The sequence below is a fragment of the Salvelinus namaycush genome, chromosome 32 (assembly GCF_016432855.1).
Source record: "Salvelinus namaycush isolate Seneca chromosome 32, SaNama_1.0, whole genome shotgun sequence".
NCBI classification, from domain to species: domain Eukaryota; kingdom Metazoa; phylum Chordata; class Actinopteri; order Salmoniformes; family Salmonidae; genus Salvelinus; species Salvelinus namaycush.
Window position 1 is genome coordinate 8898931 of NC_052338.1, and position 70266 is coordinate 8969196.

General features: G+C 42.7%; 6 protein-coding genes and 1 pseudogene across 11 annotated transcripts in view; 4 read left to right on the top strand and 3 right to left on the bottom strand.

Annotated features, from left to right (window-relative positions):
• Positions 1-200: 200 nt before the first annotated feature.
• Positions 201-2996, bottom strand: LOC120026892 (proteasome subunit beta type-8-like). The gene is made up of 6 exons (XM_038971624.1): positions 2573-2996; positions 2142-2283; positions 1657-1768; positions 1084-1213; positions 702-906; positions 201-382 (listed from the first exon to the last, which is right to left on the bottom strand). Exons 1-6 carry the CDS (start codon positions 2696-2698, stop codon positions 294-296), a joined length of 804 nt encoding a protein of 267 aa, XP_038827552.1. The 5' UTR covers positions 2699-2996; the 3' UTR covers positions 201-293.
• Positions 2997-3832: 836 nt separating this feature from the next.
• LOC120026891 (proteasome subunit beta type-7-like) lies at positions 3833-7694 on the bottom strand. The gene is made up of 8 exons (XM_038971623.1): positions 7586-7694; positions 7128-7221; positions 6813-6910; positions 6485-6625; positions 4921-5036; positions 4716-4774; positions 4356-4507; positions 3833-4223 (listed from the first exon to the last, which is right to left on the bottom strand). Exons 1-8 carry the CDS (start codon positions 7645-7647, stop codon positions 4112-4114), a joined length of 834 nt encoding a protein of 277 aa, XP_038827551.1. The 5' UTR covers positions 7648-7694; the 3' UTR covers positions 3833-4111.
• A 26-nt stretch (positions 7695-7720) lies between these two features.
• On the top strand, positions 7721-12142 carry LOC120026893 (proteasome subunit beta type-6-B like protein). Its single transcript, XM_038971625.1, has 6 exons — positions 7721-7856; positions 8388-8458; positions 10527-10658; positions 11050-11179; positions 11268-11412; positions 11711-12142. The coding sequence occupies exons 1-6, from the start codon at positions 7824-7826 to the stop codon at positions 11836-11838; spliced, it is 639 nt and encodes a 212-aa protein (XP_038827553.1). The 5' UTR covers positions 7721-7823; the 3' UTR covers positions 11839-12142.
• Positions 12143-13036: 894 nt separating this feature from the next.
• On the top strand, positions 13037-17191 carry LOC120027160 (proteasome subunit beta type-9-like). The gene is made up of 6 exons (XM_038972031.1): positions 13037-13330; positions 13576-13643; positions 13762-13893; positions 14095-14224; positions 16470-16611; positions 16761-17191. Exons 1-6 carry the CDS (start codon positions 13277-13279, stop codon positions 16886-16888), a joined length of 654 nt encoding a protein of 217 aa, XP_038827959.1. The 5' UTR covers positions 13037-13276; the 3' UTR covers positions 16889-17191.
• Positions 17192-19208: 2017 nt separating this feature from the next.
• LOC120027264 (antigen peptide transporter 2-like) lies at positions 19209-23808 on the top strand. Its single transcript, XM_038972177.1, has 11 exons — positions 19209-19737; positions 19837-19951; positions 20123-20253; positions 20503-20708; positions 21110-21307; positions 21514-21642; positions 21901-22089; positions 22231-22404; positions 22647-22806; positions 22896-23032; positions 23192-23808. Exons 1-11 carry the CDS (start codon positions 19209-19211, stop codon positions 23396-23398), a joined length of 2175 nt encoding a protein of 724 aa, XP_038828105.1. The 3' UTR covers positions 23399-23808.
• Positions 23809-43379: 19571 nt separating this feature from the next.
• On the bottom strand, positions 43380-46482 carry LOC120026801 (annotated as a pseudogene).
• A 21621-nt stretch (positions 46483-68103) lies between these two features.
• The window catches only part of LOC120026734 (bromodomain-containing protein 2-like), a 12494-nt gene continuing 10331 nt past the window's right edge, over positions 68104-70266 (top strand). For 2 of the 6 annotated variants that reach the window (XM_038971452.1, XM_038971453.1), the window contains exon 1: positions 68108-69990. In XM_038971452.1, the coding sequence (XP_038827380.1) occupies positions 69959-69990 (32 nt within the window). In that variant the 5' untranslated portion in view covers positions 68108-69958. Of the gene's footprint in view, positions 69991-70266 lie in introns of all 6 variants that reach the window. The other 4 variants (XM_038971451.1, XM_038971448.1, XM_038971449.1 and 1 more) reach the window with 4 other exon arrangements.

The following is a 70266-nucleotide window of genomic DNA, read 5'->3' on the forward strand; positions in this document are numbered from 1 at the left end:
TGTCAAGTGTATTTCACAAGTCTCAACAGACTTTACAGAGAAAATTCAAATCAAGGTTTGTAGTATTAGTATTGTATTAAACAATCCAACAAACCTTTTCCAATGACTGTCACTGGTAAATAATAATTTGAATAGGACTGGTAACAGTTGCAGCAAGTTGTGACGGCATGTAAGACCTTCAGGTTAAACAATCCAGAGGATGCAGTTTGAAAACGGTCTTTATTTGGAGCAGTGCTGGGATCAGTTGATAGAGAATACAGTGTGTCTGTGTGGGTATAGAAACTGATCTATGATCAGAACATGCCCTTCCTGTAGCGGTGGATCAGTTCTGACACGTCCTCCTTACACACCTTTATCCAGCCGTCCTCCTGCATGTGGTACACTGGACAAACACAGACACAGTTACACATAAACACATTTTAAAGGTATTGTTTACATTTAAATTTCCTATGGATTCAGCATATGACTACTTTTTAATATGGATAAATCCTTATGAGATTAGATTATAATTGTATATTTAGTTATAACCTCTTGAATGGAATTCACACCTGGAATTTACACAACAAACAATATCTCAACATACATCAAACTCAATCCTGCACCTATCTATGCTTCACATGGTCTCACATGAACTGACTTAGTTAAGTCAAATCAAATGAATCGTTATAGAATGAGTATAGGTTCAGAACAAGGTCACTCACGGTTGACCACTCCTCCAGAGTATGCGTCCCTGTGCGTGGCGTGGGTGATGCCACGGCGGCCCAGCTCGTACGCCTCCTCTACCGTCATGTCCTCACGGTAGCCGCTGTCCATCACTCCGTACGCATAGCTGCTACCACAACCAGTAGAGAACATAGGACCAGAGAGACGTGTGGCATTATCGTCCACGTAGTACAAACCAGGGCCCTGGACAGCAAGACACAAATAAATCAGTACTCATCAACAGACATGTGAACTGGAGACACTCCAATGGTACTCTTGGGTAGATCTTGGGTAGCATCAGGATGAAAATTTAATCTATAAAATAAGGCTTTCAAATAAACATACGCACACACACAAACTCCACTCCCTCCCTCCATGTACCTTGTTGTCCCAGCCAACGATCATGCTGCCCATGGAGAGGCCCATGCCTCTGTATCCCAGCATCATGTTACACAGCAGCTTAGAGGCTGCAGACACTGAGATCCTCTGCTTGTTCCTCAGTTTGTACAGCCTGAGACACAAAGAGATGGTCAGTCACTGTATGAGACAAGGCAGTCAGAGTGCTGAAACACTGGTTTATTTCCAGATACATTTTAACACCCCAGAGACATGAAGGCATTAATGTGGCTTGGAAGCAGACCAAGAAGTTAAATACAGGAGAGGGCTAGTCTAGATAAGCATTATGGCCAAAACGTTAAGTAGATGGTAACTACAAAGTTACTGGTTGATACTGATTTGGTTGTATGCTGCTTACTTTATGTCCCATGCATTTGTTTTGAGTGTATAGAAATTACATTAATTAGTACATTTTCTGGCCATCCAACCCCCGCTGGCCCTCCCCTTGTGCAAAAGCCTGACAGACAGATTTACCCAGACAGGCATAAGTGATTATGATATTAACACTGTGTAACTGTATAGCGGGACTCAATCCAACAGAGACAAGCTCTAACAGACCTGCACTCCTTAGCCAGCAGTCTCTCCCAGTACTGGCAGTCAGCAGCACTGCCAGACATGGTCCCCAGCAGGTAAGGGTTGATCTCTATCACCTTGTTAGCCTCCTTCGACGCTGCAGGGAAAGACAAATGCATGGCAAAGGGGTTAGAGAATGATTGCTTTATGTTTGGTTATAGATCTCCGAGATCCATTCTGCATCTGATGTGTCGGATGTGTCTACAACTGCTGCTGGAACAAAAATCTAATGGACCAACTCAAGGCTGATCACATCAACTTTCCAAGGTAAATCACATCAAAATGGATGATCTTACAATTACCACTTGTAGATGTTTTAGTACTCACAATACAGTAGGCAGTTATAGTAGTAATAGTAGAATGCTTTTACTAGTTTCTTACTGTGTATAGGCACTGTATTGTCGGATGAACACAAGTATCTGACAGAAACGAGAGACTAAAAACGAATCCCTATGGAATGTGATGTTTACCAATGTAGCTGCCAGCTGAGGCCCTGGAGTCCACAGCCACAATGACGCCATGGCGAAATTTGAAAGCCAGTGTAGTTGTTCCGTGGTTCAGATCAATGGACACACCACCTTCACGGCTGCATGACTTCAGGAACCCTGAAGGCTGGAGAGAAAGAGCGAAATATAGAGGGGGACTGAGAAATAGATTGATCCAATCGTTTAAAAAATGTGAGACAGCAGCTCTTGTCTTCATTTTGTCAGGTGGTATACATGCATGTGCGCGTAATGTTTGTGCGTGCGTAAAAGTGTGCTTGAGGTGAGTTGTGAGTCTCCATTGAACCATGCTTTAGTAAGGTATAGTTCACTTCACATAGGACACATTAGATCACCATATCATTGTCACAGAAGAAACAGAAACGAACTGCAGATTGAAAGACGCGTAAAATACTCACATCCACTCCAACTGGGACAGCAAATTCCTGATTCGGTCGGTCAATAAGATGCCCTACTCCTGTTCCAAGAATCTGCCCACGAAGTCCCGCGTGGGACTTATAACCACTTACGTCGAAAAGTGCCATAATGATTCAATCAAATATAAGAATGTAGACTGTATCTTAATAATACAATTTGAAAGCGAAAATACAGCTTGACTTCGTTCTGACGCGTCAAGGAAATATATTTCCTAATGCAAACGAAACCGAAAGGGTTTTAAATATACATTTTCATTCCCAATCGAAAAAGTAACCCAACTGTTGCTTATAATATGCGTACTCATTCCGAGTATTATTTGACAATAGCCTAACCACCCCTAGTCATACGGATAAACAATTGTTAATAGTCATTAAGTTTTTACATGATTTTTCACAACAGTATACAGTAAACTGACTGAAAACGTATCACACATTTGGCCAATCCCAGAGCATCATTTGTGGGTCGTCATCAGTAAATATGAAGACTTACCTGTTAGAGGTTTACCGTGCTCAAGGAGTCACTCACAAAGAGTCACGGGGAGAGAACTACAATGAACAACAATATAAATACAACATGTAAAGTGCTCGTCCCATGTTTCATGAGCTGAAATAAAAGATACCAGAAATTTTCCATACACACAAAAAGCGTATTTCTCTCAAATGTGCACACATTTGTTTACATCCCTGTTAGCAGCATTTTATATTTTGTCAAGATAATCCATCCATCTGACAGGTGTGTGATATCAAGAAGCTGATTAAACAGCGTGATCATTACACAGGTGGGCCTTGTGCTGGGGACAATAAAAGTAAACTCTAAAATGTGCAGTTTTGTCACACAGCACAATGCCACAGATGTCTCAAGTTTTGAGGGAGCGTGCAAATGGCATGCTGACTGCAGGAATGTCCACCAGAGCTGTTTCCCACCCATGGCTGCGCCCCTGCCCATTCATTTGAAATCTATAGATTAGGGCCTAATGCATTTATTTCAATTGACTGATTTCCTTATATGAACTGTAACTCAGCAAAATCATTGAAATTGTTGCGTTTATATTTTTGTTCAGTATAAATGTTATGCTGTATTACATTTGAAATATCTAAATCCCCTGGATTGTAATAGCAGGCATATTCTTCATTGGTGAACCATGGAAATAATATATTTTTTAAACATTAAGATTCTGTGAGCTGAAACTGCTATAAGGAAAGTGGAAAGCTAAAAGTGAGGAGGGAAAACTCAAACACGTATTCATGAAAAATAATGTAGACCTTTTATTCAGTCAATCACTTTCCAATATTTCACCCAGTGCCTATAGACACAGCTATAGCCTAGACCTACTATACCTGTTCACAGTTCATTGAACTAAGGTCTTTATGTGACAATGTTTTTTTATGGCTTTGCATTGTAGTGTCACCTAGTAGTCACATCTAGTCATTATTAGGTGTATTGTATTCACTGATTTTATGTCTGAATATTGTGATAAGCCTCTGTGTGACTGTATCTTTGTCGTTTCTAAGTGGTCAGGTTCAGGCGGTATCCATCCGCTGGACTGTCTCCTGAACTACCTCCAGCTCCAGAGGGACTATTTTCTCTGTCAAAATAGACGTTGTACCTGGGCGATACTTGTATCTTCTCTGCCTGAGTAAGAGAAAGAGAGAAGAGAGAGAGAGAAGATAGAAATTAATCACTGTTCTGTCAAAAAAATAGTTCTCAAATATGCTGTCTAGAATAATAGTTGAAGCAGAATCTGAAGATGGTGACACCATTTACCTCTTGTCTTTATACTCTGACTCCTGGTACGGCCTGATGTAGTCCACCCCCTGTTTAGTGATGACACAGATATCTATGTTGTTGCCTGAGGCCAGGTCACTCATGATGCCTGAGTGGATGGCATCCCGGACCAACTCCTTAGCCTCCTCCAACTAGAAGGGCATAGGGATGAGGAGTGAGTGAAGGGACTGGAATGGGGGAGGTAGGTTTGTAATACATCCAGCTTAATGTAAACAAATCTGATGCCTTCTTTATGGTGAGTCCAATGACTTAACTCTTGAGACTTGAAGTCTATCGATGTGATGGCATATGAACTACATGTATGACAACCCCTAGCCTGCCTAAGGAAAAGTCACTCACCTCCATATTAGGTTTGAATCTATCCTCCAGAATCCCCAGAGCGGCCAAGTCACCAGACCCTACACAAAACACAAATCGGAATCAACTAAATGTCATCATTTATAGATTATTCATGACTAGTCGATTAATCAACTAATAATGGCCCACACAATAACAGTATATGGATGTATGCTTATGTATGCTTGACACAGTAGCAGTCCCTCACCCATTGCAAGGTATGGCACATTGTCTATGCTCCCATAGGGCCCCACTGTGTAGAGGTGATTGCCGGTGCAGTCCACCCCTCCTAGGATTAGACTGGCCCCTATCTGGCCCCGGTACCTAAACATACACATATGAGATACATTATGAACAAACAAGAATGACTATTTTGAATCAAACCTATCTGACATGAAAGGCGGTTACATTGGAGCGGCTATAGTGGTGAATGAGGTGAGTTATTTCAACAGAATGTGATGTTTAAAGGGGCCATCTGCATTTGCTACATCCATTTTTGGACTTTTAAATCAATGATATGTACCCATTGATTCTTGAAGAATATAACTTATAAATGCCTCATGAGCTTAGTTCAACTGTCGTACACGTAGCAGAACCCAAAATAGAATACTTTTTTATTCCAATGTTTGTAAACAATGTAATTCTAAATAAACATTGAATAGCCTCAAAACATGGGCCTAAATTCAATCAGTTCAGCTTTAACCCGCAATAACCGACAACTGCATAGCATATCATTGTTTTTGTTTAGGCGATGTCAGAGGTGTAACTGCATTGGAGCTGTCAAACCCAGAAGCGGCACCAGGCGTTATACTGTACATATGGCAGACATTGCCATAGGATGCATTAGTAGAAATACCATGCAGCCGTGTTCGAACACTGGAATGTGTGATGTAATCTATTCTATACCTTGATTAGGCTGATAAAAATCCTTATTATTTTGTTTAGTGATTTTCTATTCGACCACACGAGCAGCTGCTCACCGATTTGACAGCTCCAACGCAGTTACACTTCTGACATCGCCTGAATTGCTCTGCAATTATAAACTGGGTGGTTCGAGTCCTGAATGTTGATTGGCTGACATAACAGACCGTATACCACAGATATGCCAAAAACATTTTTTTTTACTGCTCTAATGATGTTGGTAACCAGTTTATAATAGTAATAAGGCACCTTGGAGTTTGGTGGTATATGGCCAATATACGGTATCACGGCTAAGGGCTGTATCCAGGCACTCCGCGTTGCGTCGTGATTAAGAACAGCCCTTAGCCGTGGTATATTGGCCATATACCACACCTTCTCTGAACTTATTCCTTAATTATATGCTATGTGATTGTTGGTTATCGCTGGTTAATGCTGAACTGATTGAATCTAGGACATGGTAAAACCTCACGGTTTGGTCAGTTCTTACATCCATAGCTCTGTGTATGAATTTGAGAGTGGTTACATTTCTCCAGCCCCATCCCCCAGCTGTTTACCAAATCAGTGGCTGGGTGCCCGCTTTTTAGTTTTTTGAACTCCAGAACTCTAATGCAGAGTTCCCCCAACAGTACACATTTCTGTTGTGGCTCCGGACAAACACACCTGATTCTACTAATCATCAACCCCTTGACAAGTTGAATGAGGTGTGTTTGTCTGGGGCTTCAACAGAAATGGGTACTGGTGGGGTTACACTAGAACCGGAGTTGGTAACCACTGGTGTAATGGAGAGTGTTAAAGATACACGCACACGCACACGCACACACACACACACACACACACACACACACACACACCTGAATAGCATGTCCTGTAATATGTTTACTGCCATCACGACACGTGGGTTCCTGCCGCTGTTCATAGAAAAGATGGTAAGGTTGGAGGAGAGCAGGTCGGTGGTCTTCTCTGTATCCGCTGCAGTTCCTGCACCACAGCAGCTGAGCGAGGGAGTAGACAGGAGAGGTCAGGAGAACAATGGATGTGTGGGCATGGCTATCTCAAATTAAAGTGACAGCCTACATTTGTTCACTACTCTTTCACTTCTCTCTTCCACACATGACAATCAATTCCATTCTAAACATGTCACACATGGACAATCCCTTAAACAGGTGTAGGCCTACTCACTACATATTGGGGGAGATGTAGTGGATCTTGGCACACATCTTATCAGCCACGACTTCACCTGAGGTGGCCCGCGTGTCTGCTCCCAGAACCACTCCATCCTGCACAAACAAGGACCCAAAGAACACTCCATTTTACTATCAGTAAACACAATTCATTTCCATAATTATTGTATTAAAAAATACTATTTCAGACTTAAAAAAGTCACATAAAATGAAAAAATTAAAATGAACTGAAAATGAACTGAAATGCTCCCACTATGTGGAATCTTCCACTTGTTAGAGATGCCTGCCCTTTATCAGAGGACATCGCTCTCACCTTGCACACTAGTCCAGCTATGGTGGTCCCTGTCTTCATAGGCTTAGGTGCCTTGGTATGTCCTCCCTCCAGCAGACCCTTCAGAGCAACATTTCTGTTTGATAAAGATATAGACAAATCAAACACACTTTAACACAATACCAATAGTGTACCACAAATTCTTACTAAGAAAATCCCTATCTAATGATGACCAGATCAATAAAATTACAATCAGCTGATTAACACATGGAAGTATGACTTTCATTAGAAGAAAATGCAGAAAGAATCAAATTCAACCTTTACAATTATGTAGACTTGCTGGTCTTTTTAGAAAAAATATTTGCACGATTATACAAGATACGTTACTTTCACTTTTGATATAGGCTTGGTATGAGAAGAGAAATAATAAATACGAAGTTTACTATTTACCAAAAAAATACGAAATGCTATTATCCTTAAAGATAAAAGGGAAATCCTACCTGGAGACGTTCTCAAAATTAAATCCCGATGCAGGTGTTTCGACAACATTTGATAGCGCCATACCTGAAGAACTTAATTTTGCACTCAGTGCTTAGATTTTGACTTCACTACAATCGCGCATTTCAAGTCCCTGAAGAGGTCGCTATTTTCTTGACATGGTGTGACCGTATGTGACTGAGGGACGCAGTTTTATCCGTATTTTTCATCGGTTTTCGGGAAATACTGGAAAGACACTTTATGGACTCTCAAATCAAAGGAGTTAGCACAGGCGTAAGTTAATTGTTTTTCATATTTTGTACCTGATAATGTTACATTTTCATAAATTGAAGCTGCGATTAACAGTACATTTTGGGACGGACGTAGCCGAATTTACACTTTTAATTCTAGGTTGCCTTGTTGATTTTGTCATTAATTCATCTTAGTCGCCTAAAGCTGAACCTTCAAGGAAAACGTTTATACATTTAACTTGATAATAATAGACGTATTTAATATTTTCCGACGAACAAAGTGCTGAATTTACTTTCGTTTTCGAGTCATTCATCTGCAACTCAAGCTCAGGGTAGAAATTAGCTCACACTTTACCACTGATCTAGGATCAGTTTAGCCTCCCAAATCCCAACCATAGTTTATCCATTGACTGTAAACTTTATCATAAGGAAAACTAACCTTAGATAATATATTATAAATATGTCATAAATATATTATCCTAGAAATATATTATTATATATTATATTGTAATTGTATGCTCACCCCATCTAACTGATTATTCATTTATTAATGATTTAAAAAAATCTCCTACAGACCACCATCTTGGCGGTGACGTTCAATGGAGGGGTTATCATTGGCTCAGATTCCAGGGCGTCCATCGGAGGGTAAGGAGGATCTTCAACACCTGGAACCAAATTAATCATATTGCCCCTCCTTTCCTCTATGTCTTTATGATCAAATACAAGTCTGTGACACGCAACATATTAAATAAATCAGCCATCACTTATAGCAATATATACATTGGAACGTGTCACCGGGAGTCTCTACCTAATGTGTCACAAGGAGTCTCTATCTAATGTGTCACAAGGAGTCTCTATCTAATGTGTCTCAAAGAGTCTCTATCTAATGTGTCTCCAGGAGTCTCTATCTAATGTGTCTCCTGGAGTCTCTATCTAATATGTCTCAAAGAGTCTCTATCTAATATGTCTCCAGGAGTCTATATCTAATGTGTCTCCTGGAGTCTCTATCTAATGTGTCTCAAAGAGTCTCTATCTAATGTGTCTCCAGGAGTCTCTATCTAATGTGTCTCCTGGAGTCTCTATCTAATGTGTCTCCAGGAGTCTCTATCTAATGTGTCTCCAGGAGTCTCTATCTAATGTGTCTCCTGGAGTCTCTATCTAATGTGTCTCAAAGAGTCTCTATCTAATGTGTCTCCAGGAGTCTATATCTAATGTGTCTCCTGGAGTCTCTATCTAATGTGTCTCCAGGAGTCTCTATCTAATGTGTCTCCTGGAGTCTCTATCTAATGTGTCTCCAGGAGTCTCTATCTAATGTGTCACAAGGAGTCTCTGTCTAATCTGTCTCAAAGAGTCTCTATCTAATATGTCTCCTGGAGTCTCTATCTAATGTGTCTCCTGGAGTCTCTATCTAATGTGTCTCCTGGAGTCTCTATCTAATGTGTCTCCTGGAGTCTCTACCTAATGTGTCACAAGGAGTCTCTGTCTAATGTGTCTTAAAGAGTCTCTATCTAATATGTCTCCTGGAGTCTCTATCTAATGTGTCTCCTGGAGTCTCTATCTAATGTGTCTCCTGGAGTCTCTATCTAATGTGTCTCCAGGAGTCTCTATCTAATGTGTCTCCTGGAGTCTCTATCTAATGTGTCTCCTGGAGTCTCTATCTAATGTGTCTCCAGGAGTCTCTATCTAATGTGTCTCCAGGAGTCTCTATCTAATGTGTCTCCAGGAGTCTCTATCTAATGTGTCTCCAGGAGTCTCTATCTAATGTGTCTCCTGGAGTCTCTATCTAATATGTCACCAGGAGTCTCTATCTAATGTGTCTCCTGGAGTCTCTATCTAATGTGTCACCAGGAGTCTCTATCTAATGTGTCTCCAGGAGTCTCTATCTAATGTGTCACCAGGAGTCTCTATCTAATGTGTCACCAGGAGTCTCTATCTAATATGTCACCAGGAGTCTCTATCTAATGTGTCACCAGGAGTCTCTATCTAATGTGTCACCAGGAGTCTCTATCTAATATGTCACCAGGAGTCTCTATCTAATGTGTCTCCAGGAGTCTCTATCTAATGTGTCTCCAGGAGTCTCTATCTAATATGTCACCAGGAGTTTCTATCTAATGTGTCACCAGGAGTCTCTATCTAATGTGTCTCCAGGAGTCTCTATCTAATATGTCACCAGGAGTCTCTATCTAATGTGTCACCAGGAGTCTCTATCTAATATGTCTACAGGAGTCTATCTAATGTGTCTCCTGGAGTCTCTATCTAATGTGTCTCCAGGAGTCTCTATCTAATGTGTCTCCAGGAGTCTCTATCTAATGTGTCTCCAGGAGTCTCTATCTAATGTGTCTCCTGGAGTCTCTATCTAATGTGTCTCCTGGAGTCTCTATCTAATGTGTCTCCTGGAGTCTCTATCTAATGTGTCTAAAGAGTCTCTATCTAATGTGTCTCCTGGAGTCTCTATCTAATGTGTCTCCTGGAGTCTCTATCTAATGTGTCTCCTGGCGTCTCTATCTAATGTGTCTCCAGGAGTCTCTATCTAATGTGTCTCCTGGAGTCTCTTATCTAATGTGTCTCCAAAAGTCTCTATCTAATGTGTCTCCAGGAGTCTCTATCTAATGTGTCTCCAGGAGTCTCTATCTAATGTGTCTCCAGGAGTCTCTATCTAATGTGTCTCCAGGAGTCTCTATCTAATGTGTCTCTATCTCCACTTCACCCACAGGAGCTACGTGTCCTCTAAGACCATCAACAAGCTGATCCAGGTTCATGACAGGATATTCTGCTGCATCGCCGGCTCCCTGGCAGACGCTCAGGCTGTCACCAAGGCTGCCAAGTTCCAGATCTCCTTTCACAGGTATGGACCACCCTGTCCTTGTCTGGTTCAACATAGCTCATGATTGTTCATATCAAACTAATGAAGCTTGATTGATGTGTGATTGATTTGTATTATTAACAGCAATAGGGAGACCTCCATTTTAGATCTGGTCTTAGTAGTAATGTGCAGCCTACATTTACCAGAAGCTCTTATCCAGAAAGCAATTAGGGTTAAGTGCCTTGCTCAACGGCAGATTTTTTTCACCTAGTCGGCTCGGGGATTCGAACCAGCAAATTTTCAGTTACTGGCCCAAACCTCTTAACCTCTAGGCTACTGCCTCTTGAACTACAATAGACATAGAAACAAACGGTGGAATAATCCTGATCCTGAATGATGACATGTCTTCTCTGTGTCTATCCTGTGTGATAAGTATCCAGATGGAGTCCCCTCCTCTGGTGAAGGCAGCAGCGTCCGTGTTGAAGGAGCTGTGCTACAACAACAAGGAGGAGCTGCAGGCCGGCTTCATCACTGCAGGCTGGGACAGGAAGAAAGGGCCACAGGTGACGCCATGGGGCGTAACAAACAGACATAGAATAGAGCACGATAGAATAGAACACACACCATTTCTAACCGTTATTTCACCTGTAGGTTTACACGGTGGCCTTGGGCGGTATGTTACTCAGTCAGCCGTTCACCATCGGAGGATCAGGGAGCACGTACATCTACGGTTACGCCGACGCCAAATACAAACCTGACATGAGCAAAGAGGAGTGCCTGCAGTTTGCTACAAATGGTAAAAGTAGATTTTTTCCTGTAGAATCTCATAGGCTTCATTGTTTTATTAGAATGGCACTGTTTTCATATAGGATAAAAGACGTCAGATAAGACATTTTATTTTATTGGAAACGTCTTCCGGTGGGACAGGAGAGTGATTGTAGGATGGGTTTGCTATGGGATTATTGGCACTGGAACACAAGAGAGCTGTTCCTGAAAAAGTGGACAGATATGGTCTCATACCCATCTCTATCTGCCTTCTGATCTATTTTCCTCTCTTTCCTCCCCTTTGTTTTTCTCCTGTTCACCCCACCTAGCTCTGGCCCTAGCTATGGGCAGAGACAATGTCAGCGGAGGCGTGGCACACCTGGTGGTGATCACCGAGGAGGGGGTGGAGCATATGGTCATCCCTGGAGACAAGCTACCCAAGTTCCACGATGAGTAGAGTGACACTACAATCAACCAATCAGTGACACTCTGTGAGATGAATCTTCACTCAATCATTCACGGTTGTTCATACATGCAGATCTTGGTGTTCATATGCCTGACTATTCACATCAGTTTTGGGACTGCGGATTGAAAAACAGTCATGATTTCCAAGAGACCAATGTGAAAATCTTCTCTGGTTCTGCCTATGTGTTTCATAATTTACACGGTGTCCATTTTGTTTATGTGCATTATATTTTGTTTACTTAATGACCTCTGGGTGGAATCAATAAAATCTTAAGAAAAAATATGTTTACACAGCATGTAAGTGTGTTTGATTATAAATATGTAAATCTGACGGTCCCCACTATAATTGAATAGGCTATTTCTGAGGGAATACGCCCTATTTAATTTGAGGCATCATTAGCAATAGATAATTAGTAAATATTATAAGCCTGTTATAACTAATGCATAACTGTCTGGATCTAAACCTATATATTTACAAGACAGCAACATACAAATCATTACAATTAGTACATATTGGTACAACTTAAAACTTTTATATGATGAGTGAGAAAGTTACAGATGCACAAATAGCATACCCCCAAGATATGCTAACCCCTCACCATTACAATAACAGGGGAGGTTGGCACTTTCTCACTCATTATTCACGATTCATTCAGGATTATCCGTAATCATGGTAGCATCTACATGAATGTAGAATGTTTATAAACATATTCTATTCTTATTTACAATAAAAGTGACTCCTAAATGGCACAATACATTATTTACCATTAATTTCTATTGGGCACAAAATAATCTGAAACACACCCGAAACAAACAGAAAATGCATCCAACACATTTAGAGTCACATGCTTGATGTAGTCATTGCGTGTATTACATATGAGCCCAAATACTTAACATTTTAATAGTTTTAATACACATATAAGTGAATTTGTCCCAATATTTCTGGTCCCCTAAAATGGGGGACTATGTACAAAAAGTGCTGTAATTTCTAGACGGTTTACCCGATATGGATGAAAACACCCTCAAACGAAAGCTGACAGTCTACACCTTAACCTCGTAGTCATTGTATCATTTTAAATCCAAATTGTTGGAGGACAGAGCCAAACCAAAAACTAAAACGTTTCTTGAGAATTTATATCAGCCTCTCACCGGCCGGTTCGTGACTGACAACGTAACTTTCATTTTCAGTTTATTCCAGAAAATGGTGGACCAGACAGAAAGGAATGATGGCTCCTTGCTCAATTATATTTAAGAGTTGATTCTTAATACAACAGTACAGTTGAATAGTAATCATTTGTGTATGTCCTAAATGAGGCGTCGTTTGGGTTTTCTTTTTCTTTTCATTTCGCGTTGAATCAGTAGGCTTCTAACACACGGTGCCCACTGCACAGGTATCAACGCGACCAGCCACAAAACTAAAGTGCTTCAATATGTTAGAAGAATCATCAGAGCCAGGGTGGCTATCCGAAGAAGTAAAAACTGGGGTGAGTATAATTTAATGACATGTCTGGACCTGGAATTGATGTTAGCCTAGAGAAGTGTTCTCATTGTAAAATGTTGGGGTGTGCATTCTGTTTTTGTTTATTTTTATTAACGTATAAACACAGTCTGTTGCCTTTTCCAAATGGTTCGTGTCAACGTGAACTTAACTGTGTTGAGTCATTTAATTATGCCCTCAAGCCAGTTTGGAAAGCACTTAATCAAAATTGTGTCTGTGCTTTGCTTTCAGACCACCATCATTGCTATTGAGTTTGATGGAGGTGTGGTGCTGGGCTCTGACTCTCGAGTGTCTGCTGGGTAAGTCGCTGTTCCAAGTCTTAGAGAGCCAACCATTTACTATGAACATTAAAAAAGTCCTCCCTCAAACCTCAGTTTTCCCTCCACCCATCCCCCCTCTTCCCTCCATCCCTCACAGGGAGACTGTGGTGAACCGGGTGATGAACAAGCTCTCTCTCCTCCATGACAAGATCTACTGCGCCCTGTCAGGCTCGGCTGCAGACGCCCAGACCATCGCTGAGATGGTCAACTACCAGCTGGATGTGCACAGGTATTACCCACTGCATGGCTATTTATTGTGGTCGGCAATAGCTCTAGTGCTATGTGTAACACATTTGGTTGAGTTAAATGTATGGAAAAGGTTTCTATGCTTACAATGTGCATTTTCACGTGTTCTCATGGGGGTTTGCTTATATAGACGCAGTTAAAGAATTCTGCTATTGAGCTGTGACTTGTGACCTCTTTAACTCAGCATTGAGGTTGGAGAGGATCCCCAAGTTCGTTCAGCTGCCACTCTGGTGAAAAACATCTCGTACAAGTACAAAGAAGAGCTGTCAGCACATCTCATTGTTGCCGGGTGGGACAAGAGAGCAGGGGGACAGGTTAGTCATTACATTGGTATTTGTATTTATTAGGGATCCAGCAGCTACTCTTTCTGGGGTCCAAACACATTAAGGCACTTACATCACACATAAAACAAAAGATAAAACAGTTCATCATATAACATTATTACACCACTACATATCTACAATACAAAATGTAGAATTACAAAATGTAGAATATTACAATGTACGTGTGTGTAGAGTGCCTGAGTTAGCGTTTGTGTGCGTATGCGTGTGTCTGTACCTGTGTGTGTCTCTTCACAGTCCCCGCTGTTCCATAAGGTGTATTATTATCGTTTTTTAAAATCTGATCCTATTGCTTTCATCAGTTACCTGATGTGGTATAGAGTTCCATGTAGTCAATACTCTAAGTAGTACTGTCCGCCTCCCATAGACTTGGGGATTGTGAAGAGACCTCTGGTGGCATGTCTTGTGGGGTATGCATGGGTGTCTGAACTGTGTGCTAGTAGCCCAAACTAGGGCCTGTAGGACCTGCCTTGTTGATAATGTTGTTAAGAAGGTAGAGTAGCACTTTATTATGGACAGACTTCTCCCATCTTAGCTACTGTTGTATCAATACGTTTCGACCATTACAGTTTACAATCCAGGGTTACTCTAAGCAGTTTAGTCACCTCAACTTGCTCAATTTCCACATTATTCTTTTTTACCCCCCCTTCTTATGGTATCCAATTGCTGGTAGTTACTGTCTTGTCTCATCGCTACAACTCCCTCACGGACTCGGGAGAGCCATGGGTCCTCCGAAACACAACCCAACCCAACCAAGCCGCACTGCTTCTTAACACAGCACGCATCCAACCCAGAAGCCAGCCGCACCAATGTGTTAGAGGAAACACCGTACACCTAGCGACCTGGTCAGCGTGCACTGCGCCCAGCCAACCACAGGAGTCGCTAGTGCACGATGAGACAAGGATATCCCTGCAGGCCAAACCCTCACCTAACCCGGACGACGCTAGGCCAATTGTGCACCCCCCATGGGCCTCCCGGTCGCAGCCGGCTGCGATAGAGCCTGGGCTCGAACCCAGAGTCTCTGGTGGCACAGCTAGCACTGCGATGCAGTGCCTTAGACCACCGCGCAACCCGGGAGGCCTCAATTTCCACATTATTCATTATAAGATTTAGTTGAGGTTTTGTCCCAAAATGATTTGTCCCAAATTCAGTGCTGTATGTTTTTGAAATATTTAGGACTAACTTATTCCTTGCCACCCATTCTGAAACTAACTTCAGCTCTTTGTTAAGTGTTGCGGTCATTTCAGTCACTGTAGTAGCTGATGTGTATAGTGTTGAGTCATCCGCATACATAGACACACTGGCTTTACTCAAAGACAGAGGCATGTCGTTAGTAAAGATTTTTTTTTAAGTATGGGGCCTAAACAGCTGGATTATGTTGGAGAAGCTTCCATTAAAGAACACCCTCTGGCGGCAGGTAGCCTAGTGGTTAGAGCGTTGGACTAATAACCGGAAGGTTGCTAGATTGAATTCCTGAGCTGACAAGGTAAAACGCTGTTGTTCTGCCCCTGAACAAGTTCCTAGTCCATCATTGAAAATAAGAATTTGTTCTTAACTGACTTGCCTAATTAAATAAAGGTAAGATATATATATTTTTTAATAGACAGGTAACTCTTTATCCACAATATAGCATGGGGTGTAAAGCCATAACGCATACATTTACCCAGCAGCAGACTATGATCGATAATGTCAAAAGCCGCACTGAAGTCTAACAAAACAGCCCCCATAATCTTTTTATCATACATTTCTCTTTGCCAATCATTTGTGTAAGTGTTGTGCTTGTTGAATGTCCTTCCCTATAAGCGTGCTGAAAGTCTGTTGTCAATTTGTTTGCTGTAAAACAGCATTGTATCTGGTCAAACACAAATCTTTCTAAAAGTTGACTACGGGTTGGTAACAGGCTGATTAAATAGAAATGCCACATCTATAAACACGAGTCCAATCAGTATTAATAGATTTTTGTGTCCCTTTCAGGAAATGTTCTTGCATCTGGAACATTTTAACTGATCCCTGAAGCTTAGAAGAGGTCATTTTAAATATAATTTTTTTGTAATAGTTTTGAATGTTTGCTCAACAAAATGTACCATGAGTACAATTACAGAATCAAACTCAGCTGCCCCAAACTCACAGTTGTTCACTAGTCAACATAATATTGAACTTTTTCAGAGTTTGCTAGGTTACTGTGCTCAAGCATTCCCCTCTCGTTGACCCCTCCCAGGTGTATGTGACCCTGAATGGACTGTTGTCCAGACAACCCTTTGCGGTCGGCGGCTCCGGAAGCTCCTATGTCTATGGGTTTGTTGATGCAGAGTACCGGAAGGCCATGAGCAAAGAGGACTGCCAACAGTTTGTTGTCAACAGTGAGTGACCAAAAGCGTACTTTTAAAATAAAATAAATGTGTTGATATACAGGTATAACCTAAACAGCATGAATTAGAAGCTATTAAGATGTGTCATTTGTCAATAATATGCTCTCACTCGCTCTCTTTCTTCACCTCTCCTCTCTCAGCACTTTCATTGGCCATGGGTCGAGATGGTTCCAGCGGAGGTGTGGCCTACCTTGTCACTATTGATGAAAAGGGTGCAGAGGAGAAATGCATCCTGGGCAACGAGTTGCCCACTTTTTATGATCAGTGAAAACTGGGTTGTGAGAACAGTAACACTCATGTTGCGTTGTTGTAGTTATGAAACTGAGTGGACATATGGCCACCTTACGAACAAACAGTACTATTAAATCTACACAGGATATAGAATGTTTGCATAGGGGTATGAATCATGCTGGCACAATGTCAAATATTCTCACTACACATGCCATTTTCAAAATTATTCATAATTGTTATGTCCTCTGTTGAAAACAACTGATTTTATTTTGGGTAGCCAGGGACCTCAAGCTAGACTGTCTTTGGGTGATTCACAAGTAAATTAAATTTTTCTTGGATATTTCTCAGCATGTTTTTTTCAACCCCAAAACAACTATTCAAGAAGTCTTCTGCCACCATCAAAAGTTATGATAATTTTAGTTATTATGATTATGTCTACCATATATAATGCCGCGTTCAAAGCAACTGGGAACTCGGATATCTCTGACTTCCGACTTCAGTGCGTTCAAAACAACTGGGAACTTGGAAAAAAACTAGCTCCGAGTGGGAAAAATCGTTTTGAATGTTCATCCAACTCGGAATTCCAACTCAGGAACTCTGGCCTCTTTCTAGAGCTCCGAACTTTCTGACCTGAAGATCACTGACGTCATGATTTCACCTCGTATTTTTCTGAGTTCCCAGTTGCACTGGTGAGGCCATGGGAATATTCATAGCAAATTGTATTAATTTTAGGTGATTAGTCATCAGTTACAAAGTGGATATGAAGCCGGGCTTAAAATAATTATCCTAACCTGCTGCGTAAGTTCTCCTGCTACGAAAAGTCAAATCTGACGTTAATTTGACAAAAGCTGGATTCCTTCAGGCCATGACCGGTTCTTAGGAGGAGAACCCTTTGTGGTTCCAGGTATAACCTTTTTTGGTTCCAGGTAGAACTATTTTGGGTTCCATGTAGAACCTTCTGTGGAAAGGGATCTACGTGAAACCCAAAAGGGTTCTTCAAAAGGTTCTCCTCTGGGGACAGCCGAAGAGCCCTTTAAGGTTCTAGATAGCACTTTTTTTCTAAGAGTGTAGGGTAAACCTGTTACTATAGAGTACCACAGTGGAGTCATAATACCCATAAAACCTAGTGGTCAAACAGTGAAATTGTTCCAATCGCTTTTCCTCCATTCATATTTCCCATAGGGGATTTTAGAAACACTTAAAATAAGGGCTGTGTTTCATTTAGGCTTACCCTGGCGGGACGTTTTTTTAACTGTGTAAATCTCTCTAGGACAAGGGGACATTTATCAATATACTGTATTCACGTGTATTTACCCCCCCCCCCCCCCCCCCTAATGTGGCTATCATAAAGAATTACAAATGCCATGATGATCTGGACAAGGCTTCCGATTCAAGGCAAAGGTAAGAATCTCTGGATTATCTATCTAATGTTAGTTAAATGTAGTAATTACTAAATTGGCTACATTTCTTTAAATGGGACAATTCTGTAAACTGTCTTGTGCAAGTTTTAAATTGACATAATACCTGTAAGCAAAGGTGTCAGGTAGAGATGATGTGCAGGAGCTTGCATGGATTTGTAGTTTTGCATTGTCTACTTTAATGCTGATTAGCATTTTCAAATATGAGAGTAAATAGAGCCGAATATATCGATAAAAGTCACCTTGCCCAAGAGAGATTTACATGGTTATCAAAATGTAACCCCAGGGTAAGCCTACAGGAAACACTGCCCTGGCCTCATAGACAACCTTTTAACTACTTACTACTTTTTTGCTATTTAGCAACTACTTAGTATGTTAGCTAACCCTTCCCCTAACCCAAACCCTTTAACCTAACTCCTAACCTTAACCCCTAGCCCAGCTAACGTTAGCCACCTAGCTAGAATTAGTAACATCATACGTTTAGCAAATTCGTAACATATAGTACGAAATGGGTGATGGAAATCCACAAATTAATACATACCATTTGAGTGTTGTGGATTTATGTACAGAATAATATGAAATGCTATGAGACCAGGTTGAAAAAATGAATGGTGGAAAAACGATGCTGTTCGATGCTAGGTTTTATGGGTATTATGACACCTCCACTGTGGGGATCTATTAACCACTATGCTAAGTGTGCAAGCATTATTGTCTGGTATTTATTGTGGCACAGAATAAACGCTAAATGGAAAGGTGCTTGATATTGTGGAGAATAATTTCCCCTCTGTTTAAGGCATATGTGAAATTGAAACTAAAACGCAGGCTGAAAACAACTGAAACAATCCATTCCGTGGAAAGATCTCCGCGAATTCGCTGGTTTGACATCGCTCACCGTTTAATTAATAAGTTGTAGATTAAAAACAATTATAGACGACAAAAATGATGCTTAGAACGTGCGTGTTCGCCATGGCTGTAGGTCTATGCATTGACATAACCACATTTTACGCCACGGGTTTTGGCGCATCAATTTCCAAAACTGGACCAATAAGTTTTGATGTTTTCAGAAATCTGGTGCGTCTATGGGTTGTAGCGGGGATTCGATTAGTTCTACTATTTGGTGTATCGCTACTCACACTAGGATCGATTAAACCCGTATTGAAGCGCTGGTTAGCAGTGCACTGTTTCCTTGCCCCGGTCTACGAGACCGGGCGACTGATGCTGCATGGAAGTTCACCGGAGAGCGCGTATGGATCGTTGGGGGGTCCAAGTTTGTGGCTATTGTGTACCGCGGCAGCAGCTGCAGCAGCCCTGTTTTGGGAGAAAACCTTCCCTGACAGCAACGAAGAAAGTAACGGGAAAGAGAAGAAACAGAAGGCACGAGTGCTGTTCATGAGAGTCCTCCACTTCTACAGACCTGACACCCTCCTTTTGGTTGGAGCGTTTATATTCCTGTCACTGGCTGTCGTCTGTAAGTATTTTATTGTTTTGACAAAATGACTGAGTATTATATGATGATGATCATTATGATGATGATGGCGACGATGATGACGGCGGTGTGCGTTTTCAGGTGAAATGTTCATCCCATTCTATACAGGAAAGGTGATTGACATCTTGGCTTCCCAGTACAAGTGGAATGACTTTCTCACAGCTATCATCCTCATGGGGCTCTACTCTTTGGGAAGGTAAGCAGATACACGAGAGAGCTTCCTATCTATTTTTCACCACTACGGCCTTCATCAATTTCGCACATTACATATTATAGTTTGTGTAATGTATGTATGTAAAGCTGTAAGTGAACATCAACATCAGATTGATTATTTCAACACTGCTGCAATTTATGGTGTCTGTTTCAGCTCTTTCAGTGCAGGCTGTCGAGGAGGCCTCTTCATGTGTGCCATCAACAGCTTCACCTGCAGAATTAAAGTAGAGCTGTTTGGGGCCCTGGTGAAGCAGGAGATTGGCTTCTTTGAGACCATCAAGACAGGTAGAGACACGTTTATGATTACCCCAAACAAGAACTAATGATCAGTATGCAATCTGTTGTCTTGCTGGAATGTGTGGCATCCTTGTTTGTTCATGAAATGACTGTAACTGGAATGCACTTCCTATTGAACTTCCTGTCTTCCGATGTGTGGCTGAATATCTGTTGAACACCCCATCAGTTGGTTCTTCTATGCTCCTTGGTTATTCGACGAAGTTGCAACAATTTACTTTCACCTTTGAACTCTCGTAGGTGACATCACGTCCAGGCTGTCCACAGACACCACTAAGATGGCCCGGGCGGTGGCCCTGAATGTCAACGTCCTACTGAGGACCCTCATTAAGATTGTGGGTATGCTGTCGCTCATGATGAGCCTGTCCTGGAAGCTCACTCTGCTCATGCTGATGGAGACGCCCGTCACCGGCCTGCTGCAAGGCGTCTATGACAACTATTACCTGGTATAGTACAATCTATCTAGAACCTAAAAGGGTTCTTTGGCTGTCGCCATAGGAGAACCCTTTGAAGAACCCTTTTTGGTTCCAGGTAGAACCCTTTCAACATAGGGTTTTACATGGAAGCCAATAGGGTTCTACCTGGAACCAAAAAGGGTTATCATATGGGGACAGCCGTGGAACCCTTTTGGAACCCTTTTTTCTAAGAGTGTACTGTTTGTGTCCAGATCAGAAGGTCCTGAACTGATCTATTGGTCCCTGCGAACCCTGAAATAAATCCCTGAAATGATCTAATGCAGAAGGCCCTGACATGTTTGGTGTGAAAATACAGTACATGAGATGGTGACCGCAAAATTTTTTATAAAATAAAGTCTAGTAAATGTTATTGTGTATTGACTGTTCCTCAGAGGCTCTCTAAGGAGGTGCAGGACTCCATGGCCAGGGCGAACGAGGCAGCGGGAGAAACAGTAGCAGGAATCCGGACCGTGCGAAGCTTTAACACAGAGCGGAGTGAGGCTGGTCGTTATGACCACAGGTTGATGGACACCCACAATCTCAAGACCAGGCGGGACACCGTCAGGGCAGTGTACCTGCTCCTGAGAAGAGTGAGTATGCAGGGATCACTCCCCATCCCCTTAGGCTCAGAAGAGTTGAATGCTTCTGATGTGATCTTCATGTGATCTTCAGTGTACGTACTTATGTGTGTGTGTGTGTGTGTGTGTGTGTGTGTGTGTGTGTGTGTGTGTGTGTGTGTGTGTGTGCGTGTGTGCGTGTGTGCGTGTGTGCGTGTGTGCGTGTGTGTGTGTTAAAGCTAACAGCGCTGGTAATGCAGGTGGCCATGCTGTACTATGGCAGACTGTTTATCCAGCGAGGTCAGATGAGCACTGGGAACCTGGTCTCTTTCATCCTCTACCAGTCTAACCTGGGAACCAACATCAGGGTAGGCAACTATCAGTGTGACTGTTTGAGCAAGGCGAGGCACAGAATCACAAATCAAATATATTAACAAACCAATAGTAATATTGTCATTACATAGTACATAGTAATGGAAAAGTTTGATTAAAGAGGCAAGTAATACTAATGTTAGGGAATTAAAAAATAAACATGTTTAATGTCTGAGATACTGTTGAAAAGTTTGTCTAACTATTGTTTATTGAGTTACGATTATACATCTGTATAATACATCTGCCCTCTCCAGACTTTGATTTACATCTTTGGCGACATGCTGAACTCGGTGGGGGCGGCTGGTAAGGTGTTTGAGTATCTGGACAGAGAGCCCCAGGTCAGCATCAAGGGGACCCTCCAACCAGAGACCTTGTCTGGACACGTCCATTTCCACAACCTCTCCTTCTCCTACCCCACCCGCCAGGAGCGCAAAGTACTGCAGGTAAAGCTCACCTGGGAGAAGGGTGGCAAAATTCCAGAAACATGAGAAAACCCTAACTGGCAGTTTCGCCATCACCACATTTTTGACTTCACATGTACCCATTGCTAAGGTAGTGTGTCATTGGCTCTCTGCTTGTCTTAGGGATTCTCTCTGGAGCTGAGGCCGGGTCAGCTGACTGCTCTGGTGGGGCCGTCAGGAGGGGGGAAGAGCACCTGTGTCAGTCTGCTGGAGAGGTTCTATCAGCCTCAGCAGGGAGAGATCCTATTGGATGGACAGCCACTGCACAGCTACCAGCACCACTACCTACACAGGAAGGTAGTATAGAAAGCTACCAGCACCACCACCAACACACCTGCACAGCAAAGTCATAAGACTATACCTACACAGATATTGACACATTTACATCTCTAGAGAAAGCATAGCAGTCAAGATAACCTACTTTACCGTGCCTGTATGGCTACCAACATAGACATTTTTGCTTGAGAAGAAACATAGCATTGGTTTTGATTGGCTGATTGGTGATTGGTTTTGCCCTATGATTGGTTTTGCCCTACCAGGTGGCCATGGTGGGCCAGGAACCTGTTCTGTTCTCTGGGTCCATCAAGGACAACATTGCCTACGGCCTGGCAGACTGCTCTCTGGAGAGGGTGCAGGAAGCTGCTCGCAGAGCCAATGCCCACAGCTTCATCAGCCAACTGGAGAAGGGTTATGACACAGGTACACTGGCAAATAGGAATATTATATATATTACTAATGGATGACCACAAGGCGAGACTCGATAAATATACTGTTTGTCCATCTATTAGATGTAGGAGAGCGGGGTGGTCAGATGTCCGGTGGTGAGAAGCAGCGTATTGCCATCGCCAGAGCTCTGATCAGAGAGCCACAGGTCCTCATCCTGGACGAGGTTACCAGCGCACTGGACACTGAGAGCGAACACATGGTACGGCATCCCTCCACACATAAACTAGAAAGCTTTAGCCTTCCATCATTCATATGGTTAGTGCTAGCCGTTTCACGTACGTAGCTATAGCTAGCATTGACATTCTCAATAGGGTTAGCGCTAGCTAGCGGTTTCACTCAGATGTTCCCTCTGTCTCAGGTCCAGGAGGCCCTGGCTAGCTGCCCCTCCCAGACCCTGCTGGTGATTGCTCACAGGCTGAAGACCATCGAGAGGGCAGATCAGATCATTCTGATTGACCAGGGAACCGTCCTGGAGCAGGGCACTCACCAGGAGTTGATGGACAGGAAGGGGGGCTACTACAAACTAAGAGAGAGACTCTTCACAGAAGACGACACGTCACACTGACCAAAGAAATCCTACTGTTTGAACTGTAAATATTGATGTCATTTTCTCACTTTCACTCTGACCAATACTCACAACCTCCCAATATACTGTAAATTACATGTACATCAAAAATGTATTTAAATATTGAATATAGTTAGGTATATATTTTTTCTTCATAGGAGATGGACACTTCTGTTGGTGACATTTTATTATGTTGTATGACTCTAGGAGTGTTTTTTATTTTATTTTATTGTATTCTTACTATTCTTCTATTTCTTAATGTTCGATGAAGAAATAGAAGGGCAATGAGTGACCCACATTATAAAACCATTTATGATATTCTGGAGCAAAGGTCTATTATGTTGTCTACCCAAGGGAATAAATGATCTATTAAACATTTTAACCTCTCGCTAAACCACCTCTAATTTAATTTGACGCTTGTTTTACATTTCCTGTACACTTCCATACCCATTGTTGTGAATGCTTTTGTCGTATAGTATAGTATTTTTGTAGTATGTATCAGTGTGACAGACTTGTCTACAGCCATTTTGTGGCAAAGTGTAGCCTAAGCATTGGCTTAGAGATTAAATGTTTTCCAGTATTTTTATTGTGCATGAGTTTTTATGTACCTTTTGGGTGTTGTCTGGTCCACATGAGTGTATACGTGAGCACATTTTGTTGTGTTACGGGATGAATGTTATTTTACCACACAGAGCACAAAGTCCCTGGAGTCCAGTCCCTTGTTCATTGCCGATGTTTATGGCAGTTTGCCTGGCTGTACCACAACAAGATGTCACCATCGGAGAACAATAACACATATACACAAACCTCAGGTCAGATAATGGCAAACATTTTATCACCATGAAATGGCAGCAGTCAATTGTCATACCAATCTTCACGTTTTGTGCACCTGCAGCACTACATGTTTTACATTGAAGTTCTTTAGCAGACACTCTGATCCAGATAGACTTTCAGTAGTGAGTGCATAATTTTTTTTTTTGTACTGGTCCCCCATGGAAATCAAACCCACAACCCTAGCTTTGCAAGCACCATGTCCTACCAACTAAGCCCCACAGGACCCCTGGTGCAGACGTTCATCATCGAGTGGTGCAGACGTTCAACTATCGAGTGGCGCAGACGTTCAACTATCGAGTGGTGCAGACGTTCATCATCGAGTGGCGCAGCCGTTCATCATCGAGTGGCGCAGACGTTCATCATCGAGTGGCGCAGACGTTCATCATCGAGTGGCGCAGACGTTCATCATCGACTGGCGCAGACGTTCATCATCGACTGGTGCAGCCGTTCATCATCGAGGGGCGCAGACGTTCATCATCGAGTGGCGCAGCCGATCATCATCGAGTGGTGCAGACGTTCAACTATCGAGTGGTGCAGACGTTCAACTATCGAGTGGTGCAGCCGTTCATCATCGAGTGGTGCAGACGTTCATCATCGAGTGGTGCAGCCGTTCATCATCGACTGGTGCAGACGTTCATCATCGAGTGGTGCAGACGTTCATCATCGAGTGGCGCAGACGTTCATCATCGAGTGGCGCAGCCGATCATCATCGAGTGGTGCAGACGTTCAACTATCGAGTGGTGCAGACGTTCATCATCGAGTGGTGCAGACGTTCAACTATCGAGTGGCGCAGACGTTCAACTATCGAGTGGTGCAGACGTTCATCATCGAGTGGCGCAGCCGTTCATCATCGAGTGGCGCAGACGTTCATCATCGAGTGGCGCAGACGTTCATCATCGAGTGGCGCAGACGTTCATCATCGACTGGCGCAGACGTTCATCATCGACTGGTGCAGCCGTTCATCATCGAGGGGCGCAGACGTTCATCATCGAGTGGCGCAGCCGATCATCATCGAGTGGTGCAGACGTTCAACTATCGAGTGGTGCAGACGTTCAACTATCGAGTGGTGCAGCCGTTCATCATCGAGTGGTGCAGACGTTCATCATCGAGTGGTGCAGCCGTTCATCATCGACTGGTGCAGACGTTCATCATCGAGTGGTGCAGACGTTCATCATCGAGTGGCGCAGACGTTCATCATCGAGTGGCGCAGCCGATCATCATCGAGTGGTGCAGACGTTCAACTATCGAGTGGTGCAGACGTTCATCATCGAGTGGTGCAGCCGTTCATCATCGAGTGGTGCAGACGTTCATCATCGAGTGGTGCAGCCGTTCATCATCGACTGGTGCAGACGTTCATCATCGAGTGGCGCAGCCGTTCATCAGCAACTGGTGCAGACGTTCATCATCGAGTGGTGCAGACGTTCATCATCGAGTGGCGCAGACGTTCAACTATCGAGTGGTGCAGACGTTCATCATCGAGTGGTGCAGACGTTCATCATCGAGTGGTGCAGCCGTTCATCATCGAGTGGTGCAGACGTTCATCATCGAGTGGTGCAGACGTTCAACTATCGAGTGGCGCAGACGTTCATCATCGAGTGGCGCAGACGTTCATCATCGAGTGGTGCAGACGTTCATCATCGAGTGGTGCAGACGTTCATCATCGAGTGGTGCAGACGTTCATCATCGAGTGGTGCAGCCGTTCATCATCGAGTGGTGCAGACGTTCAACTATCGAGTGATGCAGACGTTCAACTATCGAGTGGTGCAGACATTCATCATCGAGTGGTGCAGACGTTCATCATCGAGTGGCGCAGACGTTCATCATCGACTGGTGCAGCCGTTCATCATCGAGGGGTGCAGACGTTCATCATCGAGTGGTGCAGACGTTCATCATCGAGTGGTGCAGACGTTCATCATCGAGTGGCGCAGATGTTCATCATCGAGTGGTGCAGCCGTTCATCATCGACTGGTGCAGATGTAACAGTATAACTTTAAACCGTCCCCTCGCCCCAACACGGGCGCGAACCAGGGACCCTCTGCACACATCAACAACGGTCGCCCACGAAGCATCGTTACCCATCGCTCCACAAAGGCCGCGGCCCTTGCAGAGCAAGGGGCAACACTACTTCTAGGTTTCAGAGCAAGTGACGTAACTGATTGAAACGCTACTAGCGCGTACCCGCTAACTAGCTAGCCATTTCACATCCGTTACACAGACGTTCATCATCGACTGGTGCAGACGTTCATCATCGACTGGTGCAGCCGTTCATCATCCGAATCGTCAAATTAATCAAAGTATTGATAAGAATACGTTTTTTTGTGTTTTTGTGTTTCGGTTCTGCTGCAATTTGAGCACAAGACATTTGTGAGACAACAGTCATGTGGCAACATTCATCAACTCAATTATTTTCTCACTAGAAGAAGTTAACATTGTCAGTGAGACATATACAGTATCCTCTCCTCTCCCGGTCCGTTTAGGTTTGTGACTTATCAACAACAATTCACCTACCCACCCTACAGATACCAACAAGGAGGGAGGGAAAGCACAAAGGGGAAATACCAGCGGCCATCTCATCTCAAGACCTGGCATCACAAAATGGCCGACAATAACTGGAGCTCTATCTGACACGGGTGAATCGAAAATTGTGTAACCACTCCGTGCCGAATCAGTTGACTTAAGTGGATAAAAGTCTGCTAAATAACTTAAATTTAAAAATGTAGTGCTGCAGGTGCACAAAAGGATTGGTATGACAATCGACTTTTGCCATTTCAGGGTGATGTGTACTAGTCGCAGATCTGGTGATAAAATGGTTGCAATTGCAATCACACCACATTGGAAAGTCCCTTCTGCCTTTGCTTTCACTTTCAATTTAGTACAATTCACCAAGCAAAACCAAGCCAAGCCGTGGATCTTGTTACTGTAATTGAGGCTTTGATACACTAAGCTGCTGTTTTATTTAACCTTTACTTAACTAGGCAAGTCAGTTAAGAACAAATTCTTATTTACAATGACAGCTTAGGAACAGTGGATTAAATGCCTTGTTCAGGGGTAGGACGACAGATTTTAATGTAGTGTAATAAGTACTCTACATGACCAAAAGTATGTGGACACCCGATCGTCGAACATCTCATTCCAAAATCATGGACATTAATATGGAGTTGGTCCCCCTTTAGCTGCTATAACAGACTCCACTCTTCTGGGAAGGCTTTCCACTAGATGTTGGAACATTGCTGCAAAGACTTGCTTCTTTTCAGCCACAAGACAATTAGTGAGGTCGGGCACCGATGTTGGGCGATTAGGCTTAGTTCGCATTCGGCGTTCCAATTCATCCCAAAGGTGTTCGAGGGCGTTGAGGTCAGGGGTCTGTGCAGGCCAGTTAAGTTCTTCCATACCGATCTCGACAAACCATTTCTGTATGGACCTTGCTTTGAGCACGGGGGCATTGTCATGCTGAACAGGAAAGGGCCTTCCCCAAATTGTTGCCACAAAGTTGGAAGCACAGAATTGTCTAGAATGTCATTGTATGCTGTAGTGTTAAGATTCCCCTTCACTGGAACTAAGGGGCCTAGCCCAAACCATGAAAAACAGCCCCAGACCATGATTCCTCCTCCAAACTTTACAGTTGGCACTATGCATTGGGGCAGGAAGCGTTCTCCTGGCATCTGCCAATCCCAGATGTATCCATTGGACTGACAGATGGTGAAGCGTGATTCATCACTCCAGAGAACGCGTTTTTTACTGCTCCAGAGTCCAATGGCGACTAGCTTTACAACACTCCAGCCGATGCTTGACATTGCTCATGGGGATCTTAGGCTTGTGTGCTGCTGCTCGGCCAAGGAAACCCATTTCATGAAGCTCCCTACGAACAGTTCTTGTGCTGACATTGCTTCCAGAGGCAGTTTGGAACTCAGTTTGGAGTGTTGCAACCGAGGACAGACACATTTTTACGCGCTATGCACTTGAACACTCGGCGGTCCCGTTCTGTGAGCTTGTGTGGCCTACCACTTCGTGGCTGAGCCGTTGTTGCTCCTAGTCCACTAATATGAAGGGGCGTCCACATACTTTGTATATATAGTGTTGTTACAAAGTTGCTAATTAAATAAAATGCTAAAGTTAACCATGATGAGATTCAAACATGCAACCTTTGCATTGCTAGATGTTTGCATTATACCAATCTCCTTTCTTTTTTCCCTTAAGTAACCTACTGTCCATGCCAAGCTTAATATATCATACTACATTGAACAAAAATATAAATTCAACATGTTTTCATGGTCCCATGTTTCATGAGCTGAATTAAAATATCCCAGAAATTGTCCATATGCACAAAAATATTATTTCTCAATAATGTTGTACACAAACTTGTTTACATCCCTGTTAGTGAGCATTTCTCTTTTTCCAAGATAATCCATCCACCTGACAGGTGTGGCATATCAAGAAGCTGATTAAACAGCATGATCATTACACAGGTGCACTTTGTGCTGTGGACAATAAAAGGGCACTCTAATGCCACACAACACAATGCCAGATGTCTCAAGTTGCAGGAATGTCCACCTGAGCTGTTGCCAGAGAACTGAATGTTCATTTCGCTACCATAAGCCACCTCCAACATCATTTAAGAGAATTTGGCAGTACATCCAACCGGCATCACAACCGCAGACCACGTGTATGAATGCTGATGTCAACGTTGTGAACAGAGTACCCCATGGTGGCGGTGGGGTTATGTTATGGTATGGGCAGGCATAATAAGCTACAGACAATGAACACAATTGCATTTGATCTACGGCAACTTGAATGCACAGAGATACCATGACGAGATCCTGAGGCCCATTGTCGTGCCATTCATCTGCCGTGATCACCTCATGCTGCAAGGATCTGTACACAATTCCTGGAAGCTGAAAATGTCACATGGTCTACATACTCACCAGACATATCAACCGTTGAGCATGTTTGTAATGCTCTGGATCGACAGTGTATTCCATTTCATGCCAATATCTAGCAACTTCACATAATCATTGAAGAGGAGTAGAACAACATTCCACAGGCCACAATCCATAGGCCACAAGCCTGATCAACTCTTCGCGAAGGAGATGTGTCACGCTGCATGAGGAAAATGGTGGTCACACCAGATACTGACTGGACTGGTTTTCTGATCCAGCCCCTAACTTTTCTTTTAAGGTATCTGTGACCAACAGATGCATATCTGTGACCAACAGATGCATATCTGTAAATCCATAGATTAGGGCCTAATGAATTTATTTAAATTGACAGATTTTCTTATATGAACTGTAACAGATCATGGCGCTGGACGGGATTGGCTCTTAACCAACTGTGCTATTTTTTTTATTTTTTTTTGCATTGTTTGTAACTTATTTTGAAATGTTGCTGCTTCCATCTCTTATGATCGAAAACAGCTTCTGGACATCAGAACAGCGATTACTCACCTCGAATAGGACTAATAATTTTTCTTTAATGAGTCGGACGGGAAGGATATAGTCCAAACACCCGTACAGGCCCTCATCCCCGTCATTCGCTGGAGAAAGAGATTTCGCAGAAAGAGATCGGGGTGCATTGTGAGGATCAGGCGACGAGTGGCTAATCTGCCTTTGCCTGCCGTACTGCTAGCTAACGTTCAAGAGGGTAGTGCGTACGGCCCCGTACATCACCGGGGCCAAGCTTCCTGCCATCCAGGACCTCTATACCAGGCGGTGTCAAACGAAGGCCCTAAAAATTGTCAAAGACTCCAGCCACCCTAGTCATAGACTGTTCTCTCTGCTACTGCACGGCAAGCGGTACCGGAGCACCAAGTCTAGGTCCAAGAAGCTTCTAAACAGCTTCTACCCCCAAGCCATAAGACTCCTGAACATCTAATCAAATGGCTACCCAGACTATTTGCATTGCCCCCCCCCCACCTACGCTGCTGCTACTCTCTGTTATTATCTATGCATAGTCACTTTAGTAACGCGACCAACATGTTCATATTACCTCAACACCGGTGCCCCTGCACATTGACTCTGTACCGATACCCCCTGTATATAGCCCCGCTATTGTTATTTACTGCTGCTCTTTAATTCATTATTTGCTATTGTTATCTCTTACTTTTTTAGGTATTTTCTTAAAACTGCATTATTGGTTAAGGGCTTGTAAGCATTTTACTGTAAGTTCAATTCCTGTTGAATTCGGCGCATGTGACAAATAGAATATGATTTTATTTGAACTCTGTAAAATCTTTGACATTTTTGCATGTTGCGTTTATATTTTTGTATATTTTGAATGTTCCGGATTTACATTTACTATGTTATGTCTAGTCAATGTAATGTAACCTAACGTAAAGTAACATTTAATACTAAATGGAGTGGCACAGATTTTTGTAAAATATAATACGTTTTGGTCTGAGACCAGGTTGGGACACAATAGGCTGCATTAGATTACATGTCCAAAATTATAGGTCCAACATTTTTGCCACATTCAATAAAGATGAGCAAAACAGACTGCATAAAATAAATAATATAAATACTGAGCTACAATTGAAGTCAGAAGTTAACATACACTTAGGTTGGAGTCATTAAAACTCGTTTTTCAACCACCACAAATTTCTTGTTAACAAACTATAGTTTTGGAAAGTCGGTTAGGACATCTACTTTGTGCATGACACAAGTCCTTTTTTCAAAAATTGTTCACAGACAGATTATTTAATTTATAATTCACTGTATCACAATTCCAGTGGGTCAGAAGTTTACACACACTAAGTTGACTGTCCCTTCAAACAGCTTGGAAATTTTCAGAAAACGATGTCATGGCTTTAGAAGCTTCTGATAGGCTAATTGACATAATTTGAGTCAATTGGAGGTGTACCTGTGGATGTATTTCAAGGCCTACCTTCAAACTCAGTGCTTCTTTGCTTGACATCATGGGAAAATCAAAAGAAATCAGCCAAGACCTCAGAAAAAAAAATTGTAGACCACAAGTCTGGTTCATCCTTGGGAGCAATTTCCAAACGCCTGTAGGTACCACATTTATCTGTACAAACAATAGTACGCAAGTATAAACGCCATGGGACCACGCAGCCGTCATACAGCTCAGGAAGGAGACGCGTTCTGTCTCCTAGAGGTGAATGTACTTTGGTGTGAAAAGTGCAAATCAATCCCAGAACAACAGCAAAGGACCTTGTGAAGATGCTGGTGGAAACAGGTGCACAGTAAAACGAGTCCTATATCGACATAACCTGAAAGGCCGCTCAGCAAAGAAGAAGAATCCACTGCTCCAAAGACCGCCATAAAAAAGCCAGACTACGGTTTGCAACTGCACATGGGGACAAAGATCGTACTTTTTGGAGAAATGTCCTCTGGTCTGATGAAACAAAATAGAACTGTTTGGCCATAATGACCATCGTTATGTTTGGAGGAAAAATGGGGGAGGCTTGCAAGCCGACGAACACCATCCCAACCGTGAAGCACAGGGGGGTGGCAGCATCATGTTGTGGGGGTGCTTTGCTGCAGGAGGGACTGGTGCACTTCACAAAATAGATGGCATCATGAGGAACGAAAATTTGGTGGATATATTGAAGCAACATCTCAAGACATCAGTCAGGAAGTTAAAGCTTGGTCGCAAATGGTTCTTCCAAATGGACAATGACCCCAAGCATACTTCCAAAGTTGTGGCAAAATGGCTTAAGGACAATAAAGTCAAGGTTATTGGAGTGGCCATCACAAAGCCCTGACCTCAATCCCATAGAAAATTTGTGGGCAGAACTGAAAAAGCTTGTGCGAGCAAGGAAGCCTACAAACCTGACTCAGTTACACCAGCTCTGTCAGGAGGAATGGGCCAAAATTCACCCAATTTATTGTGGGAAGCTTGTGCAAGGCTACCCGAAACGTTTGACCAAAGTTAAACAATTTAAAGGCAATGCTACCAAATACTAATTGAGTGTATGTAAACTTCTGACCCACTGGGAATGTGAGCTGAAATAAATCATTCTCTCTACTATTATTCTGACATTTCACATTCTTGAAATAAAGTGGTGATCCTGACTGACCTAAGACAGGGAATTTTTACTAGGATTAAATGTCAGGAATTGTGCAAAACTGAGTTTAAATGTATTTATTTAAGGTGTATGTAAACTTCCGACTTCAACTGTATATTGCTTGCTCAATTTTTTTATTTATTATTTATTATTTTATACTAATACAATTGCTCGGATAAATAGATTTTGTTAAGAGTAATACTTTTTTGTGTATACATATTTGTTGTAATTATTGGCAACCCTGTTTTCAATACCTCAATACCTCACCTTGCAAGGATAACAGCCCTGAGGCTTTATCTAAAATGTTTTATGAGATTATAGAACACACTGGGAGGGATCTTAGACCATACCTCCACGCAGAAGCTTTCCAGATTCTTGATCACCTTCCTTTGTGCTTATGGACTGCCCTCTTCAAGTCAAGACACAGGTTTTCAATGGGGTTCAAGTCCGGTGACTAAGATGGCTATTGCAAAGCGATGATTTGGTTGTCAATTAACCATTTCATTGAGATAAAAAGGTCCAGGCTAGCTGCTCTCCCAGACCCTGCTGGTGACTCAACTCCAGCTCACTTTAATAATGGAAATTGATGGAAATTGATCAAAAATGTATCACTAGCCACTTTAAACAATGCCGCTTAATATAATGTATATGTATATACTGTACTCTATATCATCTACTGCATCTTGCCATCTTTATGTAATACATGTATCACTAGCCACTTTAAACTATGCACTTTTAATGTTTACATACCCTACATTACATCTCACATGTATATACTGTACCCGATACCATCTACTGCATCTTGCCTATGCCGTTCTGTACCACACTCATTCATATATCTTTATGTACATATTCTTTATCCCTTTACACTTGTGTGTATAAGGTAGTAGTTGTGGAATTGTTAGGTTAGATTACTCGTTGGTTATTACTGCATTGTCGGAACTAGAAGCACAAGCATTTCGCTACACTCGCATTAACATCTGCTAACCATGTGTATGTGACAAATAAAATTTGATTTGATTTCATTGCACAGTCTGAAGACCATCGAGAGGGCAGATCAGATCATTCTGATTGACCAGGGAACCTTCCTGGAGCAGGGCACTCACCAGGAGTTGATGGACAGGAAGTGGATCTACTACAAACTAAGAGAGAGACTCTTCACAGAAGACTTCAAAGAAATCCTACTGTTTGAACTGTAAATATTGATGTAATTCTCTCACTTTCACTCTGACCAATACTCACAACCTCCCAATATACTGTAAATGACATGTACATCATGACATTGACATATATAAAGCCACATTGATGTAAATATTGAATATAGTTAAAGATCATTTTCTCATTAGAATTGGAAACTTCTTTTGGTGCCATTTTGTTTTGTTGTATGAGTTGTTTTGATTGTATTGCATTGCACTATATTCTTTTCTACCCTTTCTTTTGTATCAAAAAAGGAAATGTTTGATTAAAAGAGAAGGGCAGTGAGTGGGCCACGCTATCTATTGTTCTTCGGTGACCCCAGTTGACTGTAAAACCATTTATGGAGCAATGGTCTATTAAGTTGCCTATCGAAAGAAGAAGTTAGTTGAGTATCAGTAAGATGTATGTGTAGCCTTAGCATTGACCTACACTAGAGATCAACTTTATTGCCTGTATTTTTGTTGTGTGTGAGATTTTGTCTGTGTATAGTGTGGCTTTTGGGTGTTTGATCAGCATGAGTGTGTAGATGAGCACATTTGAATGTAGGACGCAATGAATGTTTCTTATTTTTACCACACAGAGCACAACGTCTTGGAAAGTCCCTGAAGGCCCATCCCCTAGCTCTTTGCCAATGTTTTTGGCAGCTTGCCTGTCTGCACCACGGCCAAAGCCACAACAACATGTCAGTACTCCACCTCCCCCTACCGGAGGGTAATAACACATAGACCTTTAGGCGATACTGGCAACCATTTTGTGACCAGATCTGCGACTAGTACACATCACCGTGAAATGGCAGCAGTCGAGTCTCACACCAATATTGAGCATTTCCTTTTAAGAATCCTTAACAGGTGTTTTGAAGTATTGACTTGGTCAGTGTCTTGTGAGAGTCTCTGCTCACCTTTACTTTTTGTGCATCTGCAGCACTGGTGCAGGCAGACATTCATCATCAAGTCATCCAAATCATTAATCATCAATGCCGAATCAGTTGGCTTGCAATCACACTCAGTTATGTGTATAAACCCTGGATTGCTGATGCTATGTATTGACGATTGAGAGGCTTTGAAGCCACCGGTCGGCCATATTGGCACTCCCCCAGTCGCAGCAGTCCTCCATAGGAATGAATGGAATTAATACAGTATTTAAATTCAATGTTTCAAGGACTCATAACGAACTGTTATGAGTAACCAGTTTGCGGACACAGAGGATATGGCATACACCAAACCAAACTAGGTAGATGATCTAAGAGATCTTCCTGTTTGGCCAGGGTTCATGTAAGGATGACACTTATGATTGCCCTGTGTTAAAGACAATGGTGGAAAAAGTAAAAATATAGATGACTTCATTGAAAATGACTCAAGTAAAAATGAAAGTCACCCAATAAAATACTACTTGAGTAAAAGTTTTAAAGTATTTGGTTTTAAATATACTTAAGTATTAAAAGTACAAGTAAAGTATAAATATTTTCACACTCCTTATATTAAGCAAACCAGACGGTACGGTTTTCTTGTTTTTAATATGTATGGGTAGCCAGGGGCACAACCCTCAGACGTCATTTACAAACGAAACATTTATGTTTAGAATCAACAAGATCAGAGGCAGTAGGGATGACAAGGGATGTTCTTTTGATTCGTGTGTGAATTTGACCTGCTAAGAATTCGAAATGTAACAAGTACTTTTGGGTGTCAGGGAAAATGTATTGAGTAAAAAGTACATTATTTTCTTTAGGAATGTAGTGGAGTAAAAGCAAAAGTTGTCATAAATATAAATAGTAAAGTAAAGTACAGAGTACAAATACCTCAAAAAACTACTTTAGTAATACCTTAAAGTATTTTTACTTAAGTACTTTACACCACTGGTTAAAGCTTCCGTAACCTAGATAGCCTATACTGAACCATTTCACTGAATTTGTTGTACCTGCAGCAGTTGCAATTAATGAAGTCCATTTCAGTAACCAAGATACAGTAATTGAAAAGGCTTTCCAGTGTAGGATATCACCATGATATCATATCATATCATCATTTTTCTTAAAAACTGCATTGTTGGTTAAGGGATTGTAACCTGTTGTATTCGGCGCATGTGACAAATACGATTTGATTTGATATAGTGGACCTAGCAGTATTCTGACTAAGACACAGTGGTATTATGCATTATTATGGATTTGATACCAGCCTTTTCCACCTCCTGAGAAGGCAGAACTTAGTATTACATGCTTGGGAGGTGTGTCAGGTAAACTCGCAATGTGTTGTTGTGAACCCCCTAGATTTCCCTGAGGACAGCACATATTTATTGGCCCTTATTGGTTCATAATCTTACAAGATGACATGCAGTTTCCTGTCTCATTACAAAAAAGCGTGAATGTTGTCTGCTGGAAAGTCCCTTTGAGTGTGAGTTGAATTAAGGATTAGTTAGGGAGTTGAGCCCAATGAGGTATATAATAAACCCTGGATTGCTGATGCTCTGTATTGGCCATTGAGAGGCTTTGAAGTCACCGGTTGGCCATATTGGCACTCCACAGTAGGAGCAGTCTTCCATAGGAATGAATGGAATTATACAGTATTTCAATTAAATGTTTCAAGGACAAAATAACATGTATTTAAGTATTTTTTTGGTTGTAGTGGGGACAGTAATGTATATATTTTAGCAATTACATTGACTTTTGATACTTAAGTATATTTAAAACCAAATACTTTTAAACTTTTACTCAAGTAGTATTTTACTGGGTGACTTTCACTTTCACTTTAGTCATTTTCTATTAAGGTATCTTTACATTTACTCAAGTATGACAATTGGGTACTTTTTCCACCACTGGCTACCAATACGACCTATCTGTTCAAGACGACTATGATCTGGCACAGATGGCCATCTTTCATGCTAGGCTCACAGATGCTTACTCTGGGGGAACACTCAAACAGTAAGTCGAGCTTAATACCTGGTTTATTATGGTGGTGGTGGTGGCGGTGTGTGTGTGTGTGTGTGACTTTGTCTTTGTTCTTTGCAGTGTATCACATGAGAGAGACTGGTTGGATCAAAGTTTCTCAAGAGGATGTTGGTGACCTGTACCACCACTTGTACAATGAGGAAAAAGTGAATCTGGCCCATTCTAAGTATATTCAGAGTCACATCAATACCATACAATACATCATAAACATAGTCAAATAAATACAATACATCATAAACATAGTCAAATACATTCTCCTTTACATTCCTCAAAATACTCCACAGTGTTCCCTATCTAGTTTTATTTGATTGTTATTTATATATTTTTTACTTTATATTTATTCAATACAGTTTTGGGGACTACAGTGTTTGTAGAGTAAGCTGAGCTCTTTAGCTGAGATGGACCTTTCCATCCTCACATCAATCATCATGTGATTGTCAGCCACCAATTGCATCCATAAAATGGTGCTCAATGAGTCCAATGGAAAAAGAATGCACACATTAAAATATGAAATAAACTTAACTGGTTAAATCGGAAGCATTTAATGTTATCTTATAAAAATAGTTGAACTTGCACAGCTGTATAACTCCAACTTTCTAAATCAATCCTCACATAAAGCAAGAGTTAGAGGCGTGTCTGGTCTACATGTGCGTACATGTTTCTTATTTTACCACACAGAGCACAAAGTCTTGTAAAGTCCCTGGAGGCCCGTCCTTTGTTCTTTGCCAATGTTTTTGGCAGTTTGCCTGTCTGCACCAAAAGCCACAACAAGATGTCAGTACTACACCACCCCCTCCCGGACAACAATACCATATCGATATAGACCTTATGCGATACTGGCAACCATTTTGTGAGCAGATCTGCGACTAGTACACATCACCGTGAAATGGCGACAGTCGAGTCTCACACCAATATTGACCATTTCCTTTTAAGAATCCTTAACACTGATCTGGAAAACACTGTGCATGTGTCTTGCAGGTGTTTTGAAGTATTGACTTGGTCAGTGTCTTGTGAGAGTCTCTGCTCACCTTTACTTTTTGTGCATCTGCAGCACTGGTGCAGGCAGACATTCATCATCAAGTCGTCCATTTCATCAACTTAATCAAAGTATTGAGAAGAAGTGCCTGAGTTTGTTTATTTTTGAGCTGCTGCGGTTTGAGCACAGGACATTCACGGGTTAACTGTAAAGTGTCAACATTCATCAACTCAAGTATTTTCTCACTAGTAGAAGTTTGCATTGTCAGTTAGTCATAGACACTATCCTCTCCTCTCCTGCCCCTTTAGGTTGGTGACTTATCGACAACAATCCACCTACCCACTGCCTACGGATACCAACAAGGAGGGAGGGAGGGAGCACAAGCGGCCATCTCATCACAAGACCTTCTGGCATCACAAAATGGCTGACAAAAACTTAATCTGTATCTGACATGGGTGAAGTGGCAGTTGTGTCAATTTCATGCCGAATCTGTTGGCTTGCAATCACACCAAGTTTGGAAGTTCCTTCTGCCTTTGCTTTCACTTTGACTTTAGTGCACTTCACCAAGCCAAACCAAACCAAGCCCTGGGTCTTGTGACTGCTATTGAGGCTTTGACACACCATATCGCTGTTCAACAAGGACACCTTATCTGGTTGTAATAAACAATAGGCTGCGTTAGATTACATCACACGGACTTGCTCTGGTGTAGATATTTGATAATAGTCTCAACAAATGAAGCACAACATAGCCTCTTCATCAGAAAGCGTAACCTTAGGTAAACCCATGTAGATGGTGAGTCACAATTGCGACCTGACACAGAAGATGATATCAAACGTTCTGATGGTGGTAAACAAACAGCAGAGGTGAACTGTTAGGTGAAACTAGAGAAACCAGTTTGTGGACACCAAACCAAACTAGGCAGATGATCTCTTCCTGTCTGGCCAGAGTTCATGTAAGAATGACACTTAACGGTTGCCCTGTGTTAAAGCTGCCGTAAACTAGATCGTCTAGACTGAACCATTACTGAATTTGTTGTACATGCAGCAGCCGCATTTGCCAAATCCATTTCAGTAACCAAGATAACTGAAAATGGTTTCCAACTTATTACATCACCACGATATCATATGATATAGTGGACCCAGCGGTATCCAGCTACAGTATTTAGATTTTCCTGATTTCTGACTAAGACACAGTGTTATCATGCATGATTGGGGATTTGATAGCAGCCTTTTCAACCTCCTGAGAAGGCAGAACTTAGTATTACATGCTTGGGGGGTGTCAGGTAAACTCCCGATGTGTTGTTGTGAACCCCCTAGATTTCCCTGAGGACAGCACATATTTATTGGCCCTTATTGGTTCATCATCTTACAAGATGACATGCAGTTTTCTGTCTCATTACAAAAAAAGAAATGTGAATGTGGTCTGCTGGAAAGTCCCTATGAGTGTGTTGAATTAAGGATCACAGTAGTTAGGGAGTTGCGCCCCACAGAGGTTTCTCAGCACACTGCCCCCACCACGTGATTTCAATGAATTGAAACTCCCGATCTGGAATTAGGTCACTAATGTGAACAAGAAGGGGAGGGAACTGGCACAATAACAAAAGTGAGGACAATCTTAAGGGATAGTCAACTGCTGTTTTGGCTAATAAAAGATGGTGTCTGCTACATGCAAGAATTGTTCTGCTTCAGAAGATTTCTTAGTTGACGGTTTCCTTACTTCCTGGCTCATCAGAACCTGATCCTTCCTTTCTCCCATAGTAACTGATTATGTAATAGCAGCCCAATCATAATCGTAATCGCTCCTATTTCACCCCAGCTGCCACACAAACCCTGATTCAGATGACCATCCTACCCATGCTAGATTACAGAGACATAATTTATAGATCGGCAGGTAAGGGTGCTCTCGAGCGGCTAGATGTTCTTTACCATTCGGCCATCAGATTTGCCACCAATGCTCCTTATAGGACACATCACTGCACTCTATACTCCTCTGTAAACTGGTCATCTCTGTATACCCGTCGCAAGACCCACTGGTTGATGCTTATTTATAAAACCCTCTTAGGCCTCACTCCCCCCTATCTGAGATATTTAATCCTCCACATACAGCACCCATTCTGCCAGTCACATTCTGTTAAAGGTCACAAAAGCACACACATCCCCGGGTCGCTCCTCTTTTCAGTTTGCTGCAGCTAGCGACTGGAACAAGCTGCAACAAACACTCAAACTGGACAGTTTTATCTCTTCATTCAAAGACTCAATCATGGACACTCTTACTGACAGTTGTGGCTGCTTTGTGTGATGTATTGTTGTCTCTACCTTCTTGCCCTTTGTGCTGTTGTCTGTGCCCAATAATGTTTGTACCATGTTTTGTGCTGCTACCATGTTGTGTTGCTACTATGCTGTGTTGTCATGTGTTGCTGCCTTGCTATGTTGTTGTCTTAGGTCTCTCTTTATGTAGTGTTGTGTTGTGTTGTCTCTCTTGTCGTGATGTGTGTTTTGTCCTATATTTACATTTTATTTATTTTAAATTTTTAATCCCAGCCCCCGTCCCCGCAAGAGGCCTTTTGCCTTTTGGTAGGCCGTCATTCTAAATAAGAATTTGTTCTTAACTGGCTTGCCTAGTTAAATAAAGGTTAAATAATAAATAAATAAATAAAAAAAACAACTGCCAAGAGTTATGAGGCACAAATAGATGGTCTTTGCTGACATCTAGTGGATAAAATTAGATGTAGGCATACAACCACATTATTGGCAATATTCAGCTACTTTTTTGTGACACTAATTCCCGAAACAATCATCGAAAATATGATATGTCATAGGAAACACATTTTACTTTTTGAAATTGTTATAATGTGGCTACACTTAAACGTATGGAAATGTCAAGGGCTTTGTAGCCTGTGGGGAACTTACAGGAAGCCACAGGTGGTAAGAGAAATATGGTGTAATTGCAGACCGCATACAAATAGCAAATTACAGTCACCATTAGTAACATTTATTGAATGACCATACAAAGTTGAAAACATTACAACAGTCTAACTCTAACACAACTAAACAAAAATGTCACAGTGTGTGTGTGTTAATAATAATACATTTTTTTAAAGTGCTTTTCAAGACACCCAAAGTCACTTAACACCCAAAGTCTCAGCCAACTTTATTGCTCCAGTCAAATCACGTCAAACTGTATTACAACAATATCAGTCTTTCAGTTCACACAGACGCTTCAGTTTCATAGTGCTTGGATCCATATCCTCTCCTCACTGAGAGAGGGAGGGAGGGAGTCAGAGAAAGAGAAGGAGAGGAAGAGAGCAGGAGTTGAGACAAATAGACCACTGCTGTTCCCTTTTCCTATGATGACGTTATGACTTGCAGTCTGATGTCTCTTAACTTTATCTAGTCAAAGTGCAACGAGTGCTACAATAGCATCTGGGTTAGAGGAACGTAATACATAAAAACAGTCATAAACCTTAAAAACAGAGAGACGTTTAACTCAGACCCCCCCCCCCCCACACACTCCCCAAGCCAGGGGTGGCAAACCCTGGTCCTGGAGAGCTATAGGGTGTGCAAGCTTTGTAAGTTACATATCAGCACTAACACACCTGCTACGGCTTATAAAAGACTTGATGAGAGGATGATATGTTGAATCAGATCTGTTAGTGCTGGGCTGGAACAAAAGCCTGCCCAATGCCATTCTAAGACAGATCCCTCAGTATCAGGAGAATGCATACCAACTCTGACATAATTATACAACAACATATTATACATAATACATTACATACATACATGGAGAATAAGAACACCTCCTCCCAGCTGCCCACTGCACTGAGGATAGGAAACTCTGTCACCGCCGATAAATCCACTATAATTGAGAATTTCAATAAGCATTTTTCTACGGCTGGCCTTGCCTTCCACCTGGCTACCCCTACCCCAGTCAACAGCACTGCACCCCCCACAGCAACTCGCCCAAGCCTTCCCCATTTCTCCTTCTCCCAAATCCAGTCAGTTGATGTTCTGAAAGAGCTGCAAAGTTTGGACCCCTACAAATCAGCCGGGCTAGACAATCTGGACCATTTCTTTCTAAAACTATCTGCAGAAATTGTTGCAACCCCTATTACTAGCCTGTTCAACCTCTCTTTCGTGTTGTCTGAGATTCCCAAAGATTGGAAAGCAGCTGCGGTCATCCCCCTCTTCAAAGGGGGGTACACTCTTGACCCAAACTGCTACAGACCTATATCTATCCTACCCTGCCTTTCTAAGGTCTTCGAAAGCCAAGTCAACAAACAGATTACCAACCATTTCGAATCCCACCGCACCTTCTCCGCTATGCAATCTGGTTTCAGAGCTGGTCATGGGTGCACCTCAGCCACGCTCAAGGTCCTAAACGATATCTTAACCGCCATCGATAAGAAACAATACTGTGCAGCCGTATTCATTGACCTGGCCAAGGCTATCGACTCTGTCAATCACCACATCCTCATCGGCAGACTCGATAGCCTTGGTTTCTCAAATGATTGCCTCGCCTGGTTAGAGTTGATAGAGTTCAGTGTGTCAAATCGGAGGGCCTGTTGTCCGGGCCTCTGGCAGTCTCTATGGGGGTGCCACAGGGTTCAATTCTTGGGCCGACTCTCTTCTCTGTATACATCAATGATGTCGCTCTTGCTGCTGGTGAGTCTCTGATCCACCTCTACGCAGACGACACCATTCTGTATACTTCTGGCCCTTCTTTGGACACTGTGTTAACAACCCTCCAGACGAGCTTCAATGTCATACAACTCTCCTTCCGTGGCCTCCAACTGCTCTTAAATACAAGTAAAACTAAATGCATGCTCTTCAACCGATCGCTGCCTGCACCTGCCCGCCCGTCCAGCATCACTACTCTGGACGGTTCTGACTTAGGTATTTGTAGTTGTCCACATATTCTAGGTGTCTGGTTAGACTGTAAACTCTCCTTCCAGACTCACATCAAACATCTCCAATCCAAAGTTAAATCTAGAATTGGCTTCCTATTTCGCAACAAAGCATCCTTCACTCATGCTGCCAAACATACCCTCGTAAAACTGACCATCCTACCGATCCTCGACTTCGGCGATGTCATTTACAAAATAGCCTCCAACACTCTACTCAACAAATTGGATGCAGTCTACCACAGTGCCATCCGTTTTGTCACCAAAGCCCCATACACTACCCACCACTGCGACCTCTACGCTCTCGTTGGCTGGCCCTCGCTTCATGCTCGTCGCCAAACCCACTGGCTCCAGGTCATCTACAAGAACCTGCAAGGTAAAGTCCCCCCTTATCTCAGCTCGCTGATCACCATAGCAGCACCCACCATAGTAGCACGCGCTCCAGCAGGTATATCTCTCTGGTCACCCCCGCCTCTCCTTCCAGTTCTCTGCTGCCAATGACTGGAACGAACTACAAAAATCTCTGAAATTGGAAACACTTATCTCCCTCACTAGCTTTAAGCACCAGCTGTCAGAGCAGCTCACATATTACTGCACCTGTACATAGCCAATCTATAATTTAGCCCAAACAACTACCTCTTCCCCTACTGTATTTACTTATTTATTTATTTATTTTGCTCCTTTGCACCCCATTATTTCTATTTCTACTTTGCACATTCTTCCACTGCAAATCTACCATTCCAGTGTTTTACTTGCTATATTGTATTTACTTCGCCACCATGGCCTTTTTTTGCCTTTACCTCCCATATCTCACCTCATTTGCTCACATTGTATATAGACTTATTTTTCTACTGTATTATTGACTGTATGTTTGTTTTACTCCATGTGTAACTCTGTGTTGTTGTATGTGTCGAACTGCTTTGCTTTATCTTGGCCAGGTCGCAATTGTAAATGAGAACTTGTTCTCAACTTGCCTACCTGGTTAAATAAAGGTGAAATAAAAATAAATAAATAAATATTGTGAATAAATACCAGTGACATCACAGGGTCAGAGGTGAAGGACTGGTTTGGAATGCTGCTACAGATTGAACTCGATTTAATCTCCTATTGTGTGTTTAGAGAACTAATGAGAGAAGGGAATGAGAGAAGGAAGAGAAGAGGAGAGGAGGAGTTTCACCCAGGTGTTGGTATCTTAGAGCTGATATGTTACTGATGGACTGTAGTTTGGTCTAGGTGTGTGTGTGTGTGTGTGTGTGTGTGTGTGTGTGTGTGTGTGTGTGTGTGTGTGTGTGTGTGTGTGTGTGTGTGTGTGTGTCTACCTGACAGACTATAGTTTGACCCAGAGGTTGGACCTGCGGACCTCCGTTCGCAGGTTTGTTGGTGAAGATGTGGTTGCAGAGCATGTCCAATGTTGGCTCATGGTCAGAGATCGCAAACTGGGCTGAATCCTCGATCACCTTCCTGGTCTCGTCATCTACTGTATCTCCTGATGGGAGGGAGGACGGAATAACATGTATTTATTTTGATGAATTGGAGTACTAGGACCAGTACTGTGTGTGTGTGTGTGTGTGTGTGTGTGTGTGTGTGTGTGTGTGTGTGTGTGTGTGTGTGTGTGTGTGTGTGTGTGTGTGTGTGTGTGTGTGTGTGTGTGTGTGTGTGTGTGTGTGTGTTTCGGTGAAGGTGTGTGTACCTTGATCTCCCCCACAGAAGTCATGTTGTTGGACAGCGCGCATTCCTTCAGCATAGTGATGGGTCACTCTTACTGTGCACTTCCTGGATTTTCTCAGGGGTACGCTACACTCTGTCCGCATAGGAGAACCCTTTTTGGTTCCAGCTAGAACTCTTTTGGGTTCCATGTAGAACCCGCTGTGTAAAGGGTTCTACCTGGAACCAAATAGGGTTCTTCAAAGAGTTATCCTATGGGGACAGCCAAAGAACCCTTTTAGGTTCTAGATAGCTACAGGAAGTTACATCACACATATGAAGAGGGGTTTGACCTGTTTAGCAGGGTTCAGCTCCAGCCCTTGGCCGATGAGAGATTGGGATGCATCCCAAACAAACACTGCCCTACACTTAGGGGGGTCTATGCAGGCTAACATAGGAGTGAGGGAGAGTGGCAACACAAGGAGGTGGGTAAGACTAAAACAGAACAGAGTAAGGGAGGAGAGAGAACGAGGAGAGGAAGTGTGGGGAGGAGTGAGGGGGCAGAGAGAGACCGGTGGTCAGGTGACAGTTACATGGTCAGGGGTCAAAGGTCAGAGATCACATCTCACCTAACCCCAGCGGTAGAAAACGTACCCAATTGTCATACTTGAGGTAAAGTAAAGATACCTTAATAGAAAATTACTCAAGTAAAAGTGAAAGTCACCCAGTAAATTACTACTTGAATAAAATTCTAAAAGTATTTGGTTTTAAATATACTTAAGTATCAAAAGTAAATGTAATTGCTAAAATATACTTAAGTATCAAAAGCATAAATAGCATAAAAAGCATAAATAATTTCAAATTCCTTATATTAAGCAAACCAGACGGCACCATTCTCTGGAGGTGAAGGTCGAGTCATGCATCCTCCGAAACATGACCCGCCAAACCAAGCTTCTTTACACCCGCCTGCTTAGCCCGGAAGCCAGCCGCACCAATGTGTTGGAGGAAACACTGTTCACCTGACGACCAAAACCACCCTGCAGGCGCCCGGCCTGCCACAAGGACTCGCTAGAGCGCGATGAGCCAAGTAAAACCCCTCCGGCCAAACCCTCCCTTAACTTGGACAACACTAGGCCAATTGTGCGTCCCCCTATGGGACTCCCGATCCCGTCCAGTTGTGATACAGCCCGGGAATGAACCAGGGTTTGTAGTGACGCCTCTAGCACTGCGCTGCAGTGCATTAGACCACTGCGCCACTCGGGAGCCCCTCTTGTATTTTTTGGTTATTTACGAAAAGCCAGGGTCACACTCCAACACTCAGACATCATTTACAAAAGAAGCATGTGTGTTTAGTCAGTCTGCTAGGTCAGAGACAGTAGGGATGACTAGGGATTTTCTCTTGATAAGTGCATGAATTTGACCATTTTCCTGTCCTGCTAAGCATTCAAAATGTAACAAGTACTTTTGGGTGTCAGGGAAAATGCATGGCGTAAAAAGTACATTATTTTCTCCAGGAATGTAGTGAAGTAAAAGTTAAAGTTGTACAGATACCCCAAAAAACGACTTAAGTAGTACTTTTAACTTAAGTACTTCACACAACTGCCTAACCCTGGGTTGCTCAAGCTGTGTCCATAGTAACGGTAGGTCTCCAGCTCCATGACAATAGGAGTCTCTTCCTCAGAGTGTCTCTATCTATACTGGTCACATATCCTCCCTCTGTCAGGGAAGAGACACTGGTGTGATACTAGAAGCTGATCATCACTCTGTCAGGGAAGAGACACTGGTGTGATACTAGAAGCTGATCATCACTTTGTCAGGGAAGAGACACTGGTGTGATACTAGAAGCTGATCATCACTCTGTCAGGGAAGAGACACTGGTGTGATAGTAGAAGCTGATCATCGCTCAGAGATTAGATTGTCTGAGACAAAGTGATTCTTAACACTCTTCAAGCTCTTAATCCAGCTATAACGTTCTCATCTCTGCACCAATCAAAACTCCACTTCTCCAGCTCTACAACCAATCATCGCTCACCTTACCGGCTCTGCAGTGGTCTTGCAGTAAACTTGATGGCCTCCCTCACGCACAGAACGTCCATGCCGTCCACCTACACCCAGAGACAGGAATGTCAATATAGCAGAGATACTGTACACACTGACTGTGTGTGCCCTACCTTGAGGCCAGGTATATAGTCTCCTCTGTTGAAGTAGTCAGTGGTAGTGGAGGACCTCTCCACAGACGTCCCCATTCCCAATTTGTTGTTCTCACAGATGAAGATACACGGCAGCTTCCACAGATCCGTCATGTTGAAAGACTCAAAGATCTGGCCCTGACTGGACAAGAGGTGGAAGGTCAATGATGATGATGACTTTACGACTTCACTGTAACCGTTAGATAGATCAAACAAGTCTCACCAGGTTGTACAGCGTCGCACACACCTGGTTGTTGGCCTGGTGCTAACAGGCTAGGGCAAAGTGGTCTCAGAGCATAGGCAGGTAATTCCAAGACACCCCATTTAGTACAATATGTTAAGTTTCGTATGGTATGTATTAATGGATGTCCATCCCCCACTTCATATGATAATTTACAAATGACAATTCCTATTATATTTTATGAATTTGAAAAACGTACAATATGTTACAAATTTGCAAAATGTATGATATGTTGTGAATTCTAGCTAGGTGGCTAGCTCGCTAACGGGTGGCTAGCTCGCTAACGTTACCTAGGCTAGGGGTTAGGGTTAAGGTTAAGTTTAGGAGTTAGGTTAAAGGGTTAAGGTTATGGTTAGGGGAAGGGTTAGCTAAAAGGGTTAAGTACAGTGCATTCGGAAAGTATTCAGACCCCTTGACTTTTTACACATTTTGTTACGTTACAGCCGTATTCTAAACTGGATTAATTCCTTTTTTTCCCTAATCAATCTACACACCATACCCTATGATGACAAAGCATAAACTGTTTTTTAGAAATGGAAATATCACATTTACATTTACCCTTTACTCAGTACTTTGTTGAAGCACCTTTGGCAGCGATTTACAGCCTCAAGTCTTCTTCGGTATTATGATACAAGCTTGGCACACCTGTATTTGGGGAGTTTCTCCCTTTCTTCTCCGCAGATCCTCTCAAGCTCTGCCAGGTTGGATGGGGAGCATCACTGCACAGACATTTTCAGGTCTCTCTAGAGATGTTCGATCGGGTTCAAGTCCGGGCTCTGACTAGGCCACTCATGGACATTCAGAGACTTGTCCCGAAGCCACTCCTGCGTTGTCTTGGCTGTGTGCTTAGGGTCGTTTTCCTGTTGGAAGGTGAACCTTCACCCCAGTCTTAGGTCCTGAGCCTTCTGGAGCAGGTTTTCATCAAGGATCTCTCTGCACTTTGCTCCGTTTAATCTTTCCCTTGATCCTGACCAGTCTCCCACTCGACCATAAAGGCCTGATTGGTGGAGTGCTGCAGAGATGGTTGTCCTTCTGGAAGGTTCTTGATAAGGGAATTTATATGTTTAAGGTAATGACTAAAGAATTTCACCCTGAAACGTAATTATTAGATTATGTAACATGTACTATGAATAATTAGACAAACGTAACTATTAGTAATTATTAGATGATGTAACATGTATAATGAATAATTAGAGTGATAAACTTAAGTCCAATAAGGTTTGGCCGAGACTAGTAAGGGAGAGAAATGTGTGTGTGTGACTAAGAAAATACAGAGGACAATTAAACTATTCATGACCTAACCTGGTTAGAACTCCAAGAAACTTACGACAGGAAAGGGAGTCCTGTCAAGGTCCCTCTAATCTCGGGAGGATAGAACGGCCAGCTTGGTAGTGATAGACGAGGAATGCGGACTGTGGGGAAAGATACATCTCCCCTACTGTTTGTGTGTCTGTATGTGCGTGTAAGGAGGTGGGGGAAATGGGAGTTATAAAATGTCATGTCTTTGCATTCTTGACTTTAGAACGTTCTCTGAATAAACTGTACGGATCTTTTGCATAAGCTGAGTCTTTGCCTAATTATTATTAAACCCAGGGTCTTACAAACCTCAGGGATTGGTCAAAGCTTAAATAATTGTTAGTTATCATCATTGGGATTGAAAATTCTCCTGCCAGTTCTCCCATCTCCACAGAGGAACTTCGGAGCTCTGTCAGAGTGACCATCGGGTTCTTGGTCACATCCCTGACCAAGGCCCTTCTTTCCGGATTGCTCAGTTTGTCAGGGCAGCCAGCTCTAGGAAGAGTCTTGGTGGTTCCAAACTTCTTCTATTTAAGAATGGTGGAGGCCACTGTGTTCTTGGGGACCTATTATTGCCACGCGGAATGACGCTGGAGGGACGAAGCAGGCACGGGGAGTAAACATTTAATAAACAACTAACATAGACGAGACAGGAACAGCGTCAGATACAAAGACAAAAGACAATCAATGAAGCAGCAGGGAACAGAGCTGGGGAACTGACAATTATAGGGGAGGAAATAAATAGGAGATAAGTGAGTCCAGGTGAGTCCAATAATGCTGATGCAAGTGACGAAGGAAGGCAGGTGTGAATGATAGATGGCAGGAGCGTGTGATGCAGGGTAATCTGGCGCCCTCAAGCGCCAGAGGAAGGGAAGAGCGGGAGCAGACGTGACAATTATAAAGCGTTGCATCTTCCCCCGGCTATGTGTATAGGCCAACATTTCAGTTCTGCAGAATGAGCGAGTCGTGCGTTCCACCTGGTCATCTTGCCACCACGTTCAGCAGTCTCTTTTGCGCATCACATAACCTATCACCTTTACATGAAGAGTGGAAGCCTTTTGTATTCACATAGTTTAAATCGTTTTGGGATGGTGATTTTTATGGCGATGTAGGTGCCGTCTACTGCTCCGTTCGTATTTGGGAACCTACTGATGGCATCATGGCAAAGAAACACCTCTTGACTTCCACCTGTTGTGAAATGATGTAGGGAAATTGTATGTGTTACTGCTTTGCTGATGATTGCATCCAAAACATTGGCTTATCGAGGCCTGTGAGATGCCGATTAGCAAGCTCCCACTGAAAAGTGCCCTTTGCCTAAAACCCAAGGGTGGATAGCACTTGGATGTGCACCGGAATGGCATGTGTTTGCCTTTTTAAAGCAGGTCTTAAATTCTCGCAAAAATCATATAAGATTGCTTTTGGGAAAATATAACTGATGAGCCAATCTGTACTTTCTGTAGAAAAAAGTCCTGTTTCTAAAAACGCACTCTCTACAAAATGCATTACTTGGCAAATCTCCAAACAGGACACGATCTTACATTTGATTTCCCATTATCTCAGTCTTTTATAGTATTCCAACAATGTTTTCACTTTCACACATACCAAATGACTGTACTTTATATGGATTATTATCGTAACAAATGCACTGATGTGGTCAAATTATATAGCATGTTGCGCGAATTCACAATTTCAACATACAGTGAGGATACATTAGGAACACCTTCCTAATATTGAGTTGCACTCCCCCCTATTGCCCTTAGAACAGCCTCAATGTGTCAGGGACTGTACAATATATTAAAAGAGTTCCACAGGGATGTTGGCCCATGTTCACTCCAATGCCTCCCACAGTTGTGTCAAGTTGGCTGGATGTCCTTTGGGTGTTGGACCATTCTTGATATACACGGGAAAAGATTGAGCGTGAATAACCCAGCAGCGTTGCAGTTCTTAACACAAACCGGTATGCCTGGTACCTACTACCATGCCAAGTTCAAAGGCACTTAAATGTTTTCTCTTGCCCATTCACCCTCTGAATGGCACACATACACAATCCATGTCTCAAGGCTTTAAAATCCTTCTTTAACCTGTCTCCTCCCCTTCATCTACACTGATTGAAGTGGATTTAACAAGGGATCATAGCTTTCACTTGGATTCACCTGGTCAGTCTGTCATGGAAATAGCAGGTGTTCTTAATATTTTGTATACTCAGTGTATATTTTCCCCATTCTACGCGGGACAAACAGTTCCCTTAAGTTCCCTTATTCTACCGCTTGGCACTGTGTGGTCATGGCTGTGCGCAAATGTACACACACTCTCAAACAAACGTTCATACCGGCCGTGGTCGAAAGCATGAAAACCGTGATGTATCATGGGTAAATTGTGACTGACTGATCTACAAATAATAATGAGTAGTTATTTAGAATGCAAGGTGATTTGTAGATCAATCAGTCGGCAGTCGCCTGCAGTCGCTTTGATGCTCTCAAACACGGCCATTGGTAAATCTCACACTTTGCCAGGAAATGAACCCAGGCATGGTTTAGCACAGATTTGTGCCCACGCATGATTGATAAATGAGGCCTCAGGTAATTTGGTTGTGCTATTAGATGAAGCACAGTAATAACACATTAAGTTGTCATTGTATTCCCATTTGAACTTGGTTGTGCTTTTAGATTGTTGAAAGCATAGTGATAACAAATCGGGGGTGGAGGGGCAGTTACCCTGGGGAAGAAATTGTAGACACTTATTTCCCTTCATAGTATATTTGCCTAAGCATGACCATAATCCACATACCTAATTTTTTTACCAAACTTTGCTTTCTTGTGTCAGTAATTGGCACCAAAGTGAAGATACATTAATAGAAAATGACTAAAGTCAAAGTGAAAGTCACCCAGTAAAATACTACTTGAGTAAAAGTCTAAACGTACTTGGTTTTAAATATACTTATGTATCAAAAGTAAATGTAATTTATGAAATGTACCTAAGTATCAAAAGTAAAAGTAAAAGTATAAATCATTTTAAATTCCTTATATTAAGCAAACCAGACGGCACCAACAAAGCATTTGTGTTTAGTGAGTCCGCCATATCAGAGGCAGTAGATAACCAGGGATGTTCTCTTGATACATGTGTAAATTTTCCTGTCCTGCTAAGCATTCAAAATGTAATGTGTACTTTTGAGTGTCAGGGAAAATGTATGGTGTAAAAAGTACATTATTTTCTTTAGGAATGTAGTTAAGTAAAAGTAAAAGTTGTCAATAATATAAATAGTGAAGTAGTAAAGCTTGTAAAGCTTGTTTCCCCACGTTACCCTATATCAAATCAAAGTTAAGACAGTGAAAAATAACCCATGCCTCCATAGCATCGGACTTTTCTGTAGTATAATCCGTAGTAGGCTATTGATTCATTGCCCACCCACCCCACTGGCCAAACTGGTTGAATCAACGTTGTTTCCACCTCCTTTCAACCCCAAAAATGTGTGCGATGACGTTGAATCAACGAGGGAAACTAATTGGATTTGCAAAAAGTCATCCCCATAAGAGCATTTCGTCTTTTTTTCACCCAACCTTTAACCTAAATCCAGTGCCATTGTGAAATGTGTTTTTTATTTCACGTGGAATTCATCTTAGTTGACAAGAGTTGACAACTCAACCAAAAGTAAATCAAAACTAGACATCGAACTGATGTCTGTGCCCAATGGGACATGTATCTTTTGACCACTAGAGAGCACTGTAGCACTGTGTTAATGGAACATATCATTGTGATTGGCTCTAGATGGCCTTGCAGTACACAGTGACTTGTAATTGATCCGTTCATTTAAAACGAAAGCATTGAAATAATGGTGACTGCAGGGCAGGGTACTAAAGGTAACATGGTAAATACACCATTGTGTATATCATTCATCTGGTAGAAGTCATACCAAAGATGGTGGATAAATGAAGATGTCTTACTCAGGCCGTTTACCATTGAAAAAAAAATATCACAGTTCCAGTTTGCTTAAGGCAGGGGTGTCAAACTCATTCCATGGAGGGCTAAGTGTCTGCGTGTTTTTGTTTTTTCTTTCAATTAAGACCTAGACAACCAGGTGAGGAGAGTTCTTTACTAATTAGTGACCTTAATTCATCAATCAAGCACAAGGGAGGAGCGAAAACCCGCAGACACTGCCCTCCGTGGGATGATTTTGACTCATGGCTTAAGGGATGGCTCTCTTATAGGCACCAATGTGGAAGCAGCTGGATCTGGTCTGCCTCATGTATATGAACCAGAAGAAATTAGCCAGTGAAATGTCTTGCTTCCTCTTTCATCTGGTATTACCATAGCTAGTTAGTGATATTTGCAGGGTCAATAGTAATACTGGAGAACATTATTTGTGCTGCACTAGCATGGGGCTTATAACAGGCCTACTTGAAGCTGTGTCCATTTGGGACATCTCTTCTCTGTGTTTTGACTAATCCACATGCATACATTACTGTCCAGCCTGGTCTCATTAACTAGACGTAACATAATCAACGTAAAATCGAGATACTTCAATTAGTATGATATGTTACGTTTGGTATGGTTACATAAGACAAGGTTAAAAGGCAAAAACGAAAGTAGGGTGGTTTGTCGGGGACGATGGGTAGGCACATGTGACTGGTTTCAGGAAACTAGGCACATGTCACAAGTCATGACTTCACATGAGAGGCATTTGAACGTTTATTTTAATTTTTTATCAAAATGTGTTTTTGGCAGAAATGCCTTCTAGAACATTTGAACATTAATTTTCCTTAATAACAAACTTGTATGCCATCTATAAATATGAATAAAGTTGTTAAATTATGAGCCTAGTTGGTTTAGCCACAGAAAAAGAAAGGAACCTTCCCACTAGCCATGATTGGCTGAGATAATGAATGGGCTGGATATGCCGAGAGATGAGTTTCGGATTGGTCTGCCGTGTAACATCTTCTGTCTATAAAATGAGCTGCTCGTTATGTGTAGATAATACTTTCTACTGCAGTTTCTTTCCAAAAGATATAACGTTAGCAATGGAGAACTGCAAATGTGTTGCTACTGCTCTCAGTAACATTGCTGCCCTGAGTTCATCAGGCACTATCGACAAAGGTCAGTGGGGAAAAAATGTGATGGACTACTTTCAGGAGCATGATCGTACCATGCTGACTCTCTCGGACTCTGAAAATGAATCAGACGACGAGGAAATCCCTGATTTAGGTAACATTTTCATTGAATAAGGCATTGTAGAGTCTTCTGATGACAGTGACGGGGAAGAAACGGCGATCAGCAGTGTTGTTGTCACGGAAGAAGTTGACCGAGTTTTGAAATCAGTGGAATGTCTTGTAGAAACAGAGTATGATAAGGAGATTAATACAATTCTGACATTTGATTGCAAATGCATAGGGAGTCGAAAAGAGAACACAAAAGGCTGTTGTATAAAACACCTGTCCCTGGATTACATCTTCAAACTAAGGGCAATCATGGCATCTGTGACAGAGAGGGAGAAAGATCTGGTACTTCTTATGGCATTGCACACGGTCAGTGTGAACCAGAGTGACTTGACACAACGGGCCAAGCTGTACAAACAAACGGAAACGTCACAGGACGAAAGAGGTTGCAGGCTGCCATGAAGCGTTCATCCATGTACGGTTGAAGTCGGAAGATTACATACACTTAGGTTGGCGTCATAAAAACTCGTTTTTCAACCACTCCACAAATTTCTTGTTAACAAACTATAGCTTTGGCAAGTCGGTTAGGACATCTACTTTGTGCATGACACAAGTCATTTTTTCAACAGTTGTTTACAGACAGATTATTTCACTTATAATTCACTGTTTCACAATTCCATTGGGTCAGAAGTTTACATACTCTAAGATGACTGTGCCTTTAAACAGCTTGGAAAATTAAATAAAATGATGTCATGGCTTTAGAAGCCTCTGATAGGCTAATTGGCATAATTTGAGTCAATTGGAGGTGTACCTGTGGATGTATTTAAAGGCCTACCTTCAAACTTAGTGTCTCTTTTGCTTGACATCATGGGGAAATCAAAAGAAATCAACCAAAACCTCAGAAAAAAAATTGTAGATCTCAACAAGTCTGGTTCATCCTTGGGAGCAATTTCCAAATGCCTGAAGGTACCACATTAACAGAAGCTGTTAAGTAAACCAAGCTGAAGAAGCAAGGGCAGCATCAGAAAGGAGATTTGCGAAAAAAATTCTTTGACCTTTCTGCTTTCTCAAAGACATTCAAATCAGCACCCGAGCAAGTCTGACCACAAATCATAGACAACTATGATGACACACCAAATGGGTTTGATGGATCGCGGGAAAAGAGCAGGAATAGGCTTTTGTAGGTTACAGTCCAAGCTATGTCTTCCAATGGTGCGACTGCTGTCGGCATCCAAAGATTATCCAACTTGAATAAACGCTTGGAGGTAAGGATGACAGTAGTGGTGTAGTCTACGGCGATACGGCTATCATTTATTAATATAGTTATATCTACATAACGTTAGCGCGTTGATGTGAATCATATTGCTACTCATTTAGTTATTTACGCCTTACGGATTGTGGTTGTTGTGGATGGCAGTTCACAAATCTAAATGTGTATTTGAACCCAATTATGGTTGAATTCAAGAAGTTTAAGCTGCCTACCAATCATTGTTTTTGAAACCAAGGGACAGCCAGCGAAAAATGCGCTCTAGCAACAGCTGCAAAGTGCGGATCCCAGCCTGTGGAATAAAAGTGGGGCTTTTATTGCTCAATCTAGTTCATGCTGATGAGAAAAATCCATAGGCCTAATGGACACATGCTCAAACTTGCGCACTTTTGATAGACTTAGAGGCAATCTGTAGTTGCTACATCTATTTTAGGATTTATAAATTATATATACAGTACCAGTCAAAAGTTTGGACACGCCTACTCAAGGATTTTTCTTTATTTTCACAATTTTCTACATTGTAGAATAATAGTGAAGACATCAAAACTATGAAATAACACATAAGGAATCATGTAGTAACCAAATTATTGCGAAACAAATCTAAATATATTTTAGATTCTTCAAAGTAGCCACCCATTGCCTTGAAAGCTTTGCACACTCTTGGCAAAGCATGCCATTCCATGAGGGCAGCATTTATTTTTCAACTCGAATCAATGAGCCCAATCAGTCCTCTATGACAAGAGTAGGGCTGGCTAATAAGTCCTTCGTTTTGGGGTCATGCTCAGGTAAAACAATTTGGATAATCTATACTTCCATATTTCCAAGTCCTATTTTTGAAGATCAAGGGGTATAACATTTATTGGACTGACTGGAATTCTGATAGACTTTGGGTTTTAATGTAAAGATATAATTTTGTCATTATTATATGTAGTAGAAAGCGATGGGTTAAAAGAAGTCTACATAACCAACCCGTAAAATTTAACATCCATATATGGCCAGCTATGTAAACTTTAACATTGATTTATCCTGCAATAGATGTCTTTCAGTTGGTAACATACATTTTTGTCTTCTTCTAATGCCTCTTAAGGGGAAAGTAATCTAAAAGTAACGGAATGTAATCAGATTACGTTACTGAGTTTGGGTAATCCAAAAGTTACGTTACTGATTACAATTTTGGATAGGTAACTGTAACGGATTACATTTAGAAAGTAACCTCCCAACCCTGTGTGTATGTATGTATGTATATATATATCTCACTGAGCTGTGTAAAGACAGACTGACAGGGGTGAGACAAATTAAAATGAATTATCTTAATGTTCTTTTGTTGTTTGCCACATAAAGTTTGCACCCGACTGGTGCTTCAGCCTCATCAAGCAGCGCTTCAGAAAGACCAGAGTGAACACTTTGTCTGAGATTGCTGGTGTTGTGAAGGACAGCACGGTGACAGGGGTCAACATCCCACAGCTGGTTGGACTGTCAGCCTATTGAAAATGGCGTCGACAGACAGGGCTGCTGTGCTTCTAGTTCTTAGGAAACTTTGCAGTATTTTGTTTTTTAATGTATTATTTCTTACATTAGTAGCCCAGAAATGTTTTTGTGTTATTTAGATTTGTGTGTATTGGATATATGTTGTGAAATTGTTAGGTATTACTTGTTAGATATTACTGCACTGTCAGAGCTAGAAACACAAGCATTTAGCTACACCCGCAATAACATCTGCAAAACACGTATGTGACCAATAAAATGCGATTTGATTTGGAGGATGGTACGGTGCTGGTGGAAAGCTATGGCTGGCAACAACACCTGACTCTGTACTTCAGGCCGCTGCCACAGATCAAGCAGTACCAGCACTTCAGTTGAATATCATTTTCATTGCATTGTATGAGGTTATTCTTATCTAAACTTGGGAGGTGAATTTGTTATGCAAGGTTGTAATGTCTTCTCAATTTTTTTTATTTACTGTTTTACAGCTTCAATGCTCTGGAGCCTGGTGGTGTTGTCGCCAAGGAGCAACACTGACATTCTTCCTCTCATAGATGGTCTGCCTGTACCAGCACCACCTGGACTGGACACAGCTAGACAAACTTATCTTTTTGAGAAGATCAGGTAGTTTTGCAATGAAGAGGCTATGGACATCACATGCCCTGCGCCAAAGTCAAGGGCAGGACTGAAACAGGCTCTCCGAATATAGATTCCCTTGTTCATCTGTGGTTCAGACGGACCAGTTCCCAGTCATCAGCACTATCTGCAGTGCCTCTATTCACACAACTCTCTCCTAACACACATGTCATATGTTGCTGCTACTATTTTTTTTTTAAACAAAAAAAAAAGTATCCTGCTGCTCAGCCACTTTACCCCTTATTGTATGCATATAACTACCTCATCTATCACCAATATCACTGATATCATTATTGTTCTTGTACATACTGTATATTATTTTGTTCTTTCTCTACTGGCATTGACACTTGTTTTTTCTTTATATTGACACTATCTATTTTTGATATTGCTACTATGCAAGTAACCATTTCGCTGTACTGTTTACACCTTCTGAGAAATACCAGTCAATTTAGACAAGTGTGTTTGGGTAAGCGTCATCTAATATTTTTATCTGGACACTTTCTGTTTACCTGGAATTTTTCCTTATTGTAGGCTACTACCACTTTTAGTCTTAATCTTCACTACACTACTCACTGTTTAGCACATGACCTCACATGTGAATCCTTAAAGAGATGTGTGGGGCTGGCTTAAAAGGGTGTGAACTATGCTGAATGGGTGTAGACAAAGTAGAGCTTTCCGGTAGGTGTACCAAACATTCAAGGGCCATTTTCTCAAAAGTGGGGTTACAAGTTTATCAACTTTCAAAGCAGAATTAATTTCCCAGTTTTCCTCAACTGCAGTGTATGATATACCATTTTGTAGCTCTGTCTGTGCTTTTATCCAATGTAAAAAAAAAAAAAAATTCAAATGTTGCTACATTAGACCGAATCAAGGCTGTCGGTCACATAACGCGAACATCTAACAACCCAAAGGTTGCATGTTTGAATCTCATCACGGAAAACTTTACCATTTTAACTAATTAGCAATTTTGCAACTACTTGCTACTTTGTAACTGCTTAGCATGTTAGCTAACTCTTCCCTGAACCTTAATCTTAACCCTAACCTGTAGCCTAGCTAACGTTACGAATGGATAACGGACATCCAAAAATTAATACATACCAATACGAAATGTAACATTTTCACTGTCACGGATTTACATGTACTATGTTACGTCTAGCTCTGAGTCCAGGTTGCTCTGTCTGGCAAGTACTGGTCAAATCAACAATGAAAGATGTTCAGAATCAACACTATCTCAGTGTGTCTTCCCAACTGAAGTGGTACCTCAAGAGTGGAACCGGATTTTTGGTTGATTCACAACAGTCAACAAAACAGGACAAAGAGCTTACTTATCTTTTGTGAAGTATATAAACACAGCAGTTTGATAGGTATAGTTTTTTTTTTTAAACATCTGAAAAGTCTTCAGCCTTACTTTGACTCATTCTGCACATCCACAATGAAAACACCACTCTACTATTCCTGTAGAAAAGCTTTAATCCCAATGATTGAATGATATGAGAATTGTGAAGAGTTGTTTACCAGTGCATTTCTAGGCAGCTCCCTTGTTGTTTTCATTCCATTCTATGGAGCGGAAAAACAGGGAAGGTGACACAATGGGATGGCACACCATCCATTCACACCTCCCGCCCTGTTTGTAGGTCATCAGGCTGAAGCACTATCTTTCTGCCTTCAGCTTGCAAATGGGGGATAAAAGAATGAGAACAACCCTGAGAACCACCAGTCGAGCCCCTCCCAAGAAATCAGTTATTGACCAGACCTCACTGATTCAAACACACAAGTGATCTGAGCAAACTTGAACTATCCCTGAATGAAAATTTAAGCTACACTCGAAAATAAGATGTACACGTGAAACCAGTAAAATAAAACATTGGTGCTTTTCTACATTACCTGGTATCTTACATTTGTTTTGTATACCTGTGTGTCTGAGACATGCAGTATGCTGCAAAACAGATGGTTCTCTTTGGGAGTATACATTTTACATATTTAGCAGATGCTATTATTCAGAGATATTTACAGTAGTGAGTGCATACATTTTCTTACTGCTCCCCCATGGGAATCAAACCCACAACCCTGGCGTTGCAAGTGCCATGCTCTACCAACTGAGCCACACAGGACAAATTAATATTAATCTCATTCAATTTGGTGATAACTAATGAAGCTCTTATCTATGGCTGTAGGTGTAACCTGGGTCCTTTAGAGCTTCAGTAACATTCTATTCCAACTGAGCTATTTAGACCCAATAAAATAGCAGTGTTGGGGAAGCTACTCTGAAAATATAGTTTACCAAGCTACCAATGACTTCACACTGGAAGAAGTTAATCTACACTAAAGCTACCCTTAAGAAAGATATTGTTGACTTAACTTTGAAAAAGTAGTTTACTACATCCAAACTACTTTGTGATAAATTATCGTATCTAAATCTGACATTTCATAGACTACAAATTGCAAGAACAGATCACTCTGGCATCAATGTTAACAGAATGTGTAATTTAGCCTATTTAACACAAAAACTATGTTTCAAGTGAGAACTAGGCAGGTCTGATGCTGAAAAAGAAAGGAAATTCTTATCTACTCCATCCACATTTCCTTTTCTTTTTTTGCAAAAAAAGTAGTGTGTTGTTCCAGTAGTTAGAAAAAGTAATTAACTACTGAAAAGACTACCAAGATTAGCTTTTTGTTCAACTACCACCAAGCTACTGCAAAATGTAGTTAAATTACTAGTTGAACTAGACATAGCTCCTTACATTGTAAAATAGTTACTCTTTGAAAAATCTTTAGTGAACTGTGTCTGTTCCTTGAACACTCCAAAATCGGAGTGTTCTACACCTTGGAGTAACCATCTAAGGGAAGTGTCCACTTCTATTCAGATGCTAATCACCGTTCTTGGATGCTGCCTTCCTTTCTAGAGTATGAATGCATAATTACTCAGCTGTTTTGAAGGCCTGGACACATTTGTACAAACCGTGCGGCACTACATACACTTCATCGCACTATATAATTGAAGTATCAATTAGTTCTAAATTAGAATTAGAGTTTGAGCCCATGGTTCAGACACATGGCTGGATTCGTGGACCTTAATATATTCCTGTACTTAAAAGCACTTTCAATAGAGATTCTTCATTGGGCATGCTTTTTAGGAGTAGGTTTAATCTGTGTCTGGGAAATTGACCCTTAAAATGCACTCTAGGCTTTTCAATTTGAGAGATACACTATTTTTGCTGGCATTAGGACAGAGCCCTGTTTTAAATACAGGGTTGTCAAAACAACATCACATAGAGTAGGGCCAACCAAACTGAGGGCCCCTGGTGTTTGATTTGAAGTCAGATGCGGTCTCAATTTACTGTTCGAAGTTTAAAAAATGTAATACTCAAGATGTCTTGCCCATGTGGTTGCTGTGCCCCCCAATTAAATCTCACTTAGGGGTGATTTTTTTAATGTATTTATTTATTTTTATTTCACCTTTATTTAACCAGGTAGGCAAGTTGAGAACAAGTTCTCATTTACAATTGCGACCTGGCCAAGATAAAGCAAAGCAGTTCGACACATACAACAACACAGAGTTACACATGGAGTAAAACAAACATACAGTCAATAATACAGTACAAAAATAAGTCTATATACAATGTGTGTCACGATCGTCTTTAGGTGAACGAGAGGACCAAGGCGCAGCGTGATATAGATACATCTTTTATTTTGAGAAGATGAAACGAACACGAACACTAATACACACTAAACAAAAACAACAAACGACCGTGAAGCTACAAACGAAAGTGCAGACACAAGCTACTAACGTCAAACATAGACAATTACCCACAACCTACCTAATGCCTATGGCTGCCTTAAATATGGCTCCCAATCAGAGACAACGATAGACAGCTGTTTCTGATTGAGAACCAATCCAGGCAACCATAGACTTACCTAAACACAACCCCATGAACTCTACAAAACCCCCTATACAATACAAACACCCTAGACTAGACAAAAAACACACAAACATCCCCCATGTCACACCCTGACCTAAAATAATAAAGAAAACAAAGATAACTAAGGCCAGGGCGTGACAGTACCCCCCCCCCCCCCCAAAGGTGCGGACTCCGGCCACAAAACCTGACACAGAAGGGGAGGGTCCGTGTGGGCCTTCTTACGGCGGCGGCTCGGGTGCGGGACGTGGCCCCCACTTCACCATAGTCACTACCCGCTTTGGTCCCCTCTGGAGCGGCGACCCTTTCAGCGAGTCCTGGACTGAATACCATCCTAGAGGGCAGCTCCGGACTGAGGGGCAGCTCCGGACTGAGGGGCAGCTCCGGACTGAAGGGCAGCTCCGGACTGAAGGGCAGCTCCGGACTGAAGGGCAGCTCCGGACTGGCGGACGAATCTGGCAGATCCTGACTGGCGTACGGCTCTGGCAGATCCTGGCTGGCGGGCGGCTCTGGCAGATCCTGGCTGGCGGCCGGCTCTGGCAGATCCTGGCTGGCGGGCGGCTCTGGCAGATCCTGGCTGGCGGGCGGCTCTGGCAGATCCTGGCTGGCGGGCGGCTCTGGCAGATCCTGGCTGGCGGGCGGCTCTGGCTGCTCCTGGCTGGCGGGCGGCTCTGGCTGCTCCTGGCTGGCGGGCGGCTCTGGCTGCTCCTGACTGGCGGGCGGCTCTGGCTGCTCCTGGCTGGCAGGCGGCTCTGGCTGCTCCTGGCTGGCGGGCGGCTCTGGCTGCTCCTGGCTGGCGGGCGGCTCTGGCTGCTCCTGGCTGGCGGGCGGCTCTGGCTGCTCCTGGCTGGCGGGCGGCTCTGGCTGCTCCTGACTGGCGGGCGGCTCTGGCTGCTCCTGACTGGCGGGCGGCTCTGGCTGCTCCTGGCTGGCGGGCGGCTCTGGCTGCTCCTGGCTGGCGGGCGGCTCTGGCTGCTCCTGACTGGCGGGCGGCTCTGGCGGCTCCTGACTGACGGGCGGCTCTGGCGGCTCCTGACTGACGGACGGCTCTGAAGGCTCAGGACAGACGGGCGGCTCTGAAGGCTCAGGACAGACGGGCGGCTCTGAAGGCTCAGGACAGACGGGCGGCTCAGACGGCGCTGGGCAGACGGGCGGCGCAGACGGCGTTGGGCAGACGGGCAGTGCAGGCGACGCTGGGCAGACGGACAGCTCAGACAGCTCTGGGCAGACGGCAGACTCTGGCCGGCTGAGGCGCACAGTAGGCCTGGTGCGTGGTGCCGGAACTGGTGGTACCGGGCTGGAGACACGCACCATAGGGCGAGTGCGTGGAGGAGGAACAGGGCTCTGGAGATGCACTGGAAGCCTGGTGCGTGGTGTAGGCACTGGTGGTACAGGAGACACTGTGCGCTTTACCGCATAACACGGTGTCTGCCCGTACTTTCGCTCTCCACGGTAAGCTCGGGGAGTTGGCGCAGGTCTCCTACCTGACTTCGCCACACTCCCTTGTAGCCCCCCCCCAAGACATTTTTGGGCTTGACTCTCGGGCTTCCTACCGCGTCGTCGTGCTGCCTCCATTCGCCGGTATCCCTCCTCACACTGCTCCAGAGAATCCCAGGCGGGCTCCGGCATTCTCCCTGGGTCGATCGCCCACCTGTCGATCTCATCCCACGTAGTGTAGTCCAGACTCTGCTCCCATTGCCATTCCTCCTTGCGCTGCTCCTGCTGCCGCTTATCACGCTGCTTGGTCCTGGTATGGTGGGTAATTCTGTCACGATCGTCTTTAGGTGAACGAGAGGACCAAGGCGCAGCGTGATATAGATACATCTTCTTTTATTTTGAGAAGATGAAACGAACACTAATACACACTAAACAAAACAACAAACGACCGTGAAGCTACAAACGACAGTGCAGACACAAGCTACTAACGTCAAACATAGACAATTACCCACAACCTACCTAATGCCTATGGCTGCCTTAAATATGGCTCCCAATCAGAGACAACGATAGACAGCTGTCTCTGATTGAGAACCAATCCAGGCAACCATAGACTTACCTAAACACTTACACTGAACACAACCCCATGAACTCTACAAAACCCCCTATACAATACAAACACCCTAGACTAGACAAAAAACACACAAACATCCCCCATGTCACACCCTGACCCAAAATAATAAAGAAAACAAAGATAACTAAGGCCAGGGCGTGACAATGTGAGCAAATGAGGTGAGATAAGGGAGGTAAAGGCAAGAAAAAGCCATGGTGGCGAAGTAAATACAATATAGCAAGTAAAACACTGAAATTGGAGATTTACAGTGGAAGAATGTGCAAAGTAGAAATAGAAATAATGGAGTGAAAAGGAGCAAAATAAATAAATAAATAAGTAAATACAGTAGAGGAAGAGGTAGTTGTTTGGGCTAAATTATAGATGGGCTATGTACAGGTGCAGTAATATGTGAGCTGCTCTGACAACTGGTGCTTAAAGCTAGTGAGGGAGATAAGTGTTTCCAGTTTCAGAGATTTTTGTAGTTCGTTCCAGTCATTGGCAGCAGAGAACTGGAAGGAGAGGCGGCCAAAGGAGGAATTGGTTTTGGGGGTGACCAGAGAGATATACCTGCTGGAGCGCGTGCTACAGGTGGGTGCTGCTATGATGACCAGCGAGCTGAGATAAGGGGGGACTTTACCTAGCAGGGTCTTGTAGATAACCTGGAGCCAGTGGGTTTGGCGACGAGTATGAAGCGAGGGCCAGCCAACGAGAGCGTAGAGGTCGCAGTGGTGGGTAGTATATGGGGCTTTGTTGACAAAACGGATGGCACTGTGATAGACTGCATCCAATTTATTGAGTAGGGTATTGGAGGCTATTTTGTAAATGACATCGCCTAAGTCGGTATCGGTAGGAAGGTCAGTTTTACGAGGGTATGTTTGTCATCATGAGTGAAGGATGCTTTGTTGCGAAATATGAAGCCAATTCTAGATTTAACTTTGGATTGGAGATGTGAGTCTGGAAGGAGAGTTTACAGTCTAACCAGACACCTAGGTATTTGTAGTTGTCCACATATTCTAAGTCAGAACCGTCCAGAGTAGCTGGACGGGCGGGCAGGTGCAGGCAGCGATCGGTTGAAGAGCATGCATTTAGTTTTACTTGTATTTAAGAGCAGTTGGAGGCCACGGAAGGAGAGTTGTATGGCATTGAAGCTCGTCTGGAGGGTTGTTAACACAGTGTCCAAAGAAGGGCCAGAAGTATACAGAATGGTGTCGTCTGCGTAGAGGTGGATCAGAGACTCACCAGCAGCAAGAGTGACATCATTGATGTATACAGAGAAGAGAGTCGGCCCAAGAATTGAACCCTGTGGCACCCCCATAGAGACTGCCAGAGGCCCGGACAACAGGCCCTCCGATTTGACACACTGAACTCTATCAACTCTAACCAGGCGAGGCAATCATTTGAGAAACCAAGGCTATCGAGTCTGCCGATGAGGATGTGGTGATTGACAGAGTCGAAAGCCTTGGCCAGGTCAATGAATACGGCTGCACAGTATTGTTTCTTATCGATGGCGGTTAAGACATCGTTTAGGAGTACTTCCGGCGCCGACCGAGATGGCCGCCTCGCTTCGCGTTCCTAGGAAACTATGCAGTATTTTGTTGTTTTATGTGTTATTCCTTACATTGGTACCCCAGGTAATCTTAGGTTTCATTACATACAGTCGGGAGGAACTACTGAATATAAGAGCAACGTCAACTCACCATCGTTACAACGAGGAATATGACTCTCCCGAAGCGGATCTGGTGTTTTGCCTTCCACCCAATACAATGGATCTGATCCCAGCCGGTGACCCTAAACAACGACGCCGAAAAACGGGCAAACGAGGCGGTCTCCTGGTCAGGCTTCGGAGACGGGCACATCGCGCTCCACTCCCTAGCATACTACTCGCCAATGTCCAGTCTCTTGACAATAAGGTTGATGAAATCCGAGCACGGGTAACATTCCAGAGAGACATCAGGGATTGTAACGTTCTCTGCTTCACGGAAACATGGCTCACTCGAGAGACGCTAACGGAGTCGGTGCAGCCAGCTGGTTTCTTCACGCATCGCGCCGACAGAAACAAACATCTTTCTGGTAAGAAGAGGGGCGGGGGTGTATGCCTTATGATCAACGAGACATGGTGTGATCATAACAACATACAGGAACTCAAATCATTCTGTTCTCCAGATTTAGAATTCCTCACAATCAAATGTCGACCGCATTATCTACCAAGGGAATTCTCTTCGATTATAATCACAGCCGTATATATTCCCCCCCAAGCAGACACATCGATGGCCCTGAACGAACTTTATCTGACTCTTTGTAAACTGGAAACCACACACCCTGAGGCTGCATTCATCGTAGCTGGGGATTTTAACAAGGCTAATCTGAAAACAAAACTCCCTAAATTCTATCAGCATATCGATTGTGCTACCAGGGCTGGTAAAATCTTGGATCATTGTTATACTAACTTCCGCGACGCATATAAGGCCCTCCCCCGCCCTCCTTTCGGAAAAGCTGACCACGACTCCATTTTGTTGCTTCCAGCCTACAAACAGAAACTAAAACAGCAAGCTCCCACGCTCAGGTCTGTTCATCGACTACAGCTCAGCATTTAACACTATAGTACCCTCCAAACTCGTCATCAAGCTCGAGACCCTGGGTCTCGACCCCGCCCTGTGCAACTGGGTCCTGGACTTCCTGACGGGCCGCCCCCAGGTGGTGAGGGTAGGTAACAACATCTCCACCCCGCTGATCCTCAACACTGGGGCCCCACAAGGGTGCGTTCTGAGCCCTCTCCTGTACTCCCTGTTCACCCACGACTGCGTGGCCATGCACGCCTCCAACTCAATCATCAAGTTTGCGGACGACACTACAGTGGTAGGCTTGATTACCAACAACGACGAGATGGCCTACAGGGAGGAGGTGAGGGCCCTCGGAGTGTGGTGTCAAGAAAATAACCTCACACTCAACGTCAACAAAACAAAGGAGATGATTGTGGACTTCAGGAAACAGCAGAGGGAGCACCCCCCTATCCACATCGACGGGGCAGTAGTGTAGAAGGTGGAAAGTTTTAAGTTCCTCGGTGTACACATCACGGACAAACTGAATTGGTCCACCCACACAGACAGCGTTGTGAAGAAGGCGCAGCAGCGCCTCTTCAACCTCAGGAGGCTGAAGAAATTCGGCTTGTCACCAAAAGCACTCACAAACTTCTACAGATGCACAATCGAGAGCATCCTGTCGGGCTGTATCACCGCCTGGTACGGCAACTGCTCCGCCCACAACCGTAAGGCTCTCCAGAGGGTAGTGAGGTCTGCACAACGCATCACCGGGGGCAAACTACCTGCCCTCCAGGACACCTACACCACCCGATGTCACAGGAAGGCCATAAAGATCATCAAGGACAACAACCACCCGAGCCACTGCCTGTTCACCCCGCTATCATCCAGAAGGCGAGGTCAATACAGGTGCATCAAAGCAGGGACCGAGAGACTGAAAAACAGCTTCTATCTCAAGGCCATCAGACTGTTAAACAGCCACCACTAACATTTGGTGTCCGCTGCCAACATACTGACTCAACTCCAGCCACTTTAATAATGGGAATTGATGGAAATTATGTAAAAATGTATCACTAGCCACTTTAAACAATGCCACTTAATATAATGTTTACATACCCTACATTACTCATCTCATATGTATATGTATATACTGTACTGTATATCATCCACTGCATCTTGCCATCTTTATGTAATACATGTATCACTAGCCACTTTAAACTATGCCACTTTATGTTTACATACCCTACATTACCCATCTCATATGTATAGACTGTACACTATACCATCTACTGCATCTTGCCTATGCCGTTCTGTACCATCACTCATTCATATATCTTTATGTACATATTCTTTATCCCTTTACACTTGTGTGTATAAGGTAGTAGTTGTGGAATTGTTAGGTTAGATTACTTGTTGGTTATTACTGCATTGTCGGAACTAGAAGCACAAGCATTTCGCTACACTCGCATTAACATCTGCTAACCATGTGTATGTGACAAATAAAATTTGATTTGATTTGATTTAGGACCTTGAGCGTGGCTGAGGTGCACCCATGCACCATTTGCCTGATGAGCTTCCCTGATGTTTTCCTGAACTTTCCAATACCTTTCTAATGCATTTCAGATACTCACTACTGTAAATAGAAATTGTTACACCTTTCCCATATTCAAGTAATTTGAAAAATATTCAAGTTATTATCCTTATGATCTGTATGAATGTTTTTTTTTAATGCATCTTTAATACCGGTAATCAGAATGTGCTATAGGTATCAAGTTATATGGCTGCAATTTGATTCATGTTTGAAGTGTGATTTTATGATTGCTTACTAAAAAGCTATTGTTTAAAGCCCCTAAAAAGCTAAATACATCATAACTATTTGTTCAGCCCAGGGCCCACCACTCAGATTATATTTTGGCCCACCAAGCCCAAAAGTTTAAGCACCCCTTAGAGCAATGCAGCTTTTGTTTTATACACAGCCACAAACAGTCAGTTAATGCAAGGTGCCTGAGGGACCAAATGAATACATGTAGAAAGCCTATCCCAAGTTTTATTAGGTATTCCAAATGAAGTCACAACATTTAAGCCATAACAGTAATTGTTCATGGTATTCATAGAATGTGAAAGGAGGGAGAGAGGGTCTCGCTCAACAAACGCAAAGGAGGAAAATAAGTTTACATAGTCATGAACGCTCATATTGTATTTCCACACTACTCTGCTTGCGTCGGGGGCTGTTGCCAAGGATGGCTCGCCAGTGAAAGAAATGACGCGTCGCGGTGGAGAGAGCTTCCCTAGCAACCACTTCTCTGCTGGCCAAATCATCATGTGACACGGCTCATGCGCCGAATGCTTTGGTGACTCAGAGACGTCTTCCTCTGAGTGAGCTCTGTGAACTGAGGGTGGGGTGTGAGCATGCAACTTCAGCAGCAAGGCCTATTTGTCAAGTCCTGAGAAAGCACAAAGGACACTCTGTTCTCTGTTGGAAGCCTGATTAGATCACACCACAATGGCCAACTCAAGTTATCCCCTAGATATCTCAGTTTGTGGTTCATAGGCCTATTGACCTGTCATGCTATAGACATTTGAGGTTGCGGCAAGATAACAATGTAACGTTATATGTCTTTGTAGTTTGGAGACTAAATCAATTCTGCATATATGGTCGTTGCACTTGTGTCTTAAACAACTACCCACAATCACAATCATTTCCCCACAATCATATAACGTTTAGCCTACAGTTACTTGAATCTTCTTTCTTTGAAACATTTTATTTGACATTTTCAATACATCACAAATACTCATCTTCTGATAATAATCTTTATTCAGTAACAGCTCAAGGTAGAAGTTGCCTGAGTGAACACAAACCTAGGATCAGATACCATCCCCAGCTCCTAATGAAACATCTCTGCCTTCTCCAAATGGGAAATGAATTTAGAATAGAGTCTACTCTGTATAGAGGCAATATCCCAAATAGGCTCACCCATATCTAACGCATGCGCAGTTTGCTGTCGCAGTGGAAGCCACAATGCTTGCAACCGAAATATGAACTTTGTCAAGAGAATATCTGCGGTTCTAACAAATATAAGGGTCGTGTTGAGACTGGAAATTGATATTGTTTGCTTGCATGGATTACTGCAGTTGTGTCAAGGAAACATTTCAATCAATATTTCTGTAAATCCAAGCCGCACCACGTGGTTTAGGTTTGTCCAATCTGTGCAAAGCTGTGATACCCGAAAGTATGCTCTTTGTTCTGGATTTCGCAAAGTTATGGGCAATACGGTCTAATTAACTTTAATACAGCAACATGTGGAGAAGTTATATCATTTGTTACGGCAAGATGACAATTTCCGGATACATCAATATATTTTTTCCTGGAGCAGTGTGTAGCCTCCAACTTTTGGCAAACAGTGCGCCATTATCTTATTTATCACATGACTTCCCTTCCCCCCACTTCATTGAATGAGGAAGAAGTCGGACATGTTGGAGGAAAATGTGTTGAAAAAAAACGATCGTGGTGGAGGACAAGGAGAATTTTGAAGGAAAGTTTTACTCTGCGTAATGGATTTACAAATCGAGATTTTTAGTAGTTCATTTTTATGTAACCCTGGGAATCAATTTGCAAAATGTTTTTTTTCTTCATATTTGCTCAAGATTAAGAACATGAATTCATGTTTTAATTCAAGGTTAATTGTATTTAGAGGCTTTTAAATGTATAATTTTTGTCCGTATATATTGAAAATCGTGAGTATTTAGTTCAGTGACATTGGGGAGAACGTGTAACCTTGGTGTGGGGGATGGGTATTAACATTAGGGAACCATTTTGTACAGCTCTTAACTACTTTTACGAGTTTATTTTATTTTGTTGTCGAAGGTTGGCATTTTGCTGATTCATTGTAGTTTGTTGCACGTGGACTTGGTAGAATGAGTATCTTGTCGGTATATGATAGGAACTGTTTGGGGATTTAGTTTGTCTGAATGTAGATAGCTAGCCAGCTAATTTGGGTTTTCTCTGGGCAGCTCATGTTGGAAGATTGTAAAGGCTTATAAATTACGATTTAGTTGAAGTGTTCAAATCGTAGTTGCGGCCTACATGGGTGTTATTGAAGCAGAGCAACATGGCTTTAAAATTCTTAAAACCGATGCAACCTTTGTGCTTGAAGTGCTTCATAGTAATTCTTAAAGTGATTTATCCGAAACTCTTATCTACTTTCATAACCATTTCATCAAGAGTTGTGAAATGCTGTGTCATTCAATGGAGGGCATTTTCCTTTACCACTTTGGTTTAGGGTGGAAGTTTGCCTTATCCTCCGTAAGCCATTTAAAAAAAAAAAAAAAAAAACAGCTTCAGTGCGCGTTATGGTATTTTATCCATCAGATGTTGAGCCACTAATAGTATGGTATGTATTGGTTAAGTTCTGAAATATTAGGCCTAGGATAATGATAGCCTTTTTCAGTTGTCTGTAAATTAAGTAATCTTGGTTAAATGTAGCTAGGTCAGACAGCAAGTGGATCTTACTTGGTATACGAGTAGTTTGAAACTAGGCGTTATGATCCCTTTGTTTCAATGCAGGGAGTGGTATTTCTTGTACATTTTGTGACACCATCTCATAGGCTAATAATTTGTATGCAGACAGTAAAGCGCGTGTGCACTCTTCTCACTTCAAGATGGCGCGGAAGGACTAAAATGCGGCTACTCGGAGATAAATACTTGTGTCGTTGAGCGCTCGGCCTACGTTTGGCATCTGATAGATACGCGTGACCGGACTCGCTAACCAATGGCTTGCTTTCTGTTTACTCTGGAAGTTCGCGCTAGAGATTCAGCGACCAATCATTATCGTTGCTTTGCCCACGTTGACGTAATGTAATTTGATGAGGGAAAGGGCGGGTTTTGGGATGTCGCATTTCGTAAAAGAGTAGCTACGTAAAACAACCAGTATAAAAATATATACTTTTTGTGTGATGGGAGGTCTAGTCAGTAATAACGCGAATTTTGTTTGATTGACAATAACAATATGCGAATAGGTTGGATGAAAAGCATAATAGAAAAACAAAGTTATTTGGGGGGCTGTGCTAACTCTGGCGGACGTATTCAACTGCGAATAGAAAATACGGGGCGTAGTCTTAAGTTACCGTATCCAATAGGATGAATGGTTGGTCTATAAAGTATCGGGCGTAGACGTGAGTTGCCATTTCGCTGAAGCAGTGGTCAGTCTAATGCTGTGGGGGCTGGAGGAAAGGACGGGCGAAGCAGGAACTTGAATATTGGTATTTAAACAGAATCCGGATCCATCCTGATGGAGACGGCCATAAACCCGCCCCATGACAGGTACCGATCGGAACAATTGACTTTAAGTTTGCGACCTGACAGGATATTGTTGCATTAAGAAAAGTATTAACTCATAAACCGATGTTTTCTTATTACCGACATGTACACTGGCTGTACATCCCAAGACTGTTAAGCAGGCGTAGAGCGTTTATATATTTTTTGCAATGAAAAATAATATATTGGACATTTGTCAGGATATGACCACTCGTCGTCAACCTGCAAAATACGACTTAATTGGGACCACTGTCGTTTACATTTTACTGCACCGACGCCATC

Bases quoted from the DNA above. Each gene is read 5' to 3' on its own strand.
- LOC120027160 (XM_038972031.1), top strand. From the start codon at position 13,277: ATGTTAGAAGAATCATCAGAGCCAGGGTGGCTATCCGAAGAAGTAAAA. The intron at 13,644-13,761 runs GTAAGTCGCTGT...CATCCCTCACAG, and splicing joins GACTCTCGAGTGTCTGCTGG to GGAGACTGTGGTGAACCGGG. The intron at 16,612-16,760 runs GTGAGTGACCAA...CTCCTCTCTCAG, and splicing joins CCAACAGTTTGTTGTCAACA to CACTTTCATTGGCCATGGGT.
- LOC120027264 (XM_038972177.1), top strand. From the start codon at position 19,209: ATGATGCTTAGAACGTGCGTGTTCGCCATGGCTGTAGGTCTATGCATT. The intron at 19,952-20,122 runs GTAAGCAGATAC...TGTCTGTTTCAG, and splicing joins GGGCTCTACTCTTTGGGAAG to CTCTTTCAGTGCAGGCTGTC. The intron at 21,308-21,513 runs GTGAGTATGCAG...TGTGTGTTAAAG, and splicing joins TGTACCTGCTCCTGAGAAGA to CTAACAGCGCTGGTAATGCA.
- LOC120026893 (XM_038971625.1), top strand. From the start codon at position 7,824: ATGGACTCTCAAATCAAAGGAGTTAGCACAGGC. The intron at 8,459-10,526 runs GTAAGGAGGATC...CTTCACCCACAG, and splicing joins TCCAGGGCGTCCATCGGAGG to GAGCTACGTGTCCTCTAAGA. The intron at 11,180-11,267 runs GTGACGCCATGG...TTTCACCTGTAG, and splicing joins ACAGGAAGAAAGGGCCACAG to GTTTACACGGTGGCCTTGGG.
- LOC120026891 (XM_038971623.1), bottom strand. From the start codon at position 7,647: ATGGCGCTATCAAATGTTGTCGAAACACCTGCATCGGGATTTAATTTT. The intron at 6,911-7,127 runs GTGAGAGCGATG...TTGTTTGTGCAG, and splicing joins TAGCTGGACTAGTGTGCAAG to GATGGAGTGGTTCTGGGAGC. The intron at 4,224-4,355 runs GTAAATGGTGTC...TCTCTTACTCAG, and splicing joins TCAGAGTATAAAGACAAGAG to GCAGAGAAGATACAAGTATC.
- LOC120026892 (XM_038971624.1), bottom strand. From the start codon at position 2,698: ATGGCACTTTTCGACGTAAGTGGTTATAAGTCCCACGCGGGACTTCGT. The intron at 907-1,083 runs GTACATGGAGGG...CTTGCTGTCCAG, and splicing joins TCGTTGGCTGGGACAACAAG to GGCCCTGGTTTGTACTACGT. The intron at 383-701 runs GTGAGTGACCTT...GTGTTTGTCCAG, and splicing joins CTCTGGAGGAGTGGTCAACC to TGTACCACATGCAGGAGGAC.